This window comes from Neolamprologus multifasciatus, chromosome 23 (assembly GCF_963576455.1).
Source record: "Neolamprologus multifasciatus chromosome 23, fNeoMul1.2, whole genome shotgun sequence".
Classification (NCBI taxonomy): Eukaryota; Metazoa; Chordata; class Actinopteri; order Cichliformes; family Cichlidae; genus Neolamprologus; species Neolamprologus multifasciatus.
This window is the reverse complement of record NC_140460.1, coordinates 9,605,815-9,677,903: the sequence shown is the minus strand read 5'-3', so window position 1 is coordinate 9,677,903 and position 72,089 is coordinate 9,605,815. Positions and strand designations below refer to the sequence as shown.

Below are 72,089 nucleotides of genomic sequence, written 5' to 3'. Positions count from 1 at the left end.
CCACAAAACACATGTAGACTGGTTGGGCAAACTCCCATGCACCCTCAAGTATCCTCGAGAGGATAAAGAGCTGGTCCAGTGCTCCGCGACCAGGAAGAAAACCGCATTGTTCCTCCTGTATCTGAGGTTCGACTAGCGGATGAACTCTCCTTTCCAGCACCCTGACATAGACTTTCCCAGGGAGGCTGAGGAGTGTGATCCCCTTGTAGTTGGAACACCCCCTCCGGTCCCCCTTCTTAAAGATGGGGACCACCACCCCGGTCTGCCAGTCCAGGGGTACTGCCCCTGATCTCCACGCAACATTGTAGAGGCGTGTCAACCAGGACAGCCTTACAACATCCAGAGCCTTCAGGAACTCGGGGCGGACCTCATCAACACCAGGGGCTCTGCCACTAAGGAGTTGTTTAACTGCCTCAGTGACCTCGCCCCCGGAAATTGGCGGGTCATTCCCCTCATCCCCAGACTTTGCTTCCTCCTCGGAAGACGTGTCAGTGGGATTAAGAAGGTCCTCTAAGTATTCCTTCCACCGCCTGACAATTTTCTCAGTCGAAGTCAGCAGCGCTCCGCCAGCACTATACACAGTGCAGGTAGAGTACCGCTTTCCCCTCCTGAGACGCCTGACGGTTTGCCAGAATCTCTTCGAGGCAGTCCAAAAGTCTTTTTCCATGGCCTCTCCGAACTCCTCCCACACCCGAGTTTTTGCTTTAGCCACTGCCCGAGCCGCATTCCGCTTGGCCTGTCGATACCTGTCGGCTGCCTCCGGAGTCCCACAGGCTAACCAAGCCCGATAGGACTCCTTCTTCAGCCTGGTGGCTCCCCTCACCTCTGGTGTCCACCATTTGGTTCGGGGATTACCACCACGGCAGGCACCAACCACCTTGCGGCCACAGCTCAATGCAGCAGTGAAAACAAATGTTGGATTGTTGGATTCCTTTGGAAATTCCAGTTATTTAGCTACAGATGTGTTGACACTTTGCAGGGATGAGTGATCAAGCCAAATGATCAGATGACAATCCTATAGGGTAACAAAACATAACAGCTCTCCCCACTGACATAGTTGGACTCATATTATCATATTAGTTGTGCAAGGCTCACAAACCACCGCATGCTCTTCTGGTGATTTGTATCTCCCGCACTAATGCATCCTTCAGGATGTTAGTCTGCCTGCTGCTATTTTTCATCCAATTTATTGTCTTTTTTTCACAAAATAAATAGCTTCTACTGCTAAATTGCACCTTGCAAAGCTTTCAAGGGACTCGGTGCAGTCTTGTGAAAACTAAGTATATGATTCAGTACCTTTTATCGCATGTATAACCACTTTTAGCAGCAGTAGCTTGAATTAGACGGTCAGGCTTTTATGTAATTCCTGTGGAGCAGGAAATCTCAGTCAGTCACACCAGCAATCTACACGTCCAAGTTCACTACAGCCATGAATCATCTTGTGATCTTACTTCCTTATTTCCTACTGCCTGGAAGCTCCATGTTAAACAACCCTTGCCAAACATATCCACTGTCCCTCCTGTGCACATCCATTGTTGAGAAGCATTTAATATATCAGTTTAAGATTACATGTGACATAACATCACTCCTACGCTTTTGGAAGGATATGGTTTCCCTAAGAAAGATAGAATATTTTCAACTTGGAAGTGAGAAGTGGTTGTGGAAGTTTGCAGAGGTGAATACTAAAGTCAGCATGCTAACATGCTCACAGTCACAATGCAAGCATGCCAGCACCTAGCAGATATTGTTTATCATGTCTTAGCCTGGCATTTTAGAAAGTTGACACTTGCTAATTAGCACTAGTCGAAGCTGGTGGGAATGTTCTCACTTCTGTAGGACATATTTGGTGATAAATCAAAGTACTGGATGAAGCTACAATAATGTTTGGGTCCATCGGTGTATATGCTCCACCTGGGATCAAATTAAGGCAGTGTGATCAGTGTTTACAGCATCTGGTCTGTGTATGAAATCTGAAGGACTGGATGTCTTCAGCAGCTCTCCTGAGGCACACTGAAATCCACACTGCCGAAGACCAGGTGTTTGTTTAGAGGTGCCAAGAGTTTCTTCTCTTTGGATCCTGGCAGCTTGAGAAGAAGAGGAATAAATTATCATCCAGTACATTTTGTAGAGCATTGATGTTTGTCTGTCATACTACGAGAATATGAAGTTTAAATCTAGAGGATAAAAAAGCACTGTCTTTTCCCCCCCTTTCTTTCTTTCACTAGATCTGATCTGAGAAAGAGTTTGCGGGGAAGCAAGGTGATGTCATGGAGCTCTCTCCTGATGGGGGAGCTTATTTTCTTGTCTTGTCACACATCGCATACACCAAAGTTTATAAAACCTGCATGCCTTTATATTTTTCCTGGTAATCCCCCTCTATGAATGTTACGCTGTGTTAAAGCCATTATTTTTGTTCACAGTAGTTTAGATTGGATGGGTAGAACGGTGTCATATAAAACCATGCTGGTTGTCGTAGAAAGGCCGCATTGGACTAATACGACGTTCGCAACCTCTGGGTTTGTTTGTAATGAAGAGCAAAACTTTAATGTTTGTTTAAGTTCAACATGAAACCGCTCCATGGATGATGTCATCACAGCAACCACAACCACAAGAGCCATATTCATTTTCACTGAAAACAAAGATGACCTGAAAGTTTAAACTACCAGCATGCAAGATACATATAACTGGGACACATAAATAGAGTACTGTACAGCATCGGGGGCTAAAAGTGCACATGTGATTTGTATTGTACCTAAGAGTTCTGGTTTACAGATCCTTTTTCACTCGTGAATCCGCAGCTGGCCTTTGGGTTTACATACATATACATATATAAATGTTTTTCTTTTTTTCCGCAGAAAGTGAAGTCACCCAATTTATGCATTTATAGGTCACACTCCTGTGACACCACTCTCTGCGGAGGTTTTTACTGTGTAACCTGATGATTTGCTGTAGTATCCAGTGTCCATTTGAGATCTTTCTTTATAGCTTCTTGAGAGACTATGTGAAGGTGACTGAGCTGTGGAATCTGAGATTGAAACAGGAGCACTGCATCATGGTAGCTTGTATTTTCCCATATCCAAAAATATCCAATGATCTCCTCAATTTTTTTTGTTTTTAATTTGGACTCTAACTCTTTTACTGAACTAGCTGCAACCCCTCAATTCACCGGAAATTCACCCGTAATATCCCGGGGGGTTAGGGGGGGTTATGCCCCCCCCCCCCCCCCAATAAAATTATGAGTTATCTTGCATAAATAGGCTGTTGATTTTCTTTACTCATTTCAGTTATTACCAGCAAAATAGTTGCATGTTTAAACATCTGGGAATTTACCCAGATGTATTTATTTATTTAGACAGAGATCTTGACATCCCCCCCTCCCCCCAGTGTTCTGCACAAAGTTACGCCCGTCCATCCATCCATCCCCTCTTATCGCTCAAGCTGAGTTTTTGCCCTCTTTGAGAGTAACAAATTTCAGAATATGTCTAGATCTGAATCTTTACACCGAGATCGTTGGTGTGTCAAAGGTTAAGTTGCTTGCTTAAGAGAGCCTCATCAACAGTCATTTACAGAAGGAGGAGAGTTACTCATTCACGTTCTGTAGCCAAACTTTTTCTGTCAGAATGGATTACAGTGCCTGCTTTAAACAGCTTCTTTGTGCAGCACTGCCGGCATGCAACCATGTGCAATCATATACAAACACTGACATTCCTGAGCCTCTGGAGGTTCTTCTCTCCTGCTCTACATGCTGAACCAGGATATGTGATCCACCGCTTATTAAACAGAGCTTACTTGTAATTAAGCTTCCCAGATGGGTTTTGCTTGAGGTTCGTGTTAAGCCTCTTTCTCCATCTGTCTCCCTAAAAGTGACGAGTGAAGAGTAATAGGTTTCAAAATGTGCCACAGAAAAATGACAGACTGTCGAAAAACAAGAGGTGGCCGTGAGAGCGCGCGCTCAAAAAATTTAACTTGTAATCATCACTGTCCTGATCTTACCCCTCTAGTGATGCCATATGCAAAATGATTATACAATGTAATTACAGCACCGGCTGCACAATAAAGACTGAAAAGGGAAACCGGAAACATTTCGAGTGTGGTTAGAAATACATTCTCTCATTGTTTATCCAAACACGTCTCCCGTGCAGCCTTCTCCAAAGGCAAAGTCATGATGTAATAAACCTCAGAATGAGAAGTCTTTCTTCGGACTTATCGTTCCCATATGTTTGATGCAATAATAAAAGCAATTCTGCGTGATATCTCTGTTTAACACTGAACAAAAGCTGACAACATGAACAATATGTAACGTGAACAAAGCGGAATAGTCTGAGTATGATGTAGCACATGCAAGTGCACAGCTGCGCAGGGAAGCAGGAAGCCAGGTGTCCAGCAGGAGTGGTCCAGGATCCTGACGGCTCCCTCTGATGCATATATAGGCCTCCAACACCTCGCTATGGACCTGTGCCTCGCTAACTGCTTTTAAAGAAACATCTGGCAGGTGACATGTCTTTTGTGCCAATTAGTGTTTCTCTGGACTCCTCTGTGTTCCCATACAGTCCACACACACACACACACACACACACTGAGTCTATATTCTCAGCCTGCTGGCTCCTGCCAGGTTGGACGCACAGGGAAGCAAAAACATGAAAAGAAAACAATTTAAAAGGGCTAATCTACCCATTCTTGAACATGAAGTTTATTTTTACAGTCTCCAGCTGGACTGGCTTTGAGTGTGTGGAAGCAATCAGGAAACGCACAAAGAGAGAGAGGGAGAGAAATTATGTTCACAGATTTAAATGTCACTAAGGCTCGAGGATAAACTATAGAAATGTATAAAGGCCCAACTGAAATGATCGGCCTGCTTGGGCAATTGCCTCCAAATGGATGTCGCATTTTGTCTTTATTTGCTGAGATGGGGGGTTGGGGGTGGCAAGGGGGAGGGATACTTTACAAAAATAGAAACATTCTGTTTGTGAGAGCGTGCAACGTGCCGATCCTTACCCCTTAAAACCCACATCAAAGTGTGCTGGTGTGTTGATCGCTTAGTGGAGAAAAACAAGAGAAAGCTCTGATTGTTTTCATGTCTTTGTGTTCATTTGTTTTCATTTATAAAGTGCTTTCTCAATACTGTGCGCAGGGAATTATGTATGTGTGCTATGTGCATTTATATACACATAGCAGGGGCGGTTGTTTTATTTTTATTTTTTGTTTTTTTAACAGAATATTGCATGTTTAGGGATTAGAGCCATTTTTACACACAGTCACCCATTTTCAGAGCTTCAAAATTCATTGGTAAATTTTTTTTTACATAAATACATAAATTCTGTCTCATTTTTTGATTACTTAAAAGGTCTGGATTGTCCAGGATGATAGCATGAGATTTTTTGCTGTAGTTGCTGCAGATTTGTCGGCAGATCCATGATGTGAATCTCCTGTTCGACCACATCTCAATGGTGCTCCACTGGATTGAGATCTGGTGACTGTTGAGCATAGAGAACTCTTTGTCATGTTCAAGAAATCAGTTTGAGACTATTTGATCTTTGCAACATTGTGTGTTAGCCTGCTGGAGGCAGCCATCATTAGATGGGTACACTGTGGTGTACATAGTGACATAGTCAACCTGGAGCTGATATCCAAGCATTTGTGTTGTTTACACCAAATTCTGACCCTACCATTGACATTTCACGGCAGAAATTGAGAAATATCAGAAAAGACAACATTTTGCCAATAATCTTTGTTCACTTTGGTGAGCCTGTGTGAATTGTAGCCTCAGTTTCCCATTCTTAACTGGTAGGAGTGGGCACCCAGTATAGTCTTCTGCTGCTGTAGCCCATCTGCTTCAAGGCTCAACAGCTTCTGCCTGCTGTCATTGTAACAAGTGCATATTTCAGTTACTCTTGCCCTCCTATAGGCTCAAAGCAGTCTGGTGATTCTCCACAAACATCTGGCATCAACAAGGCATTTCTCCCAGAGAACTGACGCTCACTAGATATTTTCTCCTTTTGGATCATCTTCTGTAAACCCCAGAGATGATTGTGTGGGAAAATCCCAGTAGATCATCATAAGTTATTTAAATCACCTTTATTTCCCATTCTGATGCTCAGTTTGAACATCAGCAGGTCATCTTATCCATGTTTACATGCCGAAATGGATGTGGTGATGCAATGTGATGAGCTGATTGGATATCTGCAAGTAGTATTCATAACAATGCGGCCAGTGCATGTAGATAACTGCACCGACACTACCAACATTTTATATAATTTCAGTAGGTGAGTTATAAATATCACCTTTATTTTTATGAGGTGGGAAATTAGCTTTTGTTTTTGTCTGTAAACATTTTAATTTCTTCTCTAAAGTTGGACATTTTAACATTTTAATCTCTATTAACTTGGGCTCGAGTGGCAATGAAAAAACTGCAGTTAACTGCACTTGATTTTCTTTTTTAGTCCTGGAGGATGCTGCTTACTACCAACCTTGTCACTTTTCTGTCAGATCATCTACTCTTTTTGAATATCTCTCTGAGTCTAGACCAGCATAACTCGGCTGTTTTTTAAAAATTTTAATACTACTGCCAAGCTCCACCTGCAAATGCATTTAATAGTTTCATGGTATTATAGACTGTATATGAAGTGTGAAGCCAGTGCCTAATGGACCATTATACTCACTATATTGGTCATGTTGTGTGAAAAACGTGACATCACCACAGCTCGATGGGCACGATTACTCACTTTGGAATTCTTTTCTCTTGCTTAAAGATAGGTGTCGCCGCCTCAGTGACGCCTATCATCTTCTAGTCATCTATATAATTTGTAAATCTCTGAGCTTCTGCATTCAGAAAACATTAAAATGGCAGTAAAATACAACACAATCATTTGTCTTTAACATGGCTATGACAACAGTGGCACCATGCAAGATTACAAGAAGAGAGGAAACTGGTGCAACTGAAGTTACACCGAAGTGCAATATGGTCCCGTGGATGTGACATTATTTGCACAAACAGTGAGCATGAAGGGCCCATGCATACCTTAACCATGCCTTCTTTCCAGTGGCTGAGAGGTATTGTAGTTGGGAAAACAACATAATATTGCATAGAATTGATTCTAATATTCACCTGTTTTATTAGCTCAGTAAATAATCTGGTTATGGCCTTAGTTGCTCATCTTACTTAATGCACTATGATGCTCGATTTGTATTTATGTGGTGTAATGTAATTGTTGTCCCATTTCGAGCTAAATAGATATTATTACATGACTTGTGGTTGACAACATGCTACAGTATGAGAGTGCAGCGTCCTTGGTTTCTGTCTTAATTTGGTCATTTTAATATTTCTTTGAGATCAGGTTAACACAGTCTTTAGTATTTCATAGTGTCTCTGCTGCTGAGAGTTGGAGGTTATATCACTTTTACAGACTTCTGCTTGATTTCTTTGTTCTTATTTTTCTGGAAACACAAAATATAGCTAGTATTAATAGATAATGTAATAACATGTGATTGATTTAGCATAAAATGCCCTTATACATAAAAAGTAACAACTATGAGCTGCACAAACACACACTTCTGTGGTGTTTGTCAGGTTTAAACCTCTGTCTGACCAGGCCTATAGCCTTCCTTTGCCCTGTGGATGACTCTTCACTGCCCTCATCGTTTGACATGTTGCCCCTCTGATGGATGTTTGCCGTCTGGACAAGGTGGCCCTGTGCTTTCATCAGGCCCTCAGCAGGCAGTGAGATAGGCTGAGCGAGAGGGCTGAGCATCCCATTCCTTCTCACAGGGAGATAAAACAACCTTACCATGTCACCCTGCAGGAGAGAAAAAAGAGACTCCTCTTTACAAGTCATACATCAACATTATTCCATCTGACGCCAGGAAGCAGCAAAGCATGCTGGGTAGCTGACACACCTAGGAAGATGGATCTCTCTAATCTGAGGAGTAAACACATAAATTATCCACGGATATATTTAAGCACTTGCATGGGGAGTAGGTTTCAATTTCGCTGAGATTTTTCTTGTCGCACACTTCTACATACAGTTTTTAAAGCTTAGATATAAAGATAGATATATATTTTTTAAACATACACACACATCTCATGTCCTGTGACTTTTTTAACCTTGGCGATATTCCGTGTGTGAGAGAGAGACAGTAACATGTCACTTACCTACTGGGACTACTGGGACTTGGAAGCCTGACAAGTACATATATAGCAGCTTCCTTCATCACACTCTTCATCTGGGAGTCAAAAAAGCATCATCTTCACATCTCCACCACGTGCTGCATGCGCGTGTCTCTTTAAGATCGACCGCACTGTGATTTTTCAGCAGACCTTGATGATCTTGTGCAGAGGAGGCAGAGGGAAATGACTTTAAAGGTCTTCATCTTTCACCTCGGCTTACGTGCCACTTTTTTCTGTGGCTCCATGCATTGCCCTCCAGGATGCTATAAACATCCCAATGACAGCTCACACTCACAGACAGTTTGAGTTTGATCTGAGTTTCCAGTTGTGGCCTGACAAACACTTGACATCAGAATCTCATTGTATCCTCAGTCCCTCTTCGTGTTCTCAACCTTTCAAACCTGATTATTCGTGATTGTTCTCTTATCCTCGGAACATGCTGGAGCCACCTGTCATCCTTTTTACCACTTAACTAAATGTGGTTTTCATCTTTCTAACATGGTTTGGATTTCTCCTCCGAGGTGAGCTGCTTTCTCCTCTTTCCACCGCTGTGAACTGGATTATCATGTTCAGATGCCCGCTCGGTTGCATGGGGAACTGTTTATTTGTAGAACTCGCTCTCTCACAGTGTCTCAACAACCTCCCAGTCAAGTGCACTACAAGCTTTAATGACAGGAGTTTGAAATGAGGCTCCATTAAAATGAATGACCTTCATTACAGCGGTATTAAGGGACAGATGCCTTTGTTCGTAGGCTAAACATGCAGTGAGAAGGAGGGAGCGAGAGCACTTGACCAGACGTTCAAGTGCCTGAATAAACAGAGCGGCAGGTTTTTCTTTCTTCCACCCTCTGAGGGTGAAGCCCACTGCGACTACCATTGAGATTACAACCACCTGGCTGTGCGTCCTTCTCGCCCCTTACCCCAAACATTTTAATCATGGATGAAATTCATTTATATGTTGCGATAATTGTGTTTAATTGTTTCTTTGAAGGGGAGTGAGGCCGAAAGCATCTGGCTGACATATGGCTCGATGCTTGTGAGAGCAACATTGTGCCCAGCAGGAAACTGCGGCCCTGATCAGCGCTCCACTGCCCATTTGGCCAAATCGCTGTGGTCTAAGTCATGCTTCTTAGGTAATGAAGCAGACCTGGTGGCTGAATTAGATTAGGTCCCTTCCTGCACATGTTTGGGCCTAACTGAATCTCTGCTTTTTTAAGCTGCACCGGCTTCTTTTAGTATATTGCATATGGCCTACAGGCCCAATAATGGTAAGCACAAACAGACCTACAACACTTAAGTATTTGTGTGGTGTGCAGTAATGAACAAACAAAGATGAATACTTCCATCAGACACTCCTATCAGATCTTATGGACGATTCCGCACCTCACCATTTATTTCCAGTGCCAACTAAAAGTGCCATTCCAAGAGGCAAAGAGCTTTTTATGTAGGCCAAGCAGCAACCTCCAGGGCTGAAAAAGTCACCAAAGTCATGTGCCAAATAGTGTATTTCACTTGAGGCTGGCTCCAAAAGTGATAGTCCCCGTAGATTCTTGTCACCATGACAATAACATGTTTTCATCCTGATACGGGAGGAACAGGTTTGACTTCTGCAGCTAATTCTCTCTCATTCCTAACAACTGATCAGCACTACACTTTCTTATTATTCACCCAGTTGGGTTTTACTGGGGCTTAAAATTACAGGTGTAGTAGCTGTGATTGAGAGATAAGTCAGCATAGGAAGCTGTAGCCAATAGATGCTGTCTGAGCATTTTAATGTGATAAAGTCAAAAAATAGCCATAAGGTACAGCCCATAAAAGAATTGTGTGCTCCCATTTTTAATTTCAATTCAATTTTATTTATAAAGCGCCAAGTCACAACAATAGTCACCTCAAGGTAGACCCTACAATAATACATACAGAGAAAAACCCAACAATCATATGACCCTCTATGAGCAAGCACTTTGGCGACAGTGGAAAGGAAAAACTCACTTTGAACAGGAAGAAACCTCTGGCAGAACCAGGCCTATCAACCGGTTTGGGTGATAGAAGGAAAACAGGATAAAAGACATGCTGTGGAAAAGAACCAGAGATGAGTTCTCCTGAGTTCAACTCCAGCATCAGGCCGGGGTCTTTCTGTGTGGAGTTTCCATGTTCCGTGTTTGCATGGATTCTCTCCAGGTACTCCGGCTTCCTCCCACTCTCCAAAGACGTGCACTTAGTGGGCATAGGTTAGTTGATCAGTCTAAATTGCCCATAGCTGTGAATGTGAGTGCGAATTGTTGTCTGTCTCTGTGTGTTAGCCCTGCGACAAACTGGTGAACTGTCCAGGGTGTACCCCGCCTCTTGCCCTATGACAGCTCCAGCGCCCCTGCAACCCTGAAAAGGATAAGCGGAAGTGGATGGATGGATGGATTGGACTTGTACAGTTTATGCAGCTCACTGATAACTTCACCCTCTGGTCTATAAAAACAATTCCAATATCATCGCTTCAAAAATGCTAAGACCAGAAACTAATGGCTGGGGTTCAGGGGCTATATGCATCTTTTATATGATGTAGAGACTAATTGTTTACTAGTTACAATCCTTGAGTTTTCAGAATCATTTCCCAGAAATATAACAGAACAGCCGTTTTTGTTTACAGGGCAGCCAAACACGCTTTTGTTTTGACATTAACAATCAGATTTTATGCTGAACACGGTTTCAGTAGATTTCCACACATTAGTAGAACAAAGTAAAGTTATTTAGCTCCAATTCATCAGTAAACAATCCACTGTGGCTTTTAATTATTTTATTCATTACACCATTTGCAAAAATGTTTACTTCTAACAATAACATACATTTGCAACCTGCTAAATACTGAAATACATGCACACATCATTTGAAGGTAATTTATGAATGGAAATGAAAGTGAGATACAATAAGTCAGAGCCACAAGGTTTTGGTAACTGATGTTTTATTGCTTTTCTGATATTCATGTTTGGCATTTTATCCATCTTGTTGTAGAAAAGTAAAGGTCGAAAAAAGAGAGTATGATTTCTACATTAAAGACTTTGGCACCTTTATTTCAAATTCAAATTCAAATTTTTATTTGTCACATACACAGTCATACACAGTACGATATGCAGTGAAATGCTTAGACAACTGCTCGTGACCTAAAGAAAAAAAAGAGAAGGCTATAAATAAGATAGGAAATAAATATGAAAATAAAAAAGGGTAAATTTAACCAGGAAGGAATAAAATAAAATAAAATATAAAAATTAAGTTAAGAATGAGATAACTGTACAACACAAATTAGAATGAAGGGTAAAGGGTAAATTTAACTGGGAAGAATAAGATAAAATATATAAATTAAAGTTGAAAATAAAATAACTGTACAGCAAAATACACAGTATAGAAATATATAAGAATGTATGAAGAAATATAAATATAAATATATATATACACACAATAACAGCAGCTGTACAAATATTAACTGGAAATGAGGAATATAATGTCCAGTGTTGTGCAATCCACATTATATAGTGTCTTGTGCAGTGCAAATATGCTTAAAGTGGTTTAAGTGATGAAGTGAAAACAATGTCCAGAATGTCCAGTGTGTGTGTAAGAACTATATGTGTGGGTCAGTACTGTGTGGTGGTGTGATTGAGAGACCGTATCGCCTGCGGGAAGAAGCTTCTCCTCAGTCTCTCTGTGTTGGTCTTCAGGGAGCGGAATCGCTTTCCTGACCTCAACAGAGAGAACAGTCCGTTGTTGGGGTGGCTGAGGTCCTTCACGATCTTCCTGGCCTTGGTCCAGCACCGCCTGCTGTAGATTGAGTGCAGGTCAGGGAGCTCTGAGTGGATGGTGCGCTCAGCTGAACGCACAACCCTCTGTAGAGCTCGTCTGTCCTGCATGGTGCTGTTCCCGAACCAGGTTAAGATGTTTCCCGTCAGGATGCTCTCTATGGTGCAGGAGTAAAAGTTCCTGAGCACCTTGGGGGGCAGTCGGAAGTCTCTCAAGCGTCTGAGGTGGTAGAGACGCTGACAGGCCTTTTTCACCACGGTGTTGATGTGACAGGACCATGACAGGTCCTGCGTGATGTGAACTCCGAGGTATTTGAAGCTGTCCACTCTCTCCACTGGGCACTCGTTGATGACGGGGGTCTGGTAGTTCCTCTCCTGCTTAGTGCTGAAGTCCACTATCAACTCCTTTGTCTTACTGATGTTTAGAAGGAGGTTGTTCCTCTGGCACCAGTTCTCCAGATTCCTAATCTCCTTCAGGTAGGGCGTCTCGTTGTTGTCAGAGATCAGGCCCACCACGACGGTGTCGTCAGCAAACTTGATGATGGTGGTGGAGCTGGTAGTGGCCACACAGTCATATGTGTACAGGGAGTACAGCAGGGGGCTCAGAACACACCCCTGGGGGGCTCCAGTGCTGAGAGTGGTGGAGGCTGAGACATGTTCGCCCATCCTTACTGCCTGTGGTCTGCCAGTTAGGAAGTTGGAGATCCACTGACACATAGATGAGCTGAGTCCCAGATGCTCCAGCTTGGTGGTGAGTGTGGAGGGAATTATGGTATTAAATGCAGAGCTGTAGTCTATGAAGAGCATTTTAACATAAAGTCTCTGACCAGGCGTTCAAAGCACTTCATCACTACTGAAGTGAGGGCTACAGGGCGATAGTCATTGAGAGAAGCAGGGTGGGGTTTCTTTGGGACAGGAACAATGATGGACTCTTTGAAGCATGTGGGGATCACCGACTGAGATAAAGAGATGTTGAATATCTCAGTGAACACAGGAGCTAGCTGGTATGCGCAGTCTCTGAGGATACGACCTGGGATGCCATCTGGTCCTGCTGCTTTCCTGGTGTTCACTCTCTTGAAGGCTCTCCTTACTTCATGCTCGGAGATGACGAGCACGTTTCCGGTGCTGGCAGTATCTTCCTGTCTGCAGCCGTTAGCGCCGCTAGCACTAGCATCGTTGGAGTCCTTAGCTGCAGCCTCGAAGCAAGCATAGAAAGTGTTCAGCTCATCTGCCAGAGTCACGGCCGCGTTCGTCATACCGGTTGTTGGTGCTTTATAATCCGTTATTGTCCTTAGTCCCCGCCACAGGCTCCTAGAGTCACTCTGTTGGAGTTGTGACTCTAGTTTCCTCCCGTAGCGCTGCTTCGCCTCTTTCACCGCCTTCCGCACGTTATATGACGCGGCTTTGTACGGGTCCATGTCCCCCGTCGTGAGTCCCATGTTGTAGGCAGCGGTGCGGGATCTCAGAGTGTCGCGGATGGTTTTATCCACCCACGGCTTCTGGTTGGGAAACGTTGTGATAGTCTTTGTCTCCACGGTATCATCCGCTAGTTTCCCGATGAATCCCACAACCGTTTCCGTAAACACGTTGACATCATCGTCGGAGCGGTTTCTGAACATGTCCCAGTCTGCGCTGTCGAGTGCGTCCTGTAACGCGGCCACCGATTGATCCGTCCAGCGCGCGACCTTCCTCTGAACCGGAACTTCTTGTTTCAGCCTTTGTTTGTATTTTGGCATGAGGAAGATGGCGGCGTGATCGGATTTGCCAAACGGAGGGCGGGATTGTGCCTTGTAGCCGTCCTTGACCGTAGTGTAGCAGTGGTCCAGTGTCCTTTCACCTCTGGTGGGGCAGGTGATATGTTGATAAAAGTTCGGCGCTGCGCGTTTGAGGTTGGCACTATTAAAGTCCCCCGTTACAATAAGCGCAGCGTCCCGGTGTTGTGCCTCATGCAGCTCGCATAAGGCGGTGACCGTGTCCGCTTGTGGTGGAATATAAACGGCACTTATAATGACCGATGTAAACTCTCGAGGTAGATAAAAAGGACGACACATAATGGACAGTAGTTCCAGATTTGGTGTGCAGGAGCGTGTGAGAGGAACAACGTTCGCACTGCTGCACCAATTGTTGTTCACCATTAAACACACGCCGCCTCCCCTTGACTTCCCCGAGTCCCGTGTCCTGTCCATGCGGTGAACCGAGAAGAACTCGGCCGGCTGGATGGCGTGGTCCGGCACCGCTGGGTTCAGCCATGTCTCGGTGAAGCAGAGGAGATTGCAGTCCCGAATGTCTCTCTGGAACTTTATCCTGGCCCTGAGGTCATCAAGCTTGTTCTCCAGTGACTGGACGTTGGCGAGCAAGATGCTAGGCAGAGGTGTGCGGTGTGCACGAGCTCTCAGCCTGTTCCTGACGCCGGCTCGTTTCCCTCGAGGCCACCGCTTCGCGTCGCGTCCTTTGTTCCCCCTCAAGATCTCACTCGGCCAGCTCGGATCCGGAGTTAAAAACTTCGAATTGTGAGTACATTGTATACCAATAGAAACAAGAGTGTCACTGTCATACCTAATGTACCCAATGGTGATGATTTTGCCGATTTAGAAACGCTGAAAACTAACTTAAAAAGCAAAAACAAAGAAAAGGTGGTCGGAGCAGTCGTGACGGCAGCCGACCTCACCGGCGCCATCTTTTCATTTTCATTGCATTTTCTTATAACTCGGTAAACCAACAGAGGATATTACATTGCCAATAAGATTTAACAGCTTCTTCTATTTTGAACTCTCAAGATTAAATTCTTTGGACCATAAATACAGCGCTCCAGCATCAACACTATCAAAAAGATACGTGATTGAGAAGTGATTTTGATACTAAACTGTATCTATATATTGAATATACTATGTAATGCATTCCCTCGACCTAACCATTTATATTGTGTATACGTAGGATATAAAAAACCGTGTAATGGTGATTCTGTTGGTGTGTCATATTTTCACTCACATGTTCTGATGTCATTTTCACATCACATGATGTCCACAAAACATGGACACAAACTCAAATGTAATCATGCAAATGTTAGCAGACATAAACACAGTTTACTATTGCAAAGGTGACTATTTTTCTCTCTTCTGGAGGGATATTTTCGATCGCGCCAAGAGCCCGTCAGTCACTCAACCCCCTACCCCCTCAACATCCTCACCTCGTCATTGAGTGTCGTTAATGCTGACATGTTACATCTGGAAGCTCTTCCCTACATGTGATGCATAGACATTTCTCTGCTCACTTTCCCCGTCCCAGGAGGCCTGATTGTGAAGCTTCTGTAATGATGTAGAAAAATGAGACTTGAGATTTGTACTTAACAGTTCTGGGCTAATGAATGCATTCAGGACACATTCCTCCCTCGATCTTACGGGATCGGTTTCCTCAGTAGGTGAAAAACACAGGCAGATCAAAATGGTAGCAAATGACTTTGAGACCCAGAGTGTTTAACACTTTGCTTGTTGTTAGCGGTGCTTTGTAGAATGTTAGAAAAGTGAAACCTACTTTTTCTAAGTCGACAAAGATGAGGTGCTCTGTGGCAATTTTGATGGCATGCTAGCATCCACTGTAAGCAAAGCATGAAATGTTCTGGACACTTGCAGCAAGAGAGCCTCTTCAAGTCTCTGTTTCCTGTGGAAAATGTTTGCATGGGCTGTACTGTTACAGAAAAGGGAGTTTCCTTGGCAAGAGGAGAGAATGAAATAATCATTAATATGTCTTAAGGGTAAATGATGTCATGCACAGTGAATATACAACTTGTTGTGGTAAAGCTGTGGGAGACATTTGTAGGGAGACTGATACTTTGGAATATAGTTTTTCACAAGCACGCGGAAATATATAAGTTCAAAATATACGCACACAGACAACATAGGTGCAAACCCACATGCCACGCACACTCAAAGATATTCAACATGTGCAGCCTGGTCGGCTGATGAAGGTTAGGATGATCTGCTTCCAGTTAGGTCGCACACTGTTCCTGTTCGCTGGGTGTACAAAGAAACGGATCCAATTTCAGGACATGCTTTTAATGAAACTCAAACTGAAGCGCATTTCTGATTGGAGAACAAAGAGGGGGGAATCGAAAACTGTTGCAGAGGTGACCCGGGCCGAGGCATGCTCGCAGCTTTAAACACCAGCTCTTCACAAAAGGCCAACTCCAAACAAGGCCCCACTGAAGCATCCTGTTCCCGAAATACTGCAAAGCAGCCTGGCAAATGTAGCCAGACTTTGTGCCTTTGCTATCTAGAATTACAGTTTGTTTTGAAAAGTCTGTGACATATGGATAAACTACAGTTTAGTTTGCTTATTGCCTCCAGAGATGTAAGAACAAAAAAAACGAGGCTACTGAAACCTTGAAACACTTTGAAGACAAGAAACAGCTTAAATATCAGTTGAATGAACTGCATCTTACTTTTGAATCAAAAGCTCTTTTTCTCATAAGAACAAGTAAACCAGATGTACAAAAAAAACATTTTAATTTGTAGAATTTGTCTTTTAAAAATGGCTGTATTTAAATCAATAGCTCTTCCTTCTAGTGAATGCTTGGCTGCAGTCTTACAGAGATTTTAGAGAGGAAGTTGATATCACGATCAGAGACGCAGCTCAGAATTTCTTGTTTGCTTAGTTTGTACAAAAACTGTTTAAAAAATGTGGGCATATAATCCTCAAAATGTCCAAAAATTTCACCGTCATATTTGTTTTCACTCCTCATTGCCAGTACTTGAAACACCCTATGTAGTAAAAACATCTGAAACAACAAATATTTAAAGCAAGATCAAAATTAGATAGCAAACGCACACCCAACTTTTGACACTGGATTTTAAGTATCATTCAAACCAGAGTTTTCAATCACTGTTTAAACTTATGGAGCCGGGTCAGAGGAAGGATAAGGCTTTGTCCAAAGGTCTATTTTGACTGAAACAAAAACTATATTTTCTAGTTTAAACCTAGAGCAGATTCTACAGTACAGGAAGCAGCTTCAGTTTAAAACAACTGCGGATCATTAAAACTGCTTCAGCAAATTACTTCTGGGGGCTCTTTTGTGCTTGGGGTACTCACAAAGTGTCCTAACCCTATAATGCCCTTTCTATCATATTTGATACACGAGTTTCTGAGACATCAACGTGATCAATATGTGCCATAATTTCAAAATGTTATGGACAAAACTCTTCTTTTTTTGTCTAAAATTAACATTGTTGTTGTTAACAAAAGGTTGCCAGAAATTTCCAATGTTTCAAATGTGATACAAAAAAGGAATAAATACATAATAAAAATATATCATCCAAAACATGATATTGCAAAAAAAAAAAAGTGTATTTTGTTGTAAGGGTTAATAAACATCGCAGTTCCAAAAAATCTGGCTATTGTGATGGGTTGGGTTCAAATCTTCTGCTTTATGTACAAGACTTGGCAGACTAATTAGTGTCGATATGATACGATGTGATATGACATTAAATATGAGTTTTTTCAGACATCTAACATGATTTAAAAATAGTTATGTTTCTAATTCTCAAAATGGTTAATTTTAGTTAAAAATATCTGTATATTTTAAACTACATCAAGTTATTACCCTTGCACATGCACCTTATGCTAAGGGAAGTCAACCTGCTGCTAACTCTAGGTTTCTATATACCAGCATCTTCTTCTTCTTATCAAAGTTTTGACATGAAAGCCTATAAGTATTTTTTTTCCTTAAAATAATTGGTTAATCCCAAGGTACCATTCCTGTGGACATTAAAGTTCTTTCAGGTGAAAAGGACATCATCCTTTCTACGTCAACATGGCACACAATTCTTCAGGGAGCAAAAATCAAATTCAAATGATCCGTATCTCAGCCACGTCCTCCCAGTCAGACAAACAGGAAGGTTTATTACTTTCCCCTTAGAGACTGCTGTGTTTGGTGGTCCACTGCCTCGAGGTCTCAGAGCTCGGCCTGCACCTGTGGCCGGTCGCGTACACAGCTCTGGAAAAGAAAACAAATACAGTAAATAACCCCTCCTCTGCTTAATGGAGCTTAAGATGGCCTCGCTCATTTGCCACAAGCAGAGGCTTTGAAAGGACTTGGAGCACAATGACTCCCAGATAGCCCTTCATAGTGTGAGCGGCTCTCCGCTTCTGGTGTGCATACATAGCCTTGTGATAGTATCAGCTTAACGGGTAAGGGGGATGTGAGACCAGTGGCTGTAAAGATTTGATGCAGAGGTTAAATATACGGGTTGCCCACATTTGCCAGGAGAAACAAGCGGAAAGTCCTACACAAACATCATTGTGTGCTACTGAGCCACAAAGACTAGAGGTTATATCATCAAAGGCTCATTCAAGGACATGGAGGTAAACTGTCTCAGACCTAACACAAACTCTGAAACTTGAGAAAGAAAGTGAGGTCTTTCTTGAGTCACTATCTCGATATTTTTATTTCAGAGAAAGAAAAGCTTTTTGTCCCTTTAGTGCAGGTATTGTCTCAAAAAGTCAATACTACCATGGTGTATCTGTAGACAAAAGCACTATTCTCTCCCTTGTGTTATGCCTTGCTTTTCATTGTAGATGCCAGATTTCACTGCTTCTCCCAGTTTCGCTCCGCACGGGGGATTTTATTTATAACAAGGATGTAATTTATGAGAATCTGAAGGCCCTGACTACTCCATAACCCAGGTCAGACTCACTCATTCTTCAGCTTGACAGGGCTGGGCTCCTGGAGTTATGGGATCAAGGCTGATGTCTTACAGAGCACCGCTCGGGGGAACAGGTATCTGCACTTCCTTATTTTATCAGCTCTCCAACAAGTGAACATGAACAAGGGGCACTATAAATCATTTGCTCCTGATGACAGCCGAGAGGCAGGAAGGCACAGCATCGTCTGATGTTCTACATGTGTGCCGTCATTTTTTTGCCTTTAAGAAATGAAGCATGACAGGCTGAGCCTCTCTTAGGCCTCTGTGTGGGTGTACACCTGCATAGAGTGGGCAATAATTGACTTCTTAATTGGTTGATAGTTGCTTTATTATTTCAGCAATCGTCTTCTGGTAAGTTATACTAATGGAAATGTTTAAAGTTCAACTGAAGTCAAGTTAGCAAGTTCATCAAAGTCAGTTCCTTTGGTATCTCTTGAGCTGCACTTTTTTGGTGACAGTCTTTTTATTTTTGTTGTTTTTATTAAAGTTTGGGGGAAAAATCAGTTGTTTTTCTTGTTTAGATTTCTGTCAGTGTAGCAAGAAAAAGCTACTAAAATATTCCACATTGTCTTCAAGGCTGCCATTATAGTAGGTGTGAAAGAAATAGGGGTGTTCTATCAGGGCAAGCAAGGCAAGAAAGGCACTGCTTGTCCAGTGAAATGTAAAAACAGACATCAATTATTACAGTTAAAAAGAAAAATCTCTTACCTTTTACCTCAAACAGTTTTCTTTCATAAAGAGTCTTAACTGTTTGCATTCATCCTTTAGATTACTGCCTTCTGTGACCACAGTTGGCAGTTGTCTCTGGAAGCAAGCATTAACTCTGCTTGACTGGGAGCCATAGGAATCTTGTAGCATCTGCCATTTATCATGTGCCTGTCCTGTTAACAAAGGCTTGAGCTGGTCTAGCTGTGAGGCCTGCAGCTTTTTCTGGTTGTTTGCAGATGCACGTTGTGGATAAACCTCTAGTCTTTCACAGGAAATTGATAGGAGACTAGTGTACTAGACAAGCTGCCACTTTCACTGTACTAAAATCTATACATAATATATAGATACATAAAATATTTAATTGATTCTTTTTTTAAAGGCTAAAATCTTGACCTTTACACATTTTTACACCTTACAACATTGTAATCCCAGTGACATCCGACGTGACCTTACTTACTTCTTCATTACACTAAAACCAAGACTTGATTCTCTCTTAATAATACTTTGTTCTTACTTTATATATATGATTTATTATTATTATTTATATATGATAAAGTGTTACATTAAAAAGATAAATTTTTATTGCCTTCACATCATAAAAGTTCCAGAACCGTGTTTTAATTGAACAACTTAATAAGTATTTGTTAAGGCTATACTTCTGTACTCTAAAAACAGAAATTACTACTGTTGATCAATAATTCAGATTTTAAGTAAAACTGCTACACCATAAAAGTTCAAATCCATCTTGACCTTGTTGGATTTTTATGTAAAGTTCAGTAGTTGTACTTGAACTTTAATACTTCTGCGACAGAAAAGGGAGCAACACATGTGCAGCCTACTTTCTTCCTATTGGACCACTGACTAGGTGACACCATATGTATATTAGGACCTGTTACAACTAATAAACCATCTTATAACACTGTCTACATGTGCATATTGCATGTTTATACAAACTACTGCTACAGCATTTGTTGACTCGGTGCTGAAACTGAATGAGTTCGGAAGTGAGCCAGACATCTTTTATTCAAGAGACCTTGACGATCTGTCCACACCACTATGTCTTTTAAAGTGGCGAGAGAAAGAGGAAGTGAGAGTGAAAATACAAACATGCACTTTTTTTTTAGTTTGTTTGTTCTGTTTTTTTGTTTTTTGAGCGCATATATATTGTACGATTAGGCCATGTGTGTGAGGGAGAGACAGACACGGCCACGGTCAACAAGGCAAGATCAACAGATTCATTACGTTTGTTTGATCAATAACTTCCTGTGGGAGATAGATGTCTTTTGGCTTGAGCAGCTGTTCGCTCTGATAATAGTCATTCCCCTCACATGATATTCCTGTGTGGTGAGGGAATTGTCATTCAGCGCATGTTTGTGCGTCATTCAGTGTATGTGTGTGTGGTCTGGGTGGGTAATTCACAGGGCCCAGACAGAAAGCCCCAATTTCACCTCACACTTTTCAGAAGGGTCACCCACACTAGAAGCCCTCGCTCCATAAAGCAGGAACACAGTGCACGTTTGCCTGCGTATGCATGTGTGTGTGCGCACGTGCGATTGTGCAACGGACTGAAACTTAAATCAGCACATGAAAGGTGTGTATCTCAGTGTTGCTTCTCCTGCTGCTCTGACAGGAAACAGACCCTGGCTGCGGTGTATGGTTTCTCCAAGCTCCCACACAGGACTCGGTTTCAAACATGGTGCAAAATTTAAAACAGAAATGCAGCGTGAGTGGGAACAATGAGGCCAATGTTATGTCACTAGTTAAATTTAATGCCACAGATTACTCACTTCTGTTCCAAGTATTTCAATTTTGCATTGTGAAAAAAAAAAACTGAGATAGTTCGCATATATCAGAGCGTCAAAGGTTTTTAAGAGTTGTTTAATTGTTTATTTTCCCTGTGTTTTGTATCTATTCAAACTAAATCCTCTTTCCAGTGCCTATACACCAGGTTATTCACCTCAGCAGGAGATTGGTATTATTTGTGTGTGTAACGCAGGTCTCCCTAAACATCATGAATCATGAGGGCTGAGACAACAACAGCACAGGGGAGGATGAGCAGCAATCAGCACAAAGAGAAAGAGAGGAATTACGGCATATCTCTCAACACATTTGCACAAATGTTTTGGCTAGACTAGTTGAGTCTTCTCTGTCATCACTAATCAGCTAACAATAAATCCCCGAGCAGCTCTTGGTAGTGAAGTAAAGATCTAGAGAGATGACTCTGTCTGCAAGAGAAGGGTGCTTTTCACACAGCATTTTCAAATATTCACTGAATAATGAAAAGAATGGGTTGAATTTGGTTTTCTGGCAGTCCATCATAGAGTTTTTCTCCTCTGCGGTTCACAATGAACCATAGAATAGGTCAACATCTTATTGGATTTTCTGTTTTGAACATTTTCTGCCAAGTTGAATTTCTACTTCGACAGCCGAGCTAGCTCGCAGAATTTGTGCCGGGGAGTTTTCTGAGCTTTTGCATTTACTCTGTTGCTACAGTGCAATGCATGGCCACGTAATGGACACAAGACGCTGCTCAGCATGTCTGAAGTGAAGACAGCGCTGTAGTTCCTAATGGGGCCGAGGAGTGATCGCTCACAGCAACAATGTGCTGACAGAACTGACCAACGCTGAAGCTCCAGAGGTGGACCAGCACGCTGACTGATCTCTTTAACGCTCAAGCTTTTCAAAATGAGCCTCTATGCTCAGCAACATACTGCAGGGCTTTTTAACGCGTGTTTTTCTTCACTATGAGGAAAAGTCAGCAAATTCCAATAAACATTCTTGTTTACTGGAATCATCATCTTGGTTTAGGCTGAGCCGTACTTACAGGGTTTTCGTTCCCAAACAGGACAAAAAATGTGAAAATGAGTTAATTCTCTATTATTCTTACGGAGCATTTCCTGGCCAGCTTTTTGCTTTAGTATTCGGTTAAGTTATCGTCTTTCTCACGACTCGGTGTCCAAGGCACCATTGTGCTCCACAGCTTTAAATGTTACATTTCCTGAAGGCTTTTAAAACATAAACAACCAGGGCATGCCACTTCCCATACTTCTGGTTTTTGAATAAGATTTTCATGCATGGAAACACAATCAGATGCAAAATGACAGAACAATAGATCAATATTCAAGATAGTATGGAGTGATGTGTTTGGTGCAGTATAAATAGGCTGTAAAACAAAACTGACCTATTAACACATTTACTAACAGAGTATTTCTAGTCGGGAAAAAGGGACTCTGTTTGAGGATGCAGATGTTCACGTTTTGTACAGAGAAGACAGATAGTGTTAGAGAGGAGTAAAGGAGGCCATCTATATCTACTGAGAATGACCATCGTTGAACTGAGGTGGTGGCTTACGACACCAGCCAACTTCAATGCAATCCTGAGATCCCTTCCCAGGTGTCTCAATATCCTTTCACACCTTTCTTCAATTGACCTCAATAGCTCACCTGATGGCGGGCTGAGCAATGTCTCAGAGGTTTCACCTGTCGGCCCCAGTGATGGTAATGACCCATGCTTTTTTTTCACACCTTGGGTCATGTGAAGACTCGCTTGATCAATAGTGGGTTAATGACCCTCAGGACTGCCTGTTATGGGACAGACCCCATTAGGGGTTAATTACCTGCGTCTCTCCACCAGTTGTTCTAGAACCGAAGAATCTTCTTGGATGAGAAGTGATTGTCTTCAAAAAGTCCAGATGTCTTCTTTTCAAGCTCTCAAGATTGTTTGTATTCTAGCATGTGACAGACTGCTGCATCCTAGATGTATGAAGGAGCATTTCCGCAGGTCCTTCCTCCCTGCAGCTGTCAGACTGTACAATCAAAACTGCTCCCAACAAACAGAGATGTTTACATCAGCGCTGTAATTTGCACTAATCAACCAAACAACTACTACTGTTATAACCAGAGATGGGCAGTAACGCGTTACTTGTAACGCATTACTGTAATCCGATTACTTTTTTCAAGTAACGAGTAAAGTAAGGGATTACTATTGCAAAAACGGTAATTAGATTACCGTTACTTTCCCGTAGGAACGCTGCGTTACTGCGTTACTAAAACCGTGATTTTCTTGCGAGAATGTCTCATGACAGTGACGTAAGCGAGTGCGACGTTCGTGACAACAGCTGTGTGCAGATCAACAATGGATCATATATCGAGTGCGGGAGAGAGTATGAGCGAGCAGCGTTTAAAGCGTGGAAGTACTGACCTTACTTTGAGTTTGATTCCGTAAAAAGTGACAAAAACATTAGTGTCCGCTGTGCGTGGGAAGAAAACTTCTTTTTACAGCGAAAAAAACCCCTAAACTTCCAAGCAAGCACCGAGCAGCTACGACGTAATGAGAAACTCACAGAGAAACTGCGGTATCCTTCCACTGACCGCTGCGGCACACCTGCACCAGGATAAACCTCCGCCTACTCTACTCCTGCTTTACAGGTGAAAATAGAGCAAAAGGACCGCTAGTCTTTGACTTTATTTATTTTCTGCTGTGTTTTACTTGCATCTGAAAGAGTGAGTGTAAACACAAATATATGTATATATATATATATATATATATATATATATTTATATTATGTGCTGGAATGTGCAGAAAATAGGTTTAAATGTTAAACTAATTTCTTCCAGTCAGAGAATGGTGCATATAATTAAAATTTTGCTTCATGCATAAAGTTAAAAGATTAAAACTAACAAAACAAGTTTTAAAAAGAGACTTTTCCATTTGATTACATTTTGTATGATGGATTATGTAGAAAAAGTAGAATTGGGCTGAAAGATCTATCGCTTTATCACCTATTCAGGTTGTAAATCATGTTTTTAAAAAGTAACTAAGTAACTAAGTAACTAAGTAATTAATTACTTTTGAAAATAAGTAATCAGTAAAGTAACAGGATTACTTTTTTGGGGAAGTAATCAGTAATTAATTACTGATTACTTTTTTCAAGTAACTTGACCAACACTGGTTATAACTCTTACATTATTTTTCTCAGTTCATATAAAAACCCTGTACTTTACACTTAATAACTGTACAGTACTCTGTTTTCATAACTATTGTCCATGATGTAAATATTTTTTTCTGTAAAAATTGTGTGTGTTTCTACTCTGTATCCTGTTCTGTTTTCTTTCTTTTCTTCTGCTGCTGTTACAACCAAATTTGTAATTTGTGGGACAATTAAAGGATTATTCTATTCTATTCTATTCTATTCTATTCTATTCTATTCTATTCTATGTTCTTAGTCTGTTCCTTGGCATTAGATAAATGTGTCTCTGCTTTACACCTATAAGTTTATTAATGAAGCTTGCTAACCAAGCTTAACACTCCATCTTTTCACTGACCACGGTGGCAGCCAAAACACTGACATCAAAACTTTAAAAAGTTGAGTCCTTGATCTCACAGTATCTACTTCCATGTTTCTTACTGTCTTTTTACCTATCAAACATAATGTTTACAGTTGGCTAGCTGTACATTCAAGACATTTAGAGTTGATTGAAAAAAGTAATTTCATGATGAAAGCTTTACCAGCCCTCATGACATTACACGCCTTCTTCTCACTGTTATACTTGTACTTTCGGGGCGATCGTGGCTCAAGAGTTGGGAGTTTGCCTTGTAATCGGAAGGTTGCCGGTTTGAGCCCCGGCTTGGACAGTCTCGGTCGTTGTGACCTTGGGCAAGACACTTCACCCGTTGCCTACTGGTGGTGGTCGGAGGGCCCGGTGGCGCCAGTGTCCGGCAGCCTCGCCTCTGTCAGTGCACCCCAGGGTGGCTGTGGCTACAATGTAGCTTGCCATCACCAGTGTGTGAATGTGTGTGTGAATGGGTGGATGACTGGATGTGTAAAGCGCTTTGGGGTCCTTAGGGACTAGTAAAGCGCTATACAAATACAGGCCATTTACTTTCTGTTAAGGGGAAGTTTGTCTACAACATTTTTTAAAGTCACCTTTATGACAATGTTTGGTGGGTAGTCTTGTTTCCTGGTTTATAAAACCAAGCAATAGTTTTAGTGTTACAAAGTAAACAATTCACAGGAAAAAAGGAAGGAAGAACTCATGTTTAAGTGCTGGGTTATCTTGAGTATGGTGGCAGTGGAGGGTTTGTTTTTAATGATGGTCCCCTTCCTAATTTCCTCCTAATGAAATAATTCCCATCTACCTGTAGTGATACACCACTTTTTTTGCCTGGAGTGGTGTCTGGAGATTAAATTAGAACCATCGTGTAAATCGCGAGAAAGAATATTATGAGAATGGTGAGTATGTTTTGGGTTTTTTTCCCTCAGGCAGGCAGGTTTTCAACTGAGGCTCTTGTGTCAAGCATTTGACCTCTTTGCTGGTTTTTTAGTGTCAAGGATTTTTAGGTACTCAAGAGCCACAGTCTGCTTCCATGGAAATATGGCTTGAGGGCATGTCCATCACCGCCGAAAGGGTGACCCAGAATACCCAAACACACCCTGCCCAATCGTATTAAAATTCCTCTGCATGGCACACACATTCCACTTTATTCTAGTCCATAGACGGGAAGGGTACCTGTTGCTATGAAACACCAGCCAAACACACGGGTCAGACAAGCGTGTCCGTGTCATTCCTAACATGACAGTGGTTTGCCATAAATCTGTACCGGCACGGTAATAATACTCCTGCGCAGTGGGCGTGGCTGGTGTTTGGCTCTGTGATCGCTGGTTGGAGCCCAGTCTGGCCCACACTCACAAATGGGGAGGCAACACAGGAAACTGGGGCTTCCAGTAAAAACATGTAATTAGAAACACATTGACTGGGAGCTCTGGCATGATACACCCATCAGGAAGGGAGAGACACATGCAGGCAGGGATGCACGTAGGTTTTTTTTTTTTTTTTTGGTTAAGTGATTGAAGTGGAGGACAAGATCACTGGGTCACTGGGAAAGTCCCATGAGAAAATCCAGTGTTGTAAGACTAAAATGGAAAAGCAGAGACATGGACTGTGACATGTTGTTACAGACACAAGCTTAAGAGAGCAGAGCGATAATCAAAAGCAGGGACATCTCAACACCCAATCTGACCTGTCAGCCACTTTAGTTTGATATGTGGCAGACAATAATATTCCACTGCCGAAAATCCCTACTATTACTACTGTTTACAAGATGCAATATAAATGCCACTGTATTTAAGATTGCGTCAGTATGGCCTGGAGGCCTCGCCACTAAAGAGCAGACGGTGCACAGCACGAGCTTCGCGGAGAGCGTAGGCCTCAGCGTGGCCGGGCGGCTCAGGCCATGCCCTGCATGCCCATGCGGTGAACCAAACTCCAGAGGGAAAGCCAGATAACCCGGCCACATGTGATCTGAGAATCCTCACTAACCATGCTCCCCTCGAAGCATGTCAGGAGCTCAGAGACATCCTGCAAGTTTATATTTATGTGCAGTGGAGCTAAAATGTAACTAAACACAAATACCTGGAATTAGTTAATAGTTAAAAAAAAAAAACGCACACGAGCTAAAATGTGAAGTTTACTGCAGCATACTGCAACATTTGTATGATTTCAGGAAGCCAAAGGCACATGTGGCAAGATTTACCAAGTTTGAATAACACACACAGCTCTCCCACTTCAGTACAATTCTCACAGTCATATCCTGGGATACCAGATAGCCGCTGCACAAGGACAGATGTGAGAAAGAGTCCCTACATCCACAGAGAGAAACCATCAGAGGCACTCTTTAGTGTGTGGTTTTACAGATCAGGCAAGTGGTGACTGTGGCATCAGAAAGGGAAAAAAAGACTTAATTAGCCTTCACTCCCAGCAGACTGCCAACCTAAGAATAGGGGATAGATTAACAACGAGAACTGAACACTTTTAATCAACTCTCAAAGCCTCTTTTTCCTTGTACCCACCCCCACCTTAATGTCAACAATCTACAAACACATAATTGCAAAGAGTAGAGGAAATGGATGTTTCATAGGTGATGAGGTTTTATACATTTTAAAATACAAAGGTGTGAAGTGACAATTCACAGTCTCAGAATAAACTGCTGGAAAATGGGCATTAATCAAATGGGGAGTAATTGAAGGAGCAAATGGAAGTAGATGGAAAAAACAGAAAAGAAGTGCACTTTTATTGAAATGCATGAAGTTCTGGTTTGAACAATGATTTAAAAAAAGAACAATGTAAACACATATTTTAAGGCACAAAACCCTTGGGACATTTATATGAAACCATACTCTACAAATCATTACCAGAATCAACAGAAACAGTACTTTGCATTTTTTATTTGCCCCAGATTTGGGAAACATTTGTCCAGAATCTGTGACACAGGTATGCTAACAGGCTTTAAGCACCGCTGGTTTTCATACAACAAGGTGTGGGAAACGAAGGAACTGCTCAACCCATTCCTCAAGGTAAAGATGAAGGTCACACCCAACAAATCCATCCAAAAACAGATTTCAAGAAATATGCAATAGCAATATGTTTACAGCTATCGTGTAAAAACTATTTAGGACCTATTTCAGATTTTCTAGGTATTTTCAGAACTCATATTGCTATAGCATGCTTCTAAAAAGTACAGTACATCTGAACATGTTTGGACCTGTGCCTTGTATTTTCATCTTTACATATAATCTTCCATTTAAATCAGTAAAACATGAAGTGGGTTTTTTGTGTTTATTACTTTAAATAAGACTTCTGGCCTGTGCTCTGTGTTGCTATAGGAACCATAAAGCTCAATAGAAAGTCTGCATAAAAAACAGCTGACATGGACATCTTGACACCAATCATTGTCCTGTTTTAAGGCCTGTAATTCACCATTATGGCTACTAGAGTTTGTTATTTTTGAAGCCAAAAATGACAATATTTGGGTGAAAGACTAAAGTGTTAAGTTGACATTCAAATCCATAGATTATGGATATAGATAAATTAATAAACTACTAGATTTTACTCACCAAAAGTGAAATACACTACTCTGCCACAGACCAGGCTGTGAAATGTGTCAGATAAATGCATTCAAATACTCAAAACAGCACCGACACCATAAATATGGTCAGAATCTAGTTTAGTGGCTCCATTTAGCTAAACAATTTTAGCTGAGGCCTGCAGTTTTTGTCACTTCGCTGGCTTTATTTTTCTGCCCTTGAGACCCATGCTTTGTTTTGCCTCCTGAACAAAAGGGTTTAGCCTCCAACGGGAAAATATGTAGAAAGTGTACGGTTAAAACTAAAGTGCACAGAAAAGTTTTTGGTCACAACTTGTCTTCATCACTTGGCAACTGGCCACAACTGTACAGTAAGGTATTCAGATAACAGTGGAATGGGTCATGTTGTGGCAGTATGTACAGTAACACTGGTTAGAGTTCAGAAAGACCGGAGCAGACACAGAGGCTCCGGAGGCAGATCAAACATATCTGGGATTCTGTTTGTTCAGATCTCCAAAAACAATATGGAAACAGTATGACCGAAAGAAAGTACAAATACACAGTCAATGTTTCAATTTTGAAATACTCGCCTTAATCTTTTCCATGTCCTACATGCATGTATCATTATTAGCAACATTTCTGCTATCTTTCTATCTGCATATCATCTTAGAGCACAAGACTTAAGTTTATCTGAAGAATAAGATCTCGTTTTTAGCCAGTGCTTCCTTAATTGGCTCTAACTCTCCGTTTCCCCGTGGACATTCTCCATATGGACTTTGAGGTAGTCGTTCCTGGTGAACTTCTTGTGGCACAGCTGGCACTCTGCCATCGGTCGGTTGGGGTTGTGCGTCAGCTTGTGCCTGCTGAGCATCTTCTTCAAGCTGAATGAAAGGTCGCAGACCTACAGAAAACAACAAATAGAGGATTATAGGAGTCATAATTACAGTATTTAAACACACTTTAAACATCTGTTCACTGTAGAGCCTCTGCAACAAAAATGGGACACGCACTTGGCAACAGAAATGTCTCTTTTCTCCACACTGGTAGCAGGGGGAGGGGGGGATGCACGCAACTTAACATCCATCTTAAATGAGGCATTTTACACTGTACAAATGACTTCAGGGCCCTCTATCAATCAGGATAATCCGCCAATGGCTGGCGTTCAGCTGCAGTTTAACATACAGCTTGGAGAATCGCAGCATGTGTCCTCCTCGCTCCATCTGCGAAGAACGTCAGCGCTATGAATTACATTCAGAAAATCTCACAGACAGCTTACATCTGTGGGTGAACGGCAAATATAGAAGCTATGAATGAAAACAGCAGAACCATCACATGATACCATTCCAATAGTTTATCAGGTGGACTTCCACATTTTCATTGATGCGCTATCATGTTGTCGTTTATGTTGCTCCGGCAATCTATAAATCTGCTGCTGTGTCAGGAAAAATATGTTCAGTTTTGCAAAGTGAAAGGACAGCAGCTGATGAGAGCGAGAGAGAGAGAGAGGGGCCTCCACTTCTCATGGTATCCCAGATGTTGCTTGATGCTTCGACAACATTTTAATGCTGGTTTGACAGACGCTGCATTCAGAACCCCTCCAGCTCGTCTGGAAAATGTTCCTGGGACTGTGTGATCTCTTTGTCTGACTCAAAATCCACCCCAAAATAAAATCCACATGTTATTTCTATTATTTCTAATAGTTTATATGTTGAATTATTTCTTCCAAAGCTGGGAAAAAGAATCCAGATGAACGCTTGATGTTGCCGAGAGACACGTTCCAGTGATGCTTCACCGGAGATGAATGGGATACTGATTGTGTGTCCTCAAACGACAACTGTAGATGATTCTCAGTGCATATGGGGGCATATGCTGTTTTAGAATTCAATGATGTTGTGGATAGAGGATTAGTGGCGTGTTAAAGCTCAAATGATAATTTAGGAATCCAGACTGGTGCTTTAAGCTTTGTTTGAATAAGACATGCTTGGAATCTACAGTTACGAGCTTAAAGTCCTCTGCGTGACTTCAGCGTCCACATCAAAAGTCAACAAAAACGGGATAACAGAAGTTGCATCAGTTTGAAATCTTCTGAGCTTTTGCCTTGAAGACTTTCAGCACAGGGAAAATCCATGCGAGTCGTATTATTATCATAGTTTTGGTTTTGTAGCAGTTTTAGTCAGTGTCTCTTTTTAGTTAGATCACTCACCTTATTTCTTAGTGTTGAGCTTTTTCCTTTATTTCCTGTGATTGTGTTGTTTTATTTTCTTTGTACATAGCATAAGTTTGCTCTATATTTGCTTCAACCTGAGCCCAGTGGTAGCATTTTTAGGGTCTACTGTAACAGGCCATGTTTTTGTTGAACTTTAGGCTAAAATAAATTTGCATAAGAAATAAACATTCATATTTTACAAGACTAGAATGGTTTAAATATGCATTATCAACTCCACATGGCAAACTAGTGTAAGCAACATGAAAACATGCCATGGTTTATCTTTATTATATAATGCAGGTTACTAATTCTTACTGTTTCTCATTTCATATCCCTGTAGCCATTTTTGGCAGGTGGGGATCAGACAGGCCTCTGCCGCTGACCACCACCAAATTCACCCAGCCCTTACAGCAGGTGGTGGGCCTGCAGGAGGGGAGTGTGTTTTGGACATATTGTACCATAAGAAGACTCCTGGGCAGACTCCAGACACACCCGAGAGATTATGTCTCTCAGCTGGTTTGGAAATGCCTCGGTGCTCTACCAGAAGAGCTGGAGGAGGTGGCAGGAGAGTAGGAGATCTAGGAATCTCTGCTTAGACTGCCCGGATAAGTTGCAGAACTGCAGCTGTGATCTGAAGTTTACAGACACGCCAAGACCTTTTAACTTCTTGATAGTACCAACACTTGGAACCATGGGATAGTCTCACGTTTAAGGAGAACTGTCTCTTGGAGCCATTTCTAAACAACTGCAGATTCCAAGATCAAGAGTTCAAATAAATGTATTTAAATACAAGTTGTTCAAATGTGTCACCTCTTTTTCAAGGTCTGGAAGAAAACTGAAAGTGTCACCCTCAGATGAGAGGAAACTGGTTAGGATGTTCAGGAACAATACAGGAACTACCAAGGCTCAAGTGTGCTGGAAACTGCTGGAACAGCAGCAACACTATCCACAGTAAAATAAGTTTAAATCTCCATGGACTGAGCAAGTGCCCACCAAGACTTCAAGCTCAACTGAAACTCGCAGCTGCCCACATGGGCATGCCTTCTGAAGAAAATATGGCCAGACAACACAAAGATTGAGCTATTTGCCAACAATGATAAGAGGTATGCTTGGAGGAGTAAAGTTAAGCTTTCAAACATAAGATTACCGTACCAACATTCAAGCATGGTGGTGGTAGCATCATGCTCCCAATCTGTTTGGCAACCAGTGGTCCTGGGACATTGTACAAAGTGAACGGAATAATGAAGAAGAGGAACTAGCTCAAAATTCTACAACTTCACCTCGACTAGACTTGGAAAACAGGACAACGATCCCAAACAGACATCAAAACTGTATAAATCAGGCTAACTTTAAGCCTCAATCTCAACCCAACTAAAAATTGGTGTGTTATGCTTAAAAGCAGAGTCTATGCCAGGATACAGCCAGTTTAAATGACTTAGTGGTCAAATATTCAGCCAAAATTCTGCCAGAAGTTTGTTAATGGCTAACAAAACTGTCTTGCTAAAGGGCATTTAACCAAATATTAGAGGGGATGTATTGCAGTCTGCATCTATACTTTTGACCCTGTGTGGATTAATTAAAATCCCCAATAAATTCAAATTTGTTTTTTAGTAATTAAAAATATATGCTGTATAATCATTCCACCCTGGAGAAAGCACAGTTCAAAGAAGTCATTAAAAGCCCCAAATTAACATGACATCCAGGCTCGTGATGAGTGTATGGAAACTTCAGACCACAACTGTGGATGGATGGATGAATGATTTGCTGACGCTTGCTAAAGCAGTGACGCAAGCCCTTTGTTTCTCTGCCGTGGCTGTCACATGATCCTACTGATATGTCTCTGTCACCTAATCCTCTTACTGTTTTGTGTATGTTTATATTTATGTACCAAGTTGCTGCACTTTTTAATACATCAAAGTCATATTGATGGCTCCATTGTGAAGGTAATGTGAAGGTAATGAAAGCAAAGAAAATAGGGAGTTAAGGGAGTTGTCACATGGGAAAATGGACCTGCTTGATGAGTCTGTGAAGATTTGTGTCATGATTTCGCTTTCAGAGTTAAATTCCTAATTTTGAAAAAAGGCATTTTCAGCTCCTGTTTGTTATGTACTGATGAATAAACAGGAAACAGTAACTGCTTTTCATACTGAAATCCCTTGAAAACCTCACAATTATTAGGCAAGTTTTAAATAACATCTCTTTTTCTGTGATTTCAAAGAGACTTATGTATATTTATTCACGATAGACATGAGAGATAATGATGTTCTTGGAAAGTGTTAGTCACACTAAACCAAAAAAATATGTGTAGCATCTGTGTGTACAGATTGGACTGTTATGACTAGAAGCGGCTTACATGAATGAGTGTCTCTGTGACCAGGTCAAATCAACAGAAAAAGCTCCAACAAAATAACTTTCTTTTCAAAGTCTGTAAACCGTTGCTTTGGAATAAAAAAGCAAGTGGCTTTATAAATGAAAAACAGAAAATGCAAAATTGGACAAAAACAAAAGCAGGGAGAAAATTTTTCCAAACACTAAAAACAAATTCTGTCGCGTGTTCTCTCCTCAATCTCTGAGAATAATTATTACTCCTGCAGCATTATAAGCAGAGAGTAATTTCTCCCTCTGATCCTCTAAATGTGTTTATGTGAATCAGCCCACTGGGCCCCTCTAAAGAAGAAAGATCGCTATCCGCCTCTAAGTGAGCCCCAACTCTTCCACACATCTGGCCCTATGCCAGTAAAACAAGAAAGAACAGACAGTGGTTGATGGTACGGAGGACCAAAACCGCCAAAATGTTTTAAAAAGACCAATAAATTGTTTAAAATGTAATAAAATTAAGAATTAGATATGACATAAATTGATATTTCTGCTTTAACTTGTTTTTTGGGAAAATAAATGTTGTAATAACTCCCCCATTTATTTTCTTTTTGAGTAAATTTCCTTTGTATTTATTTTTATTAGTTTTCCATTTCTGTTGTGATGCTCGCATCGGGCAACCAATAGACACAAAGTTGAAATAAATGATGAATAATTAGTTGAATTTATTTTTCTTTTAATTCTTTAGGCACATTTATAGCTATAATTAATTTACTGAGTCAATTTATTGGGTCAATTTGTATATTTTAGGCCGTTGCAGTGTTCCACAGAGCTGCGCACTCACATCGCATTGAAAAGGCTTCTCTCCTGTGTGAGTCCTCATGTGCTCGTCCAGTCCTCGTTTCTGACTGAAGGCCTTGTTGCACTCGCTGCATTTATACGGCTTCTCCTGCAGTGAAAAACACACAAAGGCACACATTTAAAGAGGGCACTTTGTCTGTCAGTGTACAGCAGAAAAATACATTAAACAATAATTCACCAGCTTTGGTCGCATATGGACAAAATCTGGAGGGAAAAGTGTAATGACAGACATATGTACAAACAGGCATGCACAGCACAGTGGAAAACACAATAAGATGTGGAAACACATACATTCACCTTCACGCACTGATGTTTTCTCACTTCACACCACAGCGGTCTCCCTGTGCGTTTATGAAGATATGAAATGAAAGATTGCACAGTGCCTGCAGTAGAGAGGAAATGAGCACCATAGAGGCCATCAAAAACACATGGATTCCTCAAAAGAGAAAGGAAAACAAAGGAGAGAAAATCTCTTTGAACGCGTATCAGTGCACTGGCACTCTGGGGCTGTAGAATATCACTCCTGCGTCTCCACACCTCATCGGTTTACCGAAGAACATTTCCTCTACGCCTTTCGGAGGCCTGTTTCACTGTCAGTCAAAGCAGCTATCTCACAGTGGGTGTGTTCACAAAAATCTCCCAAGTATGCCTGTGTGTGTATGTACAGTCGAACGGTAGGCGTGTGCTCCCCACTTCGAGGGGAAACGGCGGTGACACCTAAAAGACTTGAAGAGAAATAAGACGCATGTAGATAGCGAGGAGCTGTTTCCCAGTGTCACTCTTTGGAAAGCTGTTTTTGACGAGTCTGGCTGATAGCAGCGACTCTACCCATTTAAAGCTTAGTTGTCATGGGAACAGGGTGAATGCAGGAAGTTAGGGTCCTGGGAAAGGCACTATCATGTGGGCGGGGCAAGGAGCGCCCAATGACACAGGACACAAAAGGAGGTAAAGATCAGGTCCGCTGCATGAGCGGCTTTAAGTATGCAACAGTTTGTGTGAATGTGACTGAATAAAAGGGACGATAAAGCTGGGTCTGTGTGTGTGTGTGTGTGTGTGTGTGTGTGTGTGTGGGCGAGAGACCGCCGTCTCAAGGAAACAAACTCTGTCTTGATCAGTGTGATGCAAATTTCCACTTAAACCTGCAGCCATAACAAGTTCACTTCTTTTTCCATCAGGGGAGGAGGGTTCTTCTATGAAAGACTGAAAAGGTCAGTGTTCAAAGGTCCCGAAACACATGGATGGACTTAGGTGATGTGGTGTACCCAGAATGCATCACTACGACCCCGGTAACATCGAACATCTGTACCTGGTGGCCTTCACCTTTCAGCAGCTGTTCCCCCTTTGACATCTGACCTGGCCATTCTTCTGGATCTGACCACTCTCCAAAAAAGTGCACATCTATACATGCAAGGATGGAGTCTCGTTTAATTACTCCGACAGAGCACATCTTCTCGTATGACATTTGAAAAGCTGGTATTTGTAAAGCAGCATGCCAATGGCACGTTGTTGTACTCTATTAGGCTTCAGGCTCCAACCAGATATCAACAAACAGCCCATTGTAGGTTTGAATGGTTTTCAGACATGCTAGCAGCACGGCTCCAAGCTGTGTCAGTCTGCCAGTCTGTCTGCTTGGTTGTTTTTTTCCTCTCCTTTGATCGAGAACGGAATATCTTAACAAATACTGGATGGAGTGCCGTGTTCTTTTGTGCAAACATGCGCTGTCCTTTTTTGTCTAGAACCACAACAAGATTGTATTATTGTGGTTCACAGTGAAATGCCAAAAACAAGAAATCTCACTCGGGCCTTTATGATATTATGGCTTTAATCAATATTAGTCGGTCCAAAAAATTTGCAAAGGTGCAGTGTCAGCTTTGAGAATGTGCAAAAACTGAATTGATTAAGATGTTGCCCAGAAAACAAGGAGAAACTGAATGTATTCAACATCGTTCATTTTGTGGTTTAACGTAAAATTGTTTTAATTATAAAGGTGGTGACATTATCAAAATGACAAGCATAATAACAAAAGTGTGTTTACCAGACATATCCCAACAGGTCTCTTATTAACACAACCTGAAAGCTACAAATGTAATGTTATCTACACACTTTTTTCTTGTGTCTGTTTTTATGTTAATTGTCTTAACTTAATACTTTTATTAGAAATTACAGTCTTGGGCTAAAACATTTAAAAACGTCCTTTCTTGGAAAAAAAACTTGAGAAGAACATCCCACCTTATTTAAAGAGGACCAATGATGCAGCTCTAGCTTTTTCTTGATCTCTACTAGAGTAGCTTTGCATGATTAATTATTAAAGTTATTCTTTATTTATCTTTTGAATGGAAGATGAATCCGAAAGATAAATAATTCAGAACCAGGACACGCTGGAGAAATTATATCTCTTAGCTGGCTTGAGAGTGCCTGAGTGTAGCTCCTGGATGAGCTGGAGGAGATGTCCAAGGAGAGAAAGGTTGAGACCTGCACTGTTAGTGGATGGATGAATGTGTGTATGAATGAATGACTAATTGAGCTTGATGCACCCACTCAGGTCATCCGCTATCTTAAACAAACAGTTTTAACTCAACTCCATTTAATTTTATACATTTTTAATTCTATCGATTTTTTTAATGTACTGTATTTTTCAGACCACAAGGCACACCGGATCATAAAGCGTACTGTTGATGAACGTCTGTCTGTTTTCATACACTAGATTATAAGGCACATTAAATGAAACAAAACAGTCAGATAAGTCAAACTTTACTCAACTCATTCTTCTTGCTTCCTCCACTTCCGTACCATTGATTCATTAATGTTGAATTCTCTCGCAGCTGCTCTATTTCCATGTACTTGCAGTATATTAATGACTAACCTCATATTGTGTATGGATGATCTCAGTTGTTGTCCTGACTGCAGTTTGGTCCGTTTACAGCATACTCCACGAGGCTCCTGACTACGGTAGCTGTAATGCTACGACAACCCATCAAGTGGTGCAGCTTCATAGCTTACCAAAGTCGTACTAAAACATTTTTTGACAGATTTTTGAGTGTTATGTACCACATAAAATCGGCAGCCAGAATTCATGCATAAGGCGCACCGGATTATAAAGCGGACTGTCAATTTTTGAGAAAATGAAAGGATTTTAAGTGCGCCTTATAATGCGGAAAATACGGTATAGAACGCCTAATCACAGCAGCAGTTGCTTCGAGGCACTTTATATTATAAGATAATAATATGAGATTATATTATAACAATAATGTTAGTTCCATTATTATTTAATATGTATTTATTATTAAGTAATAATAAATTAATTAGAGCTATCTTTTTTCCTTTAACATCATACAGAGCCAGAAAAAGCCGTCTAAAACCGAGAGCTTGTCTCACATTAATTAACTGTACATTTGAAGACCTCACTTTTTGAAACTTGGCCATGTTTAGTATGAACATACACACTGGCACAATACATATTAACAGAAACTAAAGAAAGGCATAATAGATCACCTCTGAGACTCACGCATGAATCAGGTAGAGCTTTTGCCTTTTGGGAAACAGTGAAAGGGGTTAATTTCATGAGTAAACCTTAGTGTGACACATTAGTCTTATTAAACTTACATATAAAGCATTAGCATTTAGAAAATAGGAAACTGGGGAATTGGAAATTCTATTCCATATGGCTGAAATATGACTGGCTAATGTTTCTGTAACCACAGAACAAACAGCCATATCAGTTTTTATTGAAGATCATAATTGTTTTAAAAATCCTTTAACCTCCAAAATATCGTCATCAGACGTGTTCCATTTTGGTTTGCAGATGATGTGGTTTGCGGTATAAACACAAATCACACAATCTCCAGTCACATCCATCTCACATCATCTGTACATTAACAGTGAGCTGCAGCTCCTTCAGCCAAATGACATTAATTTTTCTCAACAGTGACTTCATCTGCCTCTGCTGTGTGTAACTGTTCAGCCCATTTCTCCGAGCACTGTGAGCGAAGGCAGATCGGGGACGCTGGGAACAAAACATCAGTCAGTTTAATCAGCTGCACGCTACAAAATCATACCTGCATGTTCTTACGGAGTCACAGCAACCTGGGCAGGTTACCTTCATTATCGGCACAGTGTAACAGAGCGATGTGCTCTGGACAGCATTAAAGAAGAACAAATCTTTGAAATTAACTATGCTGACAGGCTTCGATTGTCACAGTCAGAGTTGTATAAACTGATGATGGAAGTCTATGATGAAACGCATATTAGGTCTCATTCGTCAAAAGTGACACTAACGCACACATCCAGATGGTTACAAAGAGCGCATGGAAAGTGTCGCTTTGGCAGAGAACTTTAGTGGGTTGAGAAATGACGCAGGAAAATGAGCCGTGTCCCAGCACAGGAAATGACCTCATGACATTTAGAGGGAAGCCTACCTTTTCTTTTCCCCATCCCAAACATGGCCTCATTTTGCAATTACATGTTCACACCATAAAACAAATGCTTGTTATGAATTTTCTACATCCTCAAACAGCTGTGTCTGCTTATAATGAAGTAAAAAAATATCTCTGAATGTGTTCAAAGCAAAGTGCAAGCATTTATTTTCCAATTCTCTCCCCTGTCTTCACTACACCACTGCTGCCTTTTTATCCATAGGCTTTACTGGACAAATTATGAAACCGGTGGTTATTGCCTTAGAATTAAATTTACTGGGAAAGTCACATATGTTAGACACGGAGTTCTCACACTCTATCTTGCATTAGGCAAGGTGTGTGAGATTTAATTCCTTCTTCACGCAAACGCTGCACTTTACACAGTGGTACACAAAAGAAAAACCCAAAGTGTGCGCTCAAGGTAACCGTGGAACAGAGCCGGCATCCCATTCACTCTTTCTGTGTCTGCACCTATTCACTGTCTTATCATCCTTTATCTAATCCGTCTGAATTATGCATGGCAGGTCAAATGTCTATTAAGCAGACATCACATATGCTGATCTATTTACTTTTTGAGGTCAAAAAGAATAGTACCAGCCACCTGGTTGGCTTGTTAATGATATCAGTGAACCTAAAAAAAACCTCACAGACAGACAGTCTCTAGACTCATTATGTCTTCTGTAGAATGGCGAACCACTGACAGAGGTGTAATTATGCGTTAACTGGCAGCAGACAATGGCCTGACAAAGGCTACGTTCACACTGTAGGCGAAAGCGCATCAAATCCGATTTTTTTGACCCTATGCGACCCATATCCGATCATGGTATGACAGTGTGAACGGCACAAATCCAATATTTTTAAATCCGATCTGGGTCACTTTCGTATGTGGTACTGAATCCGATACATATCCGATGTTTTAGAAAGCGACTGCTGTTTGAATGGTTATGTCGCATTAAATCCGACAGACGCTAATTATAAGCGCCGGAGAAGACATCGCGAACGCTTCCTGGCCATCCCGTGTAGATGTTAGTGAAACTGTTGGGAAGACAACGTGAACATTTTATTTGTACTGTATTATCTGCAGATTCTGACAGAAATCAGCAACTATCCTTTGAAGCACCGCTCCTCTCTAAAACAGCAATAGGGATAATTATTAGGTTATTTCGATTATTATGTAAATAACAAAATAACTTAAAGCAAAAATTGGGAAACGTAAAGTCCGAAGTCTTTATTTTAAGGGCCATCAGTCAAACAATACTGTTTGCTCTGGGTCTAAACAGAGCGCGTTGTGAGTGACGTCTTCTTTTGCGCATGCGGGCCGCTTTGAGCGTTCACACTAGAGCGCGTTTGCTGTCGCATTTTATTTGTAGTGTGAACAAGCAGACAAAAAAAATCGGATTTGATCAAAAAATCGGAATTGAGCATTAAGACCTGCAGTGTGAACGTAGCCAAAATCTAGCAAAGAAAGAATGTCAAGGTGTCTGATGGCCGGATGTGGAGCCACACGACTCTGAAGTTGGGCAAAAGATTTGCTCTGGGATGCAGCACTAAAATATACAGCAAGTGCTAACTGGGCCAACCAAGTGCAGCTTTTTCATGGAAATTTTTCTCTGGCCAACTTTGAGACAAACGACCACTGTTTCAAAACTACAGTGGAACCCCGACTTACGAAATTAACTCGTTCCCGAGGGTCTTTTGTAAGGCAAAGCACCCATCGCGCCTTTTGAGTGAACGATAGGCTATAGGCTAATTGCTACCTGCAACAACAATACGTCGTTCAAGTGGAACAGCAAAGCGCAAGTACGAAAGCCAAGGGGTTGTCACATGATTCGGAAGGCATTCTGGGCATTCTGGACTCAGACAATCAGAGCCAGCGGATTTCGTTACGCGGGCATTTTGCCGTAACACGGGCAGAAATATTGCTGTTAAGTGCCTTCGTAACTTGAATTTTTCATTAAATGGGGTCTTTGTAAGTTGGGTTTCCACTGTATCACTAAATATAGACGGTATAAAAGGTAGGCATAGAGATGGTGGCTTCTCAGAATTAACATTCGGTTTCTGCCATGTTGGTTTTATTTTGTTACCTTATAGGCTAGAATGCTAATTTATCATTTACCGCTAGCTAACTTCGTTAGCAAGCTGCATTCATCAACTATGCAGGTACAACTCACACGCACACATATCAACTACTAACTAACAGGCTGATAAAACTGCACAATCTAGGGTGACTGGATCTTACAAACTAAAATGTTCGTCAAACACTGTTTGTGTGGGACAAAGTTGGACACATCAACAAGGCTGAAAGAGTCTGAAATGTTCATACCTAACCTAAAAAAACCCAATAATTTTTCCATTTTACCAGACAGTCCAAATACATCATTGCTGCTTTTCTGTTTAATAACACTTTTTGGTTTCAGTTTGAAAGTATCCATAGACTGACGCACCTTTTTTGAGCCATATCTAAGAATTTTATCCAATTATGACACACATATCCCTAGTCTCCTCACACAGTGCTTTCCCTTGTGTAAAACTGAAAAATAACTTGTTTCCACTATATTCAACAAAATCTACACAGCTTTTTTGGTTATTTGGACATTTCCTTGGTGGCATTAGACAGACTAACTTTCTGACTATAATAAAAGTACTGGCAGTCTGTAGTACCCCTCAGCCTCCTAGTAGATGCACCTATAGTATAAACTTCCAAATTCGAGGTCACTTTCTTCTCGAGATGCTGCATTCACAAGATTTTGAGAAAACTTTGTATCTGACCTTAAAGTTGAGTTCATTGAGATTCAAACGTGTCTAACATTTTTAGCTGATACACCTAATGTATCAATTTAAAACTTCTATGTTGCTTTTTTGCCCAACAGGGTGACAGCTGAGGGGTAAAAAGCTTTCCCTTTATAGGTAAAAGCCAGACTTTAGAAAAGTGAATGTGCTGTAGAATGTCCCACATTTGAGAAAATTGGGGGGGGGATTGTCTCAAAATGTTGGATGGGAGACTAGGAATAAAGATGCTGTGTGATCCCATATAAAGAAGGACATCTTTTGTTTGTGCCAGCCAGATATTAGTCAGGCAAGGCAAAACAATACACGCAAACAAGGTTAAGGTCTGGAAACCGCTCTTTGGGCATCGCCATAATTCATCCACAATAGTCAGCTTTCGTCTGGGACAGCCAAGAGTATAACAGCTTCATTTCGTGTACAATGGTTAGTATTAACGAACAATACAAAACTAGGAAAGACAGGAAAGAAAAATTCAGTAAGAAATGGAAAAACTTACACGAGTGTGTGTGCGGATGTGCATCTTCAGGCCATCGTTCTTGCTAAATGCTTTGTCACAGTAAGGACACTGATATGGGCGCTCACCTAGGAAAGGAACACCATAATACATCATATATGTATATGAATTTGATATGGCATCACAGAGGAGTAAACAGTTTTTGAAACTCGTACGTATATCAGTAAGGCATCACTTGTAAAGAACCCCACAAAGAAAATATGAAAGAACACGTATGCTGCTCACTTTAAGGCTAGCGCTAGCAGCACAGAGGTCGGGAGCTACAGCTACCATCAGTGCAAGAACTAGTGCAGTTAGTTCTTGCACATGCAAATAAATGGCATGAAAGTAACTACTTTGTGTACAGCTGCTGGCGCCATCAAACATGTGACTAATCAGGCCCACTGCATGGCTTTGGAAACTGTGAAAACTACAGTGGAGTCATCACAGACATCGACAGGTTCATTTGCCTAACTTTTGATTGATTTTAGCTGACAGGAGTAGAGTAGCACCAGGTGTTGTCTTCTCATGCTGTAGCCCATGTGCGTCTAGGTTAAATATGCTATTTATTTGAAGCTCTTCTGCATACCTTGATTGTAACGTGGTTATTTCAGTTGCTGTTACCTGGCTATTAGCTAAAAGCAGTCTAACCATTCTTCCTCTGAAATCTGAAATCAAGAAGGCATTTTCACCCAGATATTTAGTCTTTTTTAGACTATTCTCTGTAAACCCTAAAGATGATTTACGGTAAAATTCGTAGTAGATCAGCAGATTCTGAAATACTCAGACACCAAACAGCCATGTCATGTTTATCCTCCTAAGACCCCAACTCTTACATAGCATGCATTTTTAAATTCTCTTTGCTATTTGGGCTGTTTGGGACCTGATGAATGTAAAAACAAAGAATTTCCAGATTTTTTTTTTTACCTGATTTTTGTCTCTGAGAAAAATGAGATCCACATAAGAGGACATTCATTTGAAATTTCGATAGAACAGTGGCAGTAAAATGTCCTCGTAAGTGGATATCAGGCCGTTGTAGAGCAAAATTTAGTATTTTGGTCTAGTGTAACAAATGTGGACATCCCAAAATGTGATGTCCACATTTGTGAATGCCAGGTCCTAGAAGGTTAAAATCATTTAAATCACTTTTTCCCATTCTGACCATTTCTCGACGCTGGGTTTGATGTCTAAAACTACCCCTGCTTATTCATATATTCTGCTGCCTTTGTCTTATTCAGTAAACTGTGTTTTTGTCCTGCCCCAATACAAATTTGACCTGGTTACTGGTGAAGAACTTCTCATTCATTGTGATGCACACTGTCTTTCCACTGCAGAGCTAAAGCTTGTGTTGGCTCGCTATCTTAGCTTCAACTGGCCAACCGTTTAGGAGCACATCACAGGCAATGTGGCTTCTCTTGGTTGGATCAAAAACATTCAAGCCAACCTCCTGCAGATCCTATCTGAGCGCACACCGCTGATGACAAAGAGAAAGTGACAAGCTGTCAGTCAAACGGTTCACTGACACATGGATCTGTTTACCTTGCACTGATCGACGGGCCAGATAAGAGTCTTAGAATGGATTTCTAATCTATAGAAGAGATATGAGGTAACCTATAGGACGGTGCTGAAATTAAAGATTCTGACAGGATAATGCAGTACAAAAACTGACAAAAAATGCAGGTTCCATTATTGCCTAATTTAATTCATACTCTGCAAACTAAACATTAAATTCACCCCTATGTCTAGAAAACAGATACATCAGGAAATCACAGTGATCTAGATGTTTTTTTCTCCATGGGAAACTTAACGAATCTTGGCTGAATTTATATTATATAGATATATATATAGATATTTCTGCCTGCAAGTGCTCACTATTTAATGAAACGCTATCAAAAACAGATACCTAAAGCTACACATTTGTTGTTCATTTCTTCACTACAAGCATCTAATTTCTTATCAGCTTCACAGTAATCTCTCTTTAGTGAATAATTGTTGAACAGGCAAGCAAGGAATTTTATTGATGGGGGAGATGTTTTACCCCTTTAAGTAATAAGGTTAATTAGCCGTGTTTCCGTGGGATTCAAAATGCAGAGATGCTTATTAAATCAGAAAATCCATCTCGGGAATAGAAGAGTAATATTATCCTACCGCTATAAACAGGACTGTGTTGGGGTGATTTTGTGCTTCTGTTTCTAGCATTAGGTCCATCTCTGTTTCAACAACCATGATATGAAAGCTTGGGCAAAGTACAGCAATTTTTTTATAATATTTTCTAAAGACTAAGTTACAAAAACAGAAGGTCGAAGGCTTTATTATTAACACATCCTACAAAGCCTGCATCTTTCAACATTAAAGCTACAGGAGCGGTCATGTGCCAAACATACAAATTGGGCTCTAAACACACCATAACCCCACCCACCCATCCGCAAGAGGGCTTTAAAGAGGCATGGGGAAGAGCGCAATACAACGTGTAACCTCAGGTTGGTGTGCAAAGAATTTACGTGACATATGTGAACTGATTACACGTACTGAAACATGTGCATGAGGGCAGCTCAGCATTTTGTCCCAAAATCCCCTTCTGAGCAATTTCAGCCTCTAGGAGGCCTTTTGTTGACAAACAGGAAAATCTGAATCCCAGATGTGTTTTCAGACAAACCCTATGTCTTATGTAGCATGTGTGGTATCAGGTTAAGGCCCAGCGCTAGCCTTGGGGAGTCCTGGGGAAGGCATTAGTGTGCTAATAGCACCAGAGCATAGAGTGCTAGTGTACTCTGCAGCTTGGATCACATCCCTCCCAGGAGCTGGCTATTGTCAGCAAATATACAGCACAGACAACCACACCCTGCTAACACTGAGCGTTGCTACAAGTGCATACCAATTCACCTACTTAACCTATACATGGTTTGGTTCTGAACATGTGTGTTTCATCAAGAAACTACAAACAGATTAATTGATGGTATCCAATATTTTAAAAAGAGGTCAGTAATAAATATGGTCTCTTCAAACACCCTACTTAAAATCAGTTCTGTTCAACAGTCAAGGCTTTTCCAGGGTTTCAGTCTGATTGGACTAAAACAAGAACCCCTCAATCTCTTAGCGGAACAGGAAATAAACAAATGCTACTTGGAAACCAAAGCAGTAACTTTGGAACATTGGTCTCTATTATTCAGCGTCTGTTCTGCCGAGTGTTACTGTAACTAGAAACCCTCCACTTATTCTCCAGATTGAGCCAGATTGTTTGGGGATTATGAGGGGTGGCTGCAGCACTGAGCCAGGGCTTTATGTGTGTGGAGATGGTAACTGATTTAGCATGTGCTGAAACAGTACACCATCTCTTTGACCCTGGGTGTCTCCCCCAGCCCCCTGCTGTGGCCCTCACACTCCTTGTCTGCTAATCGATCCGTTTGGCACCCCTCGTGCGTTGTATATGTGTGCGCATACGGCCGTGTATCTGGTTAGCAGATGGTGGGCTTTGTCGTTTTGCCTGCCGCACGGCGTTCGTGTTATGGAGAATGCTTTGTAGCTTTGGGGCTCCAGTCTGAAAGACATTAGCGCTGTCCATCAGAAATTAATTCTTGGCTTCCTCCAGTTTGGGGGAGACAGTGGCCCTCCGCTGTCCTTCTCTCCGCTCTGTGCCACATGCCGACAGGGGCCAGGGAGGTAACGTGATATCAGTGTGTTAAAGATGATAAGAGATTGCCTTTGATGAGCCATAGGAACGTCCAACAACGTTTACACTTGACCTTTCCATTATAGCAAAGGGCTCAGAAGTTTTCACCACTTCCTCAAACAATTCGCTCAAAGTACCATACCAAGGTACCTCTATCGAGACGAGTCCGTGCTCGAGCCCCGCCACACATGGTGCAGATCTGATCCAGACGAACCTCAAAACCAAGCCCTCAATCCAAATTAACCACCTCAACACCCATGCAACAGTGACGTACTATTCATCATCGAGACAAACAATAATTCACTACATGGTGATTTTGCTTTACAAGATTGTAACCATGACCACAGTCAAGACAAACAAAGTCATCTGTACGTAAATAGGTTCAGTGATTCCAGAGTTCTGCCAGATGTCAGTTCAGGGGCAGCTGTTCTGGCGTGAGACCGCTACAAGCTGAAATGTGTAGCTTTAAAAACATCAAAATATGGGCTGCATATAATTACTATAAAAATGATACCATGATCAAGACAATTAGTAACCTCCAAGCTGTGCCAGCAGTATGGATAGTATAAGTTAAAACATTATTGTATTACTATGTGTATTGCTTCTAATATAATTTGTGGTCTCGCTGAGAAACTTATTTGTACAAAGAACAGAGCCTTCTTATCTTGTGCCAGGGGGCAATCTCTATTACAGCAACCCAGTGTTTAAAAAAAGCACATTGAATATTAGTTTTCTGGCACGGCCATCTGTGTAATTATACAAATGTTACAAAACTCAGGTGGCAATGATTTACCAACGTTATACAGAGCACACAACTGCAGCACACGCCTCTGAGTAAATGCTAGCATTTACTGGCCCTTGCTCTACATCTGTGGAAACCATATACAGAGAGCTGTATTTACATTATCTACTGTATACAACCTGTTAATATTAGAATGCAGGGTTTGGCACTAATGATTATCTGGTGGCCTGCATGGCTGAGATCTCAGGCTTGTCAAATTGTCGGCGTGGCAGGGTTCATCAAGCTGTTAAACATGATGACATTAACAGGTTATTTGTATGTAAATGTGCTTAATGAAAAGAGTAATCTCCATAAGCAGATACACGCCTGTGAATACAAAGTATCTATTTGTAGCCTGTACTGTGAGTTCTACTGACCAATCACGGTTAAGTTGCATGGAGACACACAATATGTGCGGTGAGCAAAAGAGGGACTGTGATTGTCAAAATGTAACATCACACGGATTGGTTATTATCTGGCAATGATTTAAATATAACAATACAGCAACATTTATAACAACAGGTCAAACAGGAAGCTTTGACCACTGATATCAAAAACCTAAAAGTTGTCCCCAGAGACTCAGTTAGCAGACTAGATTACTGGCTCCCAAATTGTGGAAATAGATATAAGTTATACAGTAGAAAAGCTACAGTAAGCTGAAAAAATTTAACGGTTATTGATGTTTTGCCACTTAAGCCTTAATTAATATCTATTATCAGCATGAGGGGCTAAAGTCAAGCTTCTGTTTAGCGAATCATTTTCATATTTTTAATGTGGATTATTAAAACATACACAAATGCATATAACCAGACGGTGCACACACAAAGCCTGGCAGTGATTTAATCTATTTAGATCTAATTTATCCAACCAGACGACACAAATTAAAGCTAAAACTACAAAGATGAAGACAGCTATGGTGGTGTGATGCTTTTCTTAGTTCTCTGAACCGAGCTGCACCACAACCAGAAAATATATTTTTTTAGAAAAGGAGCTCTAAGAAAGATCCCTTTCTTACAAATAAGAAAAGGAGCAACTTGACTATTTGTTTTCTTTAAGCCATACAAGATGATGCTTAAATTAGAAATCTGATTAGAGTAATCTTCTCTCCAATGTCTCTCTGTGTGCTTAACCTTGTTCTGTTCCAGTACTTGATTAATCTAAGGGTATTTAGGGCTAATGTGTTCCTTTTAACCCAATCGTGCTAGGTGACACATAGTGGTGTTGATGCATCCCATCTCATTTAAACAGGACTTATTGTGCTCACTTATAGCTCCAACAACAAGAGTAGTTTTACATGGTTTTCAGTTCAAATTAATCCTTATTTATCTTCTGCTGTGCCCTGGTGCGCTGCATCCACCCTCTGAAACAAACCATTTTGTCTCCTCTCTGTTTAAATCCTTGTTTGTGGTCACCACATTAGTTGTTGCATGTGAAAACTATAATGTCTGTAACTAAGATAAAGATCTCTGCATCAGCAGTGGTATAGGAAAAGAGAAAGATGAAACAGGAAGCAAGATGATTCCATGTTTGTTCCAAGTTTTTTTTCCTCCTCACATTCTCAGGATGTTTCCAACTATGGAATCTGGGAATCTCTAGGCACCTACACTGATAGATAATTGAAACTGCGATAAATAACAACGCATTAATGTCTAGGGTGACAACGGCAACAATAAACGTTCCTAAACTCCAACCTCCCTTTAAGGCCATGTCCACACTAATACGTTTTCGTTTGAAAACACATCTTTTTCTCTCCGTTTTGGCCTTCCACACTGAGACGGCGTTTTTGGTCAAGGAAAACGGAGCTTTTTGAAAACGCTCCCAAAAGTGGATAAATTTGAAAGCTGTTTCCGTGTTGCAGTGTGGATTGTGAAAAACGGAGGCTTTCAAAAATGATGACGCATTTTAGTCATATGATGCAGTCATGTGACCAATTCAACTAAGATGGCGGCAGTTGTTTTGTTTTTTCCCATTTTTCTCAGCCCTATTAAAGATTAATATCCGTTTGTACATGCTCCTCATAGCTTTTCTTCAAAGAAGACGGAATGTTAATTTCGGTGTATTTGGTACGTCTCCCAGTCTATATTCTCACTCGCTTTTGCAACTTTGTACTCTTGTGTTACTCGCAGCAACAACTCCACCTCATTGTCAGTCCATTTTAAAAAACTTGGTGCTTTTCCTCGACATTTTGCCGTGACGTTTCAAAGAGCCGGAAAGTAAATAAACGGCAGACTGAAATGAGGCAGGTCGAATCATCTTACGTTTCACGCATGCGCGGGGAAAGTAAGCGTTTTCAGTCGTTTCAGTGTGAAACGATAGTGTGGACGTGGTGCATTTTTAGACGAAAACACCGTTTTCAAATTTATCCAGATTAGTTTAGGCGTAGCCTAGGTCAACTTTCTTTGGATGGGCTACCTCTATCGCATGGCTTCTGCAAGCAGAACATCATTCCTCACTCTTAATTGGGAATGGAAACTTCTGAAATCTTGTACATATTCAAGCCAAAATCTTACGCAGAACCTTGAGCACAGGGGCGCTGTTTAAAATGTACCCAAAAATCCCACTAATTGACATCAAATAGAGCAAAACGCCAAGCATTTAGAGCACCTGAAGGCTCATGTTTTAGCTCACAGGGGATCCTTTGCACATAAGCTGACATCACTGTTTAAAACTGGCCATTTTTACTGAGCACACACTATGTATGACAGAAAATATGGAAAAGTCAGGTCAGCTTTAAAGCTCATGTTTTGTTGTCTTCTTTCTTCTTGTTAAATTTAATTAAAAATTTGCTTGTAATTAGTTAGTTATGTGGGTGATTATGAACTTAATTTTACAACACAATTTCCTTTATGGTCAAAAAAGGAATGGTACACTGGAGACCAGTGCACGTGTCAAAAGTCTGACTGTTGGAGTGTCATTTTTAAAGGGTTAAAAATTACACTCCAATTAGTTGTTACGCAGCTCATGGGCTTACACTGCTCGTTGCCAACTTGAAATGTCCTATGATGTCAGTATAACAGCAAGGCACTGGGCTCTGTCAACCTTTTCCCTTGGCACAAATAATTTTCATGACCCCACTATGGTTATTCACCACTTCATGGCACACATGGTGGGAAAATCTGCTCTCACCGAGCTGTGATGTGGATTAGAACATATTCGCTCCATCACAGGGCCAAACAGAATAATTTAGAAAATGATAGAAACATCCATCATGACTACAGACTTCTACAGCGTCCTCATCCAGCTTTTTGACAGCTCGCATTTTATGGGTGATCTCATAAAGGGTGCTTTGTGAGAAGATGCATGTCTTTGTGGCACTAAAACTAATTTGCCCAACATGATGTTCTAACAAAATTAAACTAAAACTAAATCCAAGTCACATATGCGCTACATCTCTTCCAAAACATTTTATGCTCTCAGGTTGATTTTCTTTCAATTTTCCCTTTAATCCATTTCACACTTTTTCTATCCTCGTTATTCGCCTGTTTCCCTCATAATGCTCCGTAGTGTTTGATGGTAAAGTGACACGGGAAGGAAATCTCCAAGGAATCCTTACAAAGTCCTCTGTGTTTAGCAGGTAAATAATCAATGCCGTCTTGTTCCTGTGAAGCAGGAAGACAAACAAGATCAAGCTTTCCCGCCTTCCATCCAGGGGAGCTGCCGATTTACAGGCATCTAACTCAGCCAGTGGCCTTCTTAGGAGATCACCCATGGAACAGAAAGCGGTTGTGGAGATCTGTACTTAAACTAACAGGCTCATTTTATCTACATATTCACAGATGAGCTACATGAGCTGTGTGAAATCACTCTTCACTGTGTGAGAACAAGATGATTCTTGTTAGTGTTGTCGCTCAGGGAACGACTCACGCTGTTCACCAGAGCTTATTTTTTTCCCTTTTGCCCAAAAACACAACAAATAACAACAACAACAACAAAAAACCCAGCCTATAGAATGAGGGGACAGATTTACAGCTAGTCGGGGTCAAGGGTCATCCGGCTAGATGCTTTCTTGGAGTGGTCTTTTCTCTCTTTCCTCCTTTCTTTCTTTTAGGTGTCCCCTAGGCTCCCACCCCTCCCCCAGCATTCCTCTCTTTTGTTTATTCTATATAAATACGATCAGACTGGGCTGCAGACCACACTGGTATACATTCACCCTTTCTGTTGGTTTGTCCTTCGCACATACACATGTACGCAAACACACAAACACAGCGCACGCACACACAGATACAAAGGGGGCTGTTGACAAAGCGTGGTACGCTTGTCTGTGGATGGCAATTCAAACATACATCAGGTGGACAGAAAGTCTAACAGGCTTCCACAAATATTCCTGAAATTATTTTTAATTTGAGGAGCTAACGCTACAAGGAAGATGAAGCTTTAATGGGTTTAAACATTGATTACATTAGGTAGGCTTCATAAAAAACTGCATTTACTGAGTTTAAGAGGCTTACTACAGGTAAGGCTCAAATAGGCAGACAACAATAAGAGGACACGGCTGAGAAAAAACAGCAGTGGATGAAGTTTAAGTTGGAGTGAAGAAAAGAAGATTTCCAGAGACAGACAGAAAGGAGAAGAGGGAGTGAGGCCAAGAAGTGTGTGTGTGGCCGTGCCAGGTCTCTGCACCAGTCTGTTGGTAAGGAAACGCACAGGAATGTGTAGCTTTCCAGTTTAAGGCAGTTTAATGAACATGCAGGGCTTTATTTTTGTGGTGGTGCAAAGGATAGTGCAACCAGCGCTCCAACACGTTGCCATTTTCTAACATTAAAATGCACTCCGTCTCACTGCTTAGATGTAACATGTGCAGAGTGAAGGTGGGAGGACAGGAGCGTTTGGATCTACAGGATCTACGGATACTACGAAGAACAAACGAGGAACGGGTCTGTTTGTGAGACAACATCTATCTCATGTGGGTGCATTCAATATAAAGCCACAGCAAGCAGATTATAAGAGGTGCCATTTGTTAACTGTGCACAAAAATAACTACAAGTAGTGGTTTTATGAGAATGTATGTGCTAGACTAATTCTTGGCTGTGAACATGGACAACATAAACAAAACATGTTCAGTTGGTGAACTTTGCAGGTGCTTATTGTTGGATTTTGTTACCGTGAGACGGTGTCAGGCTGTTTCTCCTTAACTCCAGGGTTTATGTATGCTCAGCTTAGCTTACCAGCTGTTGGTTGTAGCTTCACATTTAACTACAAACACGAGAGTGGTTTTGATCTTCTCATCTAACTTTGCGCTCAGAAAGTAAAGCCATAAAATATGTGCATGATGTAATGCTTTTTTGCTATTTTCTGCTTTTTTTAATTACTTCACATACGAGTGACCTAGAAGACGGATTCATTTGCAGAAATCCTGACACCAAGTCATGCATGTGAAGATAATAAACAGCTACAGTGTGAACTCTGTTTTCACAATCTGACTTTAAAGCACATTTATACGATCTCCCAGGACATGTGACTCTATGGAGCAAGTTCTGCAAGGTTACATTTCCCACCTTCTTCCCAAATGGTATCACGTATGCCCAGTAATCAAAACTCTATGGACTCTCCTGCTTGCATTTGCTCCCTGCCAGACTGCCTTTGTACTTCACAGGAATTTGCTTGTGGTTTCCTTCCTCTCTTGATTTTTATTCTAGTTTTTTCCTTGTGTATTTTTCCCACAGAGTTCCCTGTTTCATCTCATTCTGCATGTGTATGACTTTCACCTGATTTCTGGATTTAACCTTTTGCCTGCTCTTCCCTCGGATTCCTTGCTATGCTAGCTGTCAACCTGCGTATGACTTCAGCCTGTTGATTAAGCATTTGAGTTCTGAACAAGCATACACTTGCCTCTGACGTCCTGCTTTAAGGCGCTCGCCTCTTCTTCCAACCAATTCAGGAATAACGTTGGTAACAAATTTCCAACCGAACACTTTAAATCAACACTAACCTTTTTAATATAATCATAAATAAAGTAAATGAAACAAAGTGCGGTGAAACGAAAGCGCTGCAAATTAATCAGTTTGTACTAATCTGAACCGATATGTTACTCTGCAACTTTCAATGCAGGTGCAGCGGCTGTAAAGTCGATTTAACAAAGCACTGAACCACGGAGAGCCGCTGACCTGTATGGCTGCGGATGTGGACCCTTAGCGTGCCGTTGCTGGCGAACTTTTGCCCGCAGTATGGGCAAATCTTCTCCTTCTCCCCCGTGTGTGTCTGGCAGAGAAATGATAAAAGAGACATATGGTGGATGTTAAGGAAAAAATTTTGAAAATTCCCATTTTAACATCTTTGCTACATTACAAAGTAAAATGTGATCAATGGCAATAACTGGATTTCAAAGTCAGAACATGTGTCCATAACCAAGTTATCAAAAAAGATAATTAAAGGGCTTTTTTTCCATACTCGGGTCTTAGAATACATCTGTTCACCCAAACATTATCAGATTTTAGTGCTTTTTTCATTTTGTAAAAGCAACTCCAGAACTATATGACTGTGTCCAGAATAAACAAGTTCTCATAATGCAAGTAAATGGAGATGCACATGTTCACATGACAGTTGATTCTGCAAGCTTGCTGGATCAAAGAATTCAGATGATACACATTTGCCAGGGTCCAAAACCCAAGAGACCTTTTCTTCTCCCTCTTCTTCCTCTCCCTTCACCTCCCAGCTGTCCACCGTGGTGAGTTCCATGGACCCATAAGGGCCGCACATGCAAACAGAGAGGAAGAACATGTGGCAAGAGTGCACTAGCTCCTCTACCTTTCCCCACCCTACCCCCCTCACGCCGCTCCTTGCTGAAAAGTACACTCTAAATTCTTCCTGCTGGCCTGTTGTAAATTCCCGAGAATAATCGTGAGTATGAAAGGCTCAAACTCAGAGCGACAGTTTCAACAGCAGTACAACAATGCAGGAACACCTCCTCTCTGGCCCCCATCCTTTCCTCCGTCACCCCACTGTGTCCCTCTGACACCTCTGGTGTTTCGTTACAAAGGCTCCATCCACACTCAAAACACACACACACACACACACACACAGTCTCGCACAAACACGCACAAACAAATCCATTTATATGAACACGTGCATCCCAGATGGAGCAATGTTGCATTATTTAATACAAACAGAGAAAATACAAATCATATTCTACCTTTATAAACAGACAGCCAGCAGCGACGTCTGCGAATTCACATGGGAACATCACGTCTCAAATCACAAATGTGCAATTGGCTGGGGATTTCTTTTATGACAATGATTCTTATGTCTGTATCTATTCAGAGTAACCCGGCAATTTTCATTCATCTGTACATTCCTCCAGCATGCCACTAAAAGAGATAAGACTTGCACAACAAGCAAAACACACATTGCGTGCACATACATGCTTTCACACACACACCCACAAGCGCACACACCCCCTATGTAGAACCTAAATTCAGGCTCACTGAGGATAAAGTATTTACTGTAATACAAGAGAGCTCAGTGAATCCGCTGTCCTGTTCTGCCAGATATGTACATTACTGTTCATTTACATAAGCTACCATTACACACACACACACACACACACACACACACAGTAGTGCTCGAGTCACCCTTCATTTCTTTATATTCTGCTTCAGAAAATGGGAAATAGGGGCAGCAATGTATTGAAACATATAAAAACATCAAAGGAAATAAGGCAAAAATTCTAATGAGCTTCAAAGTCAATCTTTCTATGACCACTTTCATTCTTTAACGCAGCCCAAACTCTCTTAGGCAAGCCTTTAAGTAGTCTTCAGGAATAGTTTTCCAGGTTTCCTGGAGGACATTCAAAGCTTTTCTTTAGATTTTGGGTGGTTGTTATTCCATCTTCTGTCACTGCTTCAGTAATGGGGAGGCCAGTCCATGACTTATAACGTTCCATTGTGTGTTCCAAGGTATGTTTTTACTGCACTGGCACTTTGTTTGGGATTGTTGTCATACTGATAAATGAAGCTGTTTCCAAACAGATGCTTTCCTCATGGATAAAAAATCTGATTTTGGCAAGATTCCCAAACCACTGGCTTAAAAGCAGCCCCAAAACGATTTCTCTATTTCTTAAGAACCTAAACATACCGTTTATCTGCTGCAAATAGCTTTTTAGGCCTGCCGCTTCCACTTGGTAAGTTTCCTTGGATTTTTAAGCAAAGCTTGGAGAACTATGGCTCAAGACCACTTTAAAATAGGATAAAAAAAGTCTTACTGCTTGGAAGTACAATATAAAGAAAGAAGAGGTTGCTCGAGACATTTGCACTGTACAATATAAAATAAAGCTCAAATTCATGCCATCCATTCAGTTTTGCTTGAACAAGCAAAGAAGAAAAGAAAGCAAAAACTGTTTGTTTCAGCAAATCAGTCAGTGTCACTTTCAACCTTGAAATATTTGATTTTTTCCTCCTTCTTGTAACATAAAATCTTGGTTCAGGTGAGATGACAGCATTTGTCAAACGAAATGTTTCCATAACGACTGCGCCTACTAAATAAACTCACACTGATTAACCCTCGAGGGTCAAGCACTCAACTCATACTTTCCCTTGTTTCCTGTGGTTTTTGGCTACATGTGTTAAAGAAACCAAACACACACATTTCTTGTGCTTATTTAACTATTTCTGATACTAAGTAGAACTACAGCAATGCTGAATTCACTGAATTTAAAAAACTACTCACTGAATCGAGTTCTGTGTGGAGTTTACATGTTCTCCCCCTGTCATCCGGCTTCCTCCCAAAGACATGCACTTATTGGGCGTCCTGTCCAGGGTTTACCTTGCCTCTTGAAATAAGTGGTTATATTCTTCCTCATCTTTGAATATTTAGCACAACTAATGTGTCACAACAGATAAACACTGTAAAAACATGACTTTATTTGGCATTATAACCTGATATATCAGTTTATATCTAATAGAAAGAATTGAAGCAACTACCAAATGACAACAGAGTTCAGGGTGTGGTGTTTCCTGTTTATGGCAGATTCTGGCCCTGCTGTCCAAATGTTGCATCAGAAATTGAGACTCATAATATGTGCGGACTGTAGCCTCAGTTTCCTGTTCTTCACCTGAAGGATAGACAACAGGTGTGGTCTCCTGCTGCTGTGGCCCATCTCCTTTAAGGTCTGACGCGTTGTGCATTCATAGCCTGTCATCTGCACACCTTAATTGTAACCAGTGGTTATTTAAGTTATAGTTCCTTTGCAGTCAGCTTTAAGATGATAGGGAAGCCAATCGCCTCTGACATCAACAAGGCATTTTCGTTCTCGTGGGATATTTTCACATCTACATGCCTAAATGCATCGAGTTGCTGCCACGCTGATTAGATGTTTGTGTTAACGAGCAGCTGATCATGGGTACCTAATGACGCGGACGATGAGTGTAACTGATTCATTCACTTGATGAACTAAATCAAATTATTCAAGGTCAATGGCTGCTTCTGTTTCTGTTCTAAAAGACGTCAGATGGTGGGCAGCTTACAAAAACATAACCGGCAACTAGTTTTAATAAACAAGCGATTATTTTTGTGTGTGTGTGTTTTTAAGTTTAATCATTTCTGAACGACAGTAATTGAAAAATATCTGTTCTAATCAACCTGCAGCTGCAGCCGTGCATAAACGCCTCATGACCTTGGTAGTTAAAAAAGGGAAGTAAGCTCTTACTGTGATCATAAGAAGTCTGACTCACACGTTTCCTGAGGTTAAGAAAGATTCGTATTTTAGATTCTCGTCATATGTTCTGAATTGTGAGTGGAGCTCCAGTTAGAGCGTGGGTGTGATAATTACTTGTGAAGCCAGGTTTGCAGAGACAAACAGTTGCATAGTATCAAAGTGCATATTAAAAACAACTTCAACAATAACGCGGCCAAAAGTGGGGTTGCTCCACACGTGTAAACACAGTCGGCGAGTTGTCATCTCCTCAACAACCTGACTTTGATCAACGCCAGATTTCTCAGCAGCCTCCAGACACCCCGAGTACCGAGACAGTTCAACATGCCTGTCTTCAGCCCTACTTTTCTGAGACAACCTCCAAGACATTTTCTTCTGCCGTGTGCCAAGAAACTGTTTGGTTTCAATCTTGATCCATAACTGCACCGGACGTTGTCAGATTTAGGGCTCGCAATCTGCAGCGAGATCTGTTCGGGGCTCTGAAAGCCTGTGGAGCTAATGGACTAACTGCCATTTCTAATCAACATGTGAACTGATTTCCAAGCCTGCTTAGGCAACGACGGTCAAGATGGATGTTTCCAGCAGATTCAATAGTCTGAAATATTAGTATAGTTAGAGAAATCAGTGTCGTGAGGCAAGGAAATATTTTGTTAGAATAGATGTTCACCATGCCATTGATTTTATTACAATTTAGTTTGATAGCAGAGTGATGACGATGGAAAATCAGCTTTAAGCTACAATTTAGCAAAGTTCTTCCATTACTTCAACTTTTATCTCAAAATGGCATATAATCTTAGTAACTGTCTAAATATTACTTTGCAAAGTTTCACAACTTATTTTCTAACTGTTATGTCTGTGCGCATTTCAAATAAATGCAACTACAATTGTGTTTGAACTCAATTTCAGGACAAAGCCCCAGCAGACGTGCAATCACCGCGTATGATTGAGGTCGTCTGGCTCCAGCTTTTTTCACCCACCTTCTTGTGGCTCTTGAGGACAGAAGGAGTGACAAAAGCCTTCTCGCACAGGTCGCACTTGTACTTCTTGTGGCCGTCGTGCACCACCTGGATGTGGACGTTGAGCGTGTCCTTCCTCTTGAAGGTGGCGTCACACTGGTCACACTTGAATGTTCTCTCACCTGCAGCAAGGAAAAGATGAACATTTGCAAGAGCCATTTCAACTCAGCTATTGTTAAACGTCTGAACACAGACTCATCACGCACAACAAGAGGGGACCCAATTTCACCAGGGCTATTGTGTGGGCAGATAACTACAAAGAAAACCCAGACAACCATCTTTTAAAAAGCTCCGGTTGCCTTTTATTGTGTATCTGTAGCTGAACACACGCCAAAGTAAACAATAAAATAAAATACTCTGCCATATGTTTGGCCTGTACGTCAAAAAGTTAAAAAACATGCCCTATTTTATTAATCATTTCCCTGAACAGGCCTAAAACTCCAGACAGACAGCTTTTAGACAGTTATGTCAGCTGCTGGGATAGCGAAGCCTGATGTTTTCCTTCACGCCTCGGCTCTCTGCCTCCGCACAACAGCTTCTATTGTTCAAGAAAAGATGTTTCAATTATATGGAGATCATTCAATTTCCACAGAGTAGTTTAGATGGAGGGAGCAAGTGGTTACAAGCTTGCACTCATTCTCCTATTACCAAGGCAGATGATGGTTAGCTCAGTGAAAAGGAACACCAGCGAAAGCTGAGGCTCGCTTTGTTTTTTAATTTAGATGGAAACACTCTCGTGATGGTAATTAACGTCAACGGCACGCTCGCAAAGTGACTCCATTAAAACACAGAGCAAGGCTTCAGTCTGATAATAAGGTACTCGCGCTCCTACATAAGCATGCACAAACTTTCATTTAGATGCAAACACACACACACACACGCAGGGGTTATGCCAAAGGTCTACAAATGGGGTCTAAACACATAAATGTGCTCTACCCAAAGCAAGAACTACATACTGATTTGTCACGTTGTTACAAATACACTGCAACTTTAAAGTCGTGTACAGAAAAGGGCTGAAGAATGTGGGATTTAAGAATTATGATGACATAATATGAACAAACCAAAGGTTTAAATAGAGTGAAGCCTGTGAGCCAGTTCAGGCAGGTAGCTTCAACTGCACTGCATCACACACACTCTCATGTCAGGCACGTCATATGCCAGACACACCCTCCCAATTTGATGGCCCACATATGCTGCAAAATTTATAAGTATACATTTATAAATATGCTGCTTTTTCTTCTAACCCCTCTACCACCCCAACATCTACCTATAATCTCTGGAATTGCATTTTTAAGATCTAATAAATAATTTCATATCTATAAAACAACTGAAAAATACCGAAACACATTTTGTTATTCTATCACAATAATAACCCCAAAATATGGCCTTTTTTGTTTCTTTTGGCACATTTACACAATAGTTCTGCAGTTTTGAGCAAAATGTGAGAAATGGGTGGTTTTTACACTTTGTTTTAAAGTGCGCGTGTACATGTCTTTTGTTATGTTAAATTTTACATCCTCAGCTAGAAAAGCAGGAAAATATACCATCAATGCAGGACTTACAAAGTCAAGTCCAAAAATGGGCAAACTCCCCGAAACATTTTCTCCTCTTTGCTCAAAAATCTGCCACTTCACTGGTGAACACAGAGACCTCGAGGAAAGACTTTTGACCTTCTTATGGAAGCGATACTGATAGTAACACATATTAGATTCAGGTGTAAACACTTGAGTGTCTCGGCTCTCTGTCTGTGATCCAACTGACCAAGAAGCACTTAAAAAAAAGTCTTTGAAAATTACTCATTGGCCAATTACTGGATTGCTTTACTGGGACATTATTTCTGTTTTCTCGCCTAGAGCACAATGAAATCACACATCCAATCCTCAAGCCCTATATCCCATTGATACATAATAAAAGTCCTGATATTATATTGCTTCTTGCCGCCTGAGACAGCAGCAGGAAATGCCTTGAGCTTTACAATCCTTTTGTTATCTGGCACAGTTTGAGGACGACTAATGCATCCTGCCAAGACTCATCTGCAGCTCAACTGTCCAGGGAGAAAGTTTCTGTCAAAGCAAAGCATTCAGGGAGGACCAGACAATCAGACAACTGATGTCTTAACAGGGAGACTTTTGATGGGGTTACAGCGTCTGGAAATATCCACAGTGGTAGGGATGAGACGGCAATAAAAACAGTAAAAGTACAGGACTATAGCCTGTAAAACTTAGTAGGCTGGTTTTAACGGAGCAATTTTACTTTAAAATGTTGTGAAAGAATGTGGCGAACTCGTCACTTTAAGATCAAAGATGTCTATGTTTTGTAAGGAGATATCTACTTACAGCTTCTGAGGCATTATAAGGAGAACACATGGAGCTCAAAGAATCCTGAACAGAAACCTGTGGGAGTAACTGTAAATATGGTGGTTCCACTGCAGCTGATCACAATTAGCCAGGAAATGTATGAGCTGGTCATATTGCTGTACTCATGTATGTGCACAGGAGCAGTTTTCAGCAGTTTCAACTGGATAGTAGCAGATCTATCTACTACTATCATCCCAGATAGGGGGTTTCTATGTCAACAGTGTTTGAGGAGTCTGATGGACACATAAATGGTAATACTTACTATTGTGGATGAGAAGATGACGCTGTAAAGAGAAGGGGGTGCGGAACAGCGCTTTGCATTCCTCACACTGGAAAGGCCTTTCCTCAGAGTGCGTCTGCAAAGAGAATCGAGCAGCATGTTTATAAAGTGCGCAAGCCGCCTCCCGCCTCGACGTGGACGTCGGGGAGGCTTCTTAAATTGATGCAAGAGGATTTTGCTTAAGGCTCCGTAGCCAATTAAGTTTGTTGACTTGATGAAGACAAGCAGCTTGAGGGGCTTTAGATTCAAAGTGCTTCTGTTTTTGCGACACCCGTCTGTACCCCCCACATATCTGTCTGAGTGACAGCTCAATCCCAAAAGTAAACACAGGGAACCTCAAGGGTGGAAATGCCCAGAGACCCCACAGATAACAGCAACCAACGAGACCCTGATTGATCACAGCTTCACTAATAATTCTAGCTTTGCTGTGACATTTTAAGGAGTATCTCCTCTTTGAAAGCACCAATCGTCTGGATACAGCTGTATAGTTAACATAATTTACCTAATTATAGAACATAAAAATCTAAAGTGGATCTTCACATCTTATACACTTGCTCACCTTCTTGTGATTCTTGTAGACATTGCGGTGTGCAAACTCCTTCCCACACAGCTTACATTTGTACGGTTTGTCCTCGCTGTGGATGATCTTATGAGCCGTCACCTGGTCCAAACGCTTGAATGACCGACTGCAGATCTCACAGGTGTACGGTCGCTTCTCTGATCAGTGACAGATTAACAGAGATTATCTCAGAGAAGCAGAAGCATGAAGCAATAAGGTCAGCTCATCGTTGCAGCATCATCGTCTTACCCGAGTGTGTTATCATGTGGCGTTTCAGTTGATTCGTAGAGATGAACTTTTTGTCACAAGCGTGGCATTCAAATATTTCGTGTATCTACGGTACAAGAGCAAAAAACAGAGCGAGAGCATTTGAAGTTTTGTTCTTGCTGACCGCTGAAAACATTCAGGGGAAATGAGCTGCGAAAGTTCAAGGATCTCAGTGTGCGATGGTCAACTGAAACTAAATCTTGTCCGCTTTCATGAGACTGATGTCTACAGACGGAAAAGCAATTAAAGTGATGAAAACTTTCAATCCCTTTTCTGCTTCACAGCACAGTTCCAGTAATTGCATATTCAATAGCTCCCCGGCGTACAGCTACAATAGCATATGCTAATGTAACGCAGCTCCTCTTGTCAGCTGCTTCTGCAAAACCTTGTTCAGCTAAATGACGATAAAGGCAGTTTTTAAGCTGCTTTGGAGCCAAATTATCAGTATGGAAAGTTTGATTTCTCTTCTGTAAGAATAATACAATGCCCGTTGGCTTTGATTGAAGCTATAAGAACATGTCAGATTTTTGTCAGAAATGTGACATATTTAAAATAACACTTTTAATGGGACTCAACTCTGCATTATACTCGATTCTTACTGTAAAAAAAAATAGGTAATTTATATAAACCCCATGTGGTTGTGGCCTAAATTTATAGAAACATCTTTACTTTACTTTCAGACAACAGTGTGCGATTAGAAAACACTTTTACTATAATAGAAGATGTAAAACTGGTACACAGACAGATCCGGAGGCCACACAGGAATATCACACGCTCCTATTTTAAAACCCCTTGGAGATCTGAAACTGGAGAATACCGATGCATAGACAGGTGAAGTAGGTTAAATGATTCTCTGCAGAACTGTGTCACTTCCAGGTGACTTTACAACAGTTGCACGGTTTGGAAGAAGCTTGCTGATGAATGAGTGGACAGGGATGGAACAATGTCAGCTGATTAATCTGGATGATAGATGTTGACAGCAGAAAATTACATTTCACAATCACCAACTGGGATAATTAATGAATGACTTCTAATAAGACAAATTATTTGAGACAACTTGCAAACTAATCTATTAACCAACATCACTGAAAAGTGCTGTACAAAATAGTTTCTCAAGACTAAAATGAAGGGATAATTAGCACAAAAAAACAGTAGACTAAGATATTTTAGTTTTTCCTTAACACCTTTGACATACTATTATATATAAAATGCGTACAACTGGATAGAGAGCAGTTTGCCTAGTTATACAACATGACCCTTACACAAAAAAAGCACATGGTCTTCAACTGAAAAGATTAAAGCAGCTTTATATTGCTGACAGCAGCAGGCTTATTTTATGCCTCAGACTTTTCTCTGCAAATCAAGATCATGCTTGACCGGCGTGTAAAGAATGAAACAAAAGGCATCTTTTTCTTCAATTGAATATGATTGAGCTCAGCAAAGATGCTTAAACAGGCTCAACTTGTGCTGGCATATAAGACCATCTGGTAATAGATTGTTTTGAGCAGTTGAGATTGTTTTGTTTTGAGTTTTCTTGCAGTCCGAGGCTGGTTCACATTATGCTAATGCAGAAGGGACACAAAGTAGAACAGTCATGTTAACATGGCCAGCATGAGTATAACCTTTTTGGTCTCAACTGATAGTTTCCCCAAATTGATATTTGCATATATGCATTTTAATCTGCTATGATACATCACAGCAGATCTCACTATCATCTTGTAAACAAAGGGGTGATGTAACAAATCACCCCTGGCACTTGTTTCCACCTGCTGCACCTTGGCTGGACACTCTTCTCCCTCGTGTGCTGACCATTGCTGTGGATGGTTGACCCCAGGTATTTGACTCATCCACGTTCACTATGTCTACTCCTTGCAACTTCACCATTCAAACTGTCTCTCTCATTCACACACATTTATTCTGTCTCACTTCTACTGACTTTCCTTCTTCTTTTCTCCAGTACATACCACCACCTCAATTCAATTCAATTCAACTTTTTTCAGTTTTATTTTTATAGTGCTAAATCACAACAACAGTCATCTCAAGGCACTTCATATTGTAAGGTAGACATACAGAGAAAAATCCAACAATCATGCAACCCCCTATGAGCAAGCACTTTGGCGACAGTGGGAAGGAAAAACTCCCTTTTAACAGGAAGAAACCTCCGGCAGAACCAGGCTCAGGGAGGAACAGCAGGCTCTCTTCCACATGGTCCATACTCTCACTACAGATCACTATGTCGTCAGCAAACATCACAAACTATGTGATCCTGAACGCGTTTGTCTAATTATACTAACTACCAGGGATCACTTTAATAACCAGACATGCTAGCATTAGCTAATAATTTAACACATCACCATCTGGTTAAAATATGTTCACAAAAAACAAGAACAGCATAGAAGAACCCAAAGTGCCAAAATCAAAGTTTCAAAACAGAGCTTCACAGCTAATGGGTAATGTCACAGTGGCTGTGTCCATTTTTTATATACAGTCTATAGTTTGACGATAAAAATGTTTAAAAATGTAGCAAAACAGGCTGGAATAAAAAATAAAATGTCTTTACAAATATTGTGCACCATGTTTTACATGCCTTAAAGCCCAACTGGCAAATCAAGACATTCAGCCTCTGAACATCTGCTCTTACTGCAGCATTTACACATAAATAGAAGAGAATATAAGCTAAAGCCAAATAGCTGTAGTGTGACCACACATTGACTTTTTTACATAAATACCATTCTCCAGTGTTTATCTTGGCATTGTCATAGCAAACGTTAACCCCTCAATCATGTCAGCTACATTATTAATAACTAGTTGATGCAATTAATTTAATAGAATGTAATTGCAAAGAAAATACATCTTTGGATGACCCATTAGCCTACTCAACAGAGGAATGTAGCTTGGAAAAACTTGCCTAATCGCACGTGTTAGACATAGAAAAATCATGTACTGAAAAAGGGTTTATATACACAGCAATAAAATTAATTTTAGCTGTATAAAAATGTTTTAAAGAACTATTTAAACAGCTAAATTCAAATCTGTAATCCATCAGTAAGAAAGGGGACCCTGTTAAAACCTTGTGCTCGGCAAACAGAGCCTCGTCAATTTCAACAGACCTGTGGGATGAGCTAGTGAAAAAGAAACCGCCGTCCTCTCTCTGCTCTGTCATCCCAAATAAGTTTAAACCTGATCGTAAAGAGGGAATAAATGAACCCTAAAGCATGTGAAGCAGACGCGAGATTAAGAGGTTAGACTGGGTTACAGAAACAGTGGAGATTGACGGATACCACTGTAGAGCGAGAAACGGCACCAAAGAGACATCGCTGTAAAAATGGATCATGCAAAACTGCGTAAGCTGAGCAAATCCTCTCAGATCCAATGCAAAGTATCCGCCTGGGATAAACTGAGCTGTGCAGAAGATGTTAGAGAAGCTCACCTTCCTGTGTTCTTGTAAATTCAGGGAAGAGGAGCATTTTCTGTTGCATATGGTGCATGTGAGTTTCCGTCGTGCACTCCCTATAAAGAAACAAACAAAGTGCATTACAAAACTCCACGTACAGAGCTGTTAGCAATGAACAACAATTTTGGTACACTGACACATCATTACGTGGTTAAAGAAAAACACCAAATGTTTTATTTGTCATTGAACTCCCTTACTCATAGCCCCAGTGATCCCGCCATTTTGGGACCAGTGACACCCTCCCTTTATCCCCGTCTGTATTACATGACCCACATCTGTTGCGTCTGATCCACTTCCCCCTTCGCCCACACATTCACACACACACACACACACACCACTTAGTTCTGACTGCACTGGGAAAAAACATAAAGGCGCAGATCTCAGCTCCATCAGCCTCTCAGATTAATGTCTTAATCTCGGGTTGATATGTAAGGCTGCACAGATTCCCACTGCCCTACATCCCATCATAAATAGCTATGGAAGTCCAATTATCTGAAAGAGTGAGCTGCCCCAGCACACACAGGTCAGCAATTATGGAACACAAGTAATTAGAGATGTGTCTTAACATCGCAGAGATTTTAACTGATCGAGGTCATGCACTCTAACTGCAGTTCCTTGAGTGCTGAGGCTGCTAATGGACGATTATCTTTATTACATGAAAGCGCTACGCATGTGTACAACAGAGAGAACGAGGCAGCGAACATCACAGAGAAGCACTGCGAAACAGAGAGAGACAGAGGTGCCAACCTGTGTGAACATTTCCTTTATGCTTCTTCAGAGCGTCTTTGCTCTTAAATCTTTTGCCGCAGCTCTCGGCTTTACATATAAACCTGGCATCTCCTTTACAGGCTTCCTTATGTTGTTCAAAACTGCACACACAGAGATATCAAAGACGAAAGAAGAAGAGGAAGGGTTATGAGTTACAGAGTAACAGTGGTACAACTGCATGCTTCACACTGTCCTGTACTATGGTTTGGATGATGCATGTTACCTGGACTCTGAGCTGAATGTGTAATGGCACAGGGAGCACTGATGGGCTTTGGAGTCAGCTGATGGGTCTAGTGACTCAGAACAATGCAAAACACTGTGGGAGGAATGAAATTAAAAAATATGTCCAGGATGACTACCACAAATAATCAAGAGCAGAAAAACATCAGCGTAACATTATTAAAAGATTTTCCACTGAAAAAAGTCGAATTATTTTCTTCTTTTAAGTAAATTTAAAAAAAAACTGAATTTAAACATTTTTTGAAACAGACTCTTCATTCAAATACTGAAAATAAAGCTAAAGCTAGCACCCATTTAGCTTAAATTAGCATTAAGAGTTAAAAGAAGGGAGAGCAGTTAGCATATCTATGTCGAAAGGTAAAACTAGAATGAATGCCTCCACTAACCACTCACGCTCAAGCCTCTAGGTCTCTATGCCTGCCCAGACTAATGTTAAATGTTTTGTAAAGACTTGTAATAGCCAGGCACCAAAGACTGCTGCTAATTCAGTTTTGGGCCAAAAATGAAATATGACATTAATTTTACCTGATTATGGCTTTAAATATTGGCCAGTGTTTTGTGCAATGTGATCAAATGTATTTACTTGATGTTATTGTATGTTTGTGTTAGATTGTGTCAAATCATAGCATATAAACTGTTGCTTTATGCCAGTGGTCCCCAACCCCTGGGCCTCGGACCGGTACCGGTCCGGGAGTCGTTTGGTACCGGATCGCGAGAGTTGAGGTTCAGGTGTGAAATGTATGGTTTTCAGGGTTTTTATTGGTTTTCAGCATTATTTTGTTATTGTTTTTATCGTTAACTCGGTTTTCCTGGGTCTTTTCACGTGTGTTATGAATAAATCTTCTTTTTTTCGGTACCGATACTAGTTTTATTTAGTTGTATTTATCCGCGACACCTTAAAGGCCGGTCCGTGAAAATATTGTCGGGCATAAACTGGTCCGTGGCGCAAAAAAGGTTGGGGACCGCTGCTTTATGCCATATTAATGTTTTTGGGGGGTCAAAGTGATACACATACTTCATCCTCGACTCGAAATCAAAAAATTGGGCCAAACTTTTATCTATCTAACACATAATCTAATCAGTTCCCTGGATTGATTTAACATCTCTTCGAACTTCAGACTTCTCAGAGATCAGAGAAACGTTGAGCATGAAATAAAACTACACTACAAGTAATGAAAGAGTAAACCCACTGGCGCTGCAGAGCCTGTTTGATGGGAAACTTTTTGCCACAGTTCCTGCATTTGAACTCCTTCTCCTCTGTGCTGGGCCTTTGGTGCAGACTCTGGAGGTGGGCAGCCAGGATCTCTTCACTCGGAAAACTGCTCTCACACAGCAAGCAGGGGTGGTCCTCCTTCTTTATTACTAGTTCTATTAAGGTTAATGAACACAGTACGACAAGTAGGGCAAGTTTTGTTTTTTTATGTGTGTGCTATAAACTGATCACCTGTAAATGTGTATACATAAGAAGGCAAACTAAAACATTCCACTGTACCCATTTCTACAAGGTGCTTGGCCTCTTTACTGTTCTCATCTTCATCTTTAATATCCTCTTCCTCTTCTTCTTCCTCCTCTTCCATATCACTGTCCAGGTAGCCTATCAGGAGCTCCGTGTCTGTCTCTATGTCATCCACAGCCAGGTAGAAGATGTTCTCCCCGTCCTAAAAAAACACAAACACAGCCTGAACATTGGCTGAACGTGACTCGATATATTTAACAATGTAAAAATAAAAAATTTAAGTCAGTTGCTAACAGTTTTAACCTTCTGCGGTAAGGCTAGCTGAACTCATTACACCCTGACAGCAGTCTGTTAATGCTTGATTGAGGCCACAGGTCAAACGGTGAAACTCTTAAAAATATTGTCATTCACTTCCCTGCCTTAAAGGTCATGTTAATAAAATCAAACTGTCATTTGGTTTTTAACTGTGGGACCCTAAATATACATAAATAACGATTAAGAGGATGAAAGCTACACAATAAATGTCACCGTTGATGAAACACAGAGATTTAACTCACATGTGTGACCTTTAAAAGACCGATCACTCCGTGTATTCAACTATTAATGGCAGCGACTTGGCCCTCAGACCTCAAATGTTCATCTTCTCTTCCTTGGACTTGATGAGCGGATAACCTCTTTTTATCTTTCACATAGAAGCGCAGAAGCTGAACTTTCCCATATCCACTGTACTGTATTCACTAGACTGTGAAAATCTACATTGGGCGTTTGGAAAATTCTGCATATTTTCCGATTCTCATTTCCCGCATAACTGTAGTTAACACATTATTTGTCAATATAATAACTCTATAAAAGCTGGTCTTGGAAATAAATTAAGAAAAGGAATTTTGCAGCTGCAAAATATTCCCTCAACAAAATCCAGAAAAATGTATAAATCCTAAGGACACCAAGGATAAAAACAGAGAAAAGAAACAAATACACTTCTCTCTTTCTCCAACTTAATGTCCTTTTTACGTTAATAACAGCCTTTAACAGTTTCAACATCTGGCAACAAAGAGACTTCGAGCCAAAGTAATTTGTTTTGCAATATAAATGAACTCTGAATTATTTTGGCAGAAATTTCCCTTTTTGCCTTAAAACCTTTAATCATTATAAAAACAATCAATTTTCAAGCAGTATTCCATTTCAGTTCAGTTTGTAGGTCTCCAGACTTTTTTCTTACCCGTGCTTTTTCTACTAACATCGCTCTTTTGCAACTGCTTTATCTCGCATGCACATCTGTGATTTTTCACACAACAAAAACAATAAATAGCTGCTGAAAAAAGCCTGTCATTTCGATCTTGTTTTCAAGGTTTTTTTCCAGAAGAAAATAAGATTTCCGTATTTGCTGAGATCAAATTTGAAATAATTTACATAATTTCGAACTTCGGGTTTGGAGATTTGACAGATGTCTGTAATATTTATCATTTTCTTTCTTTCGGGAAGGTCTGAGGGATTCATTGTCTGCAGAGTGGAAATGTACCTGAATGGCTGCCAAGTTCTTCTGCTCCTGCGAAGGCGCCTGATGGACAAACCGCAGCCAGTTGGCATAGCGGGGATTGCTCGCATCCAGAATATACAGAACATCTCCTTTACTGCCACGGACCTAGAGGGGGGAAAAAAGAAACAGCAACGACATGAGCTGTCAGATGAGAACAACTGATTCTTTTTCTTCTTCTTCTTCTGCTCTCATTGCCTTCTTTGAAGGTTCGTCTTCTGTACATCAAAGCGTGCTGGCCTTACATATGAACACCAGTGTGGCAGCTACAGATAACTACATCACAGCGTTTCTACACAAGACGAGATAAGACTCACTTTCAGTCAGGCATTATGGTTAATCTGTCTGCAGCGTAATTAAATGTTTCCTTTATCACAGAAAAAACAAGAATGTACTCAGACAGACCCACAAGCAGCTGCATCGTGTGATAAAGGACTGATCTGGGGCTTTTTTGCATTGAATTGTCATACAGGTTTTTATAAGAATATTTACTGTGTTTAGTTGTATTAATGCTACACAAAAACATGTTTCTTAAAGTTGTTATGTGTCTGTTTTCTCCGCTGCAGCTGTTTATGGTTAAAATGGTCTTAATACAGTTGACTACCTGCTTTCACCAGAGCGGTTATTTGATTGGTTCAGTTTGTCTCCTTTTTTATACAGTAGTGTGCAAAAGTCTTGAGTCACCTTTCTGTAAATTTAGCTTCCAGTGAGCCAGACTTTCTTGTAATTCTTTAAAGTGGTCTTGAGAAATAGTTCTCCAGACTTTCTGAACTTTTTATCTGAACATTGGCTGCTTTTTCACTCATTTTCAGTCCAGTCCTTGTATGTGATCATTTTTAAAGGAATGTCTTGGGTGTTTGGTTTGGTTTAGTTTGGTTTGGTCAGCATTAAAACACTGACTCATTCAAGCATAAACAGGCACCTAGCTTACAACATAACTAAAAGAAGCAAAGAACCAAGTTTAAATGACATCTTTAGGCGCTTTAGTTGAATCTACGTGGGAAAAGCCAAATATAACACAGTTTGACAGACATAAAATTGTTTTTATGGACCAAATAATAACTCTCAAAGAGCTATTAGCTGAAAACTTGGCATGGGTTGCAGTGTTTCCTTAAAAAAATATGTGGAAATAGGAAAAGTGGAGAATAAAAGAAGACATGTTAGGCATCAGACAAGCAGTATCTGAAAGTAATGTCCTTAAAAAATAGAAAATAATCCAGCAAAGACCTGACAAAGGACCTGAGAGGTGCCTCTGGCCCTTTAGTTGATCCATCTACTGTTCACTGAAGCATCACCAGAAATGGTCACAGTGGAACCGTGGCTGTCAGGAAGCCATTCTTAGTAAAGGGAACCAGGGAGAAAAAACTGAGGTATGCCAAGTTACACAAGACCTGGACTGAAAATCAGTGGTGACAAGTCTGATGAAGTGATGCATCCAAACCTGTATTTTTTTGGTTCAAATCATCATCAGTATTTATGGAGGTCAGTAGAGAGGAACAACACTGAGCGTCTGCATCCATCTGTAAAACGGGATGGAGGCTGTCATGGTTTGGAGCTGCATTTCACCCAGTGGCATTGGGAATCTTGTCAAAATTGATAGATTTTGACACCATCAGTACCATCTGTTAAGTGTGACTGGCAACAGCTTGATTTTTTCCATGTGACAATGATCCCAAACACTTTCAATACAGTAAAAGCATACCTGGATTAAAAAGAAAAAAGATGTGCAACACTATCAGAATGCTGCAGCTCATCTTCTGACACGTACTAAAAGATGTGAACACATTTCCCCGGTGCTTGCCTCTCTTCATTGGCTCCCTGTCCGCTTCAGAATTAACTTTAAAATGTTATTGTTAACTTACAAAGCCCTGAATGGACAGGCTCCCGGGTATTTGTCTGACCTCTTGCAGACTTATACCCCCTTTAAAAGATCACTCTTAGATCAAGTGATCTTTTGCTTTTAGCTGTACCATTGTCGAGGCTGGTTCATAGAGGCGATCGAGCATTTGCAGTCGTAGCGCCTAAGCTGTGGAATCATTTACCCCTATACATCAGACAGGCTCCCACTGTCAATCTTTTTAAATCTTATCTTAAAACGCATTTTTATTTACTGGCTTTTAATACAGCATGAGAGTTATTTGTTAATTCATATTTGGTGTTTGCTATCAATACTCTAAGTTATTTTATTAGGTATGTTGTATTCTTGTACAGCACTTTGGTCAACGCTCCTGTTGTAATTAAATGTGCTATATAAATAATTAAACCATAACCATAAACCATGAATCAGAGAGTGCTGACTGTGATGATGAATAAGGGCAGTCATAACAAATATTGACTTGCAAAATGTATATATGCAATATATACTGTTATTTATACTGTATTTCCATGTATGTTTGCACATGTTTCAATAAACTGTTACACCCATTTCCAAATTTCCTAGCAAAAGATAAGGAAATGAGGGCTGGCTATAGATGTTTGCACAGTACTGCAAGATTACTCATCCAGTTAGAAATGGATTTGAATGAAATTTTCACCAAAGACTGGTCTTGGCCCAACGTGGTTAACACTTGGAGTTGATCCCAATCCAGTGAAAGATTTTTTGGAATGATGCTTTGACATTGTGAGACTGCAGGATTGGGTGCTATTTATTGTTAGGGGCGGTGACATTTTTTGACAAATGTATCTCTTTGGACTTTGAACAGAAATTTAAATGAAACCATGTGACAAGACCAACACTGACTTCTTACAGACATTTTAAACATGACAACAAGACACCACAACACCCTGATTATTATGGTTAGAAATCACAGGCCAAAATGCAGAGAAATACTGGATTAATCTTGAACAGGGTATTGGATTGCGGTATCTGTTAAATTCTTATTAAACATAAGATTTTATTTTGAAATATAGCTTGTAGCTATAGCTGTCGTGTTATGCAGCATCACAGAAATAACACTGTTGTTAACACTGTTAATTGGAAAGATTCAGGTACATTACAGCATTTTACATATTTGGTTTTTGCTTTCAGAGGTGCAGTCGTGGGAACTCTGGAGTTAAAACTACTACTGTCAAACTGGCTGAAGATTCAGCATTTCCATTCCCTGAGGTTTTAATTTTTAAAAAAAGAAGCGCATTCACCTCCCACATCAGCCTGGTGTCCGAGCTTTCATCCAACTCACTGGGCAGCTTTTTCTCACCAGCAAAGGGGCCAAACTTTTCTCCCTTTAACACAAACAGAGTGATCACTTGTCAAACACCATGCCTTTAAAGAAAACAGTGGCAGCCAAAAATTAATGACATTAAACCATAATAATACACCCCAGAGGACATGATTTCTGCACTGATGAGTGTTGGGTGGATGGTGGGCCCGCCTACTGTTTAAGGTGACATGTAAATGTGTCCCTCAGTACTGGGCATTTTTCCTTTTGACTTTCCAGGGGGCGTGGTCAAATTGTGCCGCTCTTCTTGTTGTATTCATGTTCACACTCTGCAACTTTTACCACACATTTAAATGACCAAACATCCCCAGTACAGACACTTCAACCAACTCATCCTCCGCAACATTCCCACCTCCTTTTCTGCATATATGGCAACAAAGGGTGGGGGGTCATGAATGTGAATGTATAAGTTAATTGTCGTGAACAGTTAAAATCTTTACGTTGGATTTAACATGGATGTCTATCCGCGGAACGACCCTTCTTTGCAGGCAGGAATACGTTAAGTGAACCCGGAGAAAAAGCCGGAGTTACTGTAGCTACGTGGCACTTCACGTCACAGACGCCTTGGCTGCTGGCTGAGATTTTGACAGCGACTATCAGTGGGAAAAGGCGAACAGAAAAAAGTATCTACACTTCTAGGAGTCTCTTAAAAAGCAACACGAAACGTTTCCCGCGTGTAAACCTGGTTACAAAGTTGCCCGAGTCAGAAACTACAAACCTTTTTGACTCGCCTCGCCGTGTATAGACCGATTCCATCCTGGACCTTTGACGACTTCAGGGAAAATCTGTCTGGCACATACATGCCCAACATTGTCATCGCTCGGAAATGTTTCCTTCGGTGACAATTAGTTGGCTATCAGATATGTCAGCGGAAGTGAAAAGGCATTGTCAGTATGAATTTAGAGCAGATAGTTTCTTCGTGAAGGGATCCAGGTTGAACTTCTGTTGCTCCTGCTGCAGGAAAGCGAAGCAGCGCCCTGATTGGTCCAAAGTTTGTAACCAGAAGCTACCTTTTCTGTCGAGCAACACGCTGCTGCTTGTTTCATTCAGCCTGCAGTCCCAGCTTACCCAGTCTGACGATGGTTGTGTAGGAGTATCAGAGGAGCTACAGAAATGAAAGTAATGACATTATTTAATAAAGACAGCTCACTTAACGAAAGGCTCCATTAAGAGCTCATAGATTAGTTTAATGAAACTTTTAGCTTTAGGATTAGATAAAAGTTTCCATACTGCAGATTTTTAACTCTAAGTGGACATCTTATGCTCATTTCCACATTTATATGTTTATTCTTATACATTACAACAGTAGTTTTTCATGATTCCCAGGTTAAAGTAATCGGTGGTTATCTGACACCAATACTTGGTGCAGTCCCTCAGATCGTACAAGCTGTTTTACCTTTGAGCCAACTTTGTTGATTGGCTATTACTAGCAAGCAAAAGGTTTGAAAAGCTGGTGGGTAGGACTCATGCGCCTAAATAATTTGAGTGATATCTACTCTCTTTGAGATCATCAGAGCTAAGACCAGAACAACTGCTGAAAGAGCAGACTGAAGC

The 72,089-nt window shown here is 40.9% G+C and overlaps 1 protein-coding gene across 2 annotated transcripts; it reads right to left on the bottom strand.

The window, feature by feature from the left end:
* Positions 1–24,760: 24,760 nt before the first annotated feature.
* On the bottom strand, positions 24,761–71,540 carry prdm5 (PR domain containing 5). 2 transcript variants are annotated; one of them, XM_085151551.1, is made up of 16 exons: positions 71,254–71,540; positions 70,456–70,539; positions 67,303–67,425; positions 65,820–65,985; positions 65,518–65,695; positions 64,311–64,403; positions 64,067–64,188; positions 63,296–63,375; positions 59,848–59,932; positions 59,599–59,756; positions 59,022–59,115; positions 56,364–56,524; positions 51,845–51,938; positions 41,293–41,378; positions 33,581–33,685; positions 24,761–29,115 (listed from the first exon to the last, which is right to left on the bottom strand). In XM_085151551.1, exons 1-16 carry the CDS (start codon positions 71,350–71,352, stop codon positions 28,951–28,953), a joined length of 1,893 nt encoding a protein of 630 aa, XP_085007677.1. In that variant the 5' UTR covers positions 71,353–71,540; the 3' UTR covers positions 24,761–28,950. The 2 variants fall into 2 exon arrangements, 1 of the variants encoding a protein (XP_085007677.1); XR_014872392.1 differs by lacking the exon at positions 41,293–41,378 and having other exon boundaries at positions 28,999–29,115.
* Between the last annotated feature and the right edge of the window lie 549 nt (positions 71,541–72,089).

Coding starts and splice junctions, on each gene's coding strand:
- prdm5 (XM_085151551.1), bottom strand. CDS start 71,352: ATGACAATGTTGGGCATGTATGTGCCAGACAGATTTTCCCTGAAGTCG. Junction 63,376..64,066: donor TAAAGGAAATGTTCACACAG/GTTGGCACCTCT, acceptor GTTTCTTTATAG/GGAGTGCACGACGGAAACTC. Junction 56,525..59,021: donor TCATCTTCTCATCCACAATA/GTAAGTATTACC, acceptor TCCTTGCTGCAG/GTGAGAGAACATTCAAGTGT.